Source organism: Ptychodera flava, chromosome 13 (assembly GCF_041260155.1).
Source record: "Ptychodera flava strain L36383 chromosome 13, AS_Pfla_20210202, whole genome shotgun sequence".
NCBI lineage: Eukaryota > Metazoa > Hemichordata > Enteropneusta > Ptychoderidae > Ptychodera > Ptychodera flava.
In genome coordinates, this window is record NC_091940.1 from 17,717,442 (window position 1) to 17,789,530 (window position 72,089).

At 38.8% G+C, this 72,089-nt stretch overlaps 2 protein-coding genes across 3 annotated transcripts in view; one reads left to right on the plus strand and one right to left on the minus strand.

Annotated features, from left to right (window-relative positions):
• Positions 1-18,778: 18,778 nt before the first annotated feature.
• On the minus strand, positions 18,779-19,177 carry LOC139147033 (uncharacterized). The gene has a single exon (XM_070717884.1). It carries the CDS (start codon positions 19,175-19,177, stop codon positions 18,779-18,781), a length of 399 nt encoding a protein of 132 aa, XP_070573985.1.
• Positions 19,178-54,467: 35,290 nt separating this feature from the next.
• LOC139147644 (ubiquitin carboxyl-terminal hydrolase 10-like) overlaps positions 54,468-72,089 on the plus strand; it is a 31,671-nt gene continuing 14,049 nt past the window's right edge. The window contains exons 1-4 of one of the 2 annotated variants that reach the window (XM_070718791.1): positions 54,468-54,586; positions 61,413-61,508; positions 68,094-68,148; positions 71,054-72,089. The exon at positions 71,054-72,089 is cut by the window's right edge and continues 425 nt beyond it. In XM_070718791.1, the coding sequence (XP_070574892.1) occupies positions 54,569-54,586; positions 61,413-61,508; positions 68,094-68,148; positions 71,054-72,089 (1,205 nt within the window). In that variant the 5' untranslated portion in view covers positions 54,468-54,568. Of the gene's footprint in view, positions 54,587-60,192; positions 60,346-61,412; positions 61,509-68,093; positions 68,149-71,053 lie in introns of those variants that run through there. The other variant, XM_070718790.1, reaches the window with a different exon arrangement.

The window sequence follows — 72,089 nt, forward strand, 5'->3', positions numbered from 1 at the left end:
TTGGCGCGTTCGAGTGACAGATTTCACCGATTCCAGCAGCGTGTCGCTTGGCGCCGGATGGGACACTGTCGCTATAGATTCGGGTTTGACTCCCAGCACAAGTTACAATTTATAATATTACAATGTGTTACTGTGTTGTTATTAACTGTTATATCATTGTACACAGTGCGTAAATTGTACTACCAGTGATTGCACATCATAAAACTGCATCATTATTCACCTTGGGTAAACATAGCGTGATGCTGTTCGTAGGGGCAGTATTTATGTCAATATCGTAAATACCATACAGTCCCTGGTAGGTAGAGATCTGCAACTTTTAAGAATTTGTCGGCGTTCTGCAAAAACAATGTTACCCAATTACCTTGATTTCATTATGAATTTCCATGCGGGACGAAACATGTGCTCCCTTGACATCGAGTTCGTAGAAAAAATGTAATGTGTTTTCGTTCTGAGTAAATTAAATATAGAAGTGAACAAGTGAAGACTATATCACAGCCCTGTTTACAATCATATTTTTCAAAGTTTAATCGAGACGAAAGGCGACAGTTCTTGTTATCTACTATGTTATCTACACAACTCGTTCGTACTGCACAAAAGAGTAAAACGTTACACATAGGCAACCGTCAAATTTTGATCATTTTCCCTGTAATTGGTTACATTCTGAAGCACCGTTCATGTTTACCAATTTTAGTCAAAGCAATATATATAGCTGTAGATTTATGGTGAAAAGCATAGTTTTCTTTTTCAAAACTGTAGGCATTAATGTCAATGTTTTAATTTTACAATTTGACAGATTTAAATTTCTCTTTCGAGAGGAGAAACATTAATGTTATGTATACTTTTTAGAATCAAGACGGTAATATTCGTGTTTACCATAATCTTCTTAGGATATTGTAGATCAACCTACAATATTAGGCCCTTTTACTATCTGCTGTGTCATCAGTTAGGTTATTTTTCCGGATTCAAGCATTTCAAATCGTCAGTTGGTAAATCTTGTAAGATAGAGCAGCGTAAAAAATATTTGCATCAAACATCAGGATAAGTCATGTATTTTAACGGTATTTGTTAATATGAAGAAAAGCTAGCTTTTCTTCAAATATCCATCATTAGTATGAGAGTGCCTGTATGATATACAAGATATTCCATCGAGTATTTTTTCCTATTAATTAATATTAGTAAACAACTATTATTAATGCTAATTTACATTTGTCATCTTCAACATAGCATCCAAACTTAATCCTTGGCTTGTGAAGTAATTGCATTACTGCGATTTATTGATTTGTTTACAAGTGTTTCTGAAAGATTAAAATACATCAGCTAACAAAAGAATATCACATTTAAGATATCATTTATGGTGTCTTCTAAAATTGATAATTTAGCGAGTATATATTCAATTTTTTAACATTTATATCACACTATTATAGTTTTCTTCCACCAGTCGCTTAAAATTCTTTTTGGAATGATTGACTATTTGCATGAGTTAACATGTTGTCCCGCTGAAGTTTGGTGCGGTGCGGCTTGATTGTGTTAATCCTCAATGGGAGTTGGACTAGAGGTATTGTTGCTTTTGTGAAGTTTGGCATTTATAATTGTATCGCTTATATTTCTATTTCTTTTATATGCAGTTATTGGTTTCTTTTGAAACAGATTTTAAGCGTTTCGTATCCTTTCAGTTCACTCCACCGACAGTGTTGCTGCAGATCGCGCGTGTACCGTAGTAAACATTGTGCAATTTCTTCACTGTAAAATTCATGGCTTGATGACTCTTAACTTATTTGCGTCACCATCTCCTATGACTTTTTAACGAACTTCAAGTGTAACTGTGACGAAGGCTGCAAAACTCGCTATCACGATCGCGATACACCGCCATAAAACTTGACCCTCCCCTCCCAACCACTGCGGTATTCTCCCCAGGAATATCTAAAACAGTATCAGCTAATTTACATAACAATTGGTTCAATTGTTAGTTAGGAACAAATTATAGAGGAGAGGGCTGGTGTTTTTGGAGGAACAGTCGCAATTTATCACGCAAGAATTTTTGAAGAGATACGGTATTTCATACAGTTAGGGAAGGTCACCATATTTTGTGCAACTATAAGAACGCAAGATGTAGCTGATTTAGTGCTTCATCCAAAAATATCAAATCATAATACATGGAGTCTATCGGGCAAATTATTGACAATTTACCCCCACAAAACACGCTATATCTGTACATGTATTTTATATATGTTTGATAATGTATTTAAATGTACTTTGCTTGAATAGGGAAGTAAAATGAACATTTGTGTACAAGAAATTGATTTCTGAATTTCATCTAAAAAGTTGGTTCACTATCCATGGTGTTTATGATGAAATTATGAATAGTGTTTTCCAATACAAAAATAGGTAAATCTTTGCATTTTTGTACTCTTGATTATTGATATTAATTTTCTTGATTAGACTAGAGTGGTTACAAGTCTATGGTTGTGTAAGAAATTTGATTTTGGAATTTCACCAAATGTCATTCAATACACTATGCATTGGGGTCTATGATGAAACTATGAATAATTTTTTTCAGTACAAAATTAGATAAATCTGTGCATTATGCATGCTTGATTATTTAGATTATTGTTCTTGATTAGACTACAGTGTTTACAAGTCTATGGTTGTGCAAGAAATATGATTTCGGAATTTCACCAAAATGTCCATACACTATGCATTGGGGTCTATGATGAAACTATGAATAATTTTTTTTCAGTACAAAATTAGATAAATCTGTGCATTTATGTATGCTTGATTATTCACATTATTGTTCTTGATAAGACTAGAGTGGTTACAAGTCCATGGTTGTGCAAGAAATTTGATTTTGGAATTTCACCAAAATGTCGATTCACTATGCATTGAGGTCTATGATGAAACTATGAATATTTTTTTTTTCAGTACAAAATTAGATAAATCTGTGCATTTATGTATGCTTGATTATTCACATTATTGTTCTTGATAAGACTAGAATGGTTACAAGTCCATGGTTGTGCAAGAAATTTGATTTTGGAATTTCACCAAAATGTCGATTCACTTTGCATTGGGGTCTATGATGAAACTATGAATAATTTTTTTTCAGTACAAAATTAGATAAATCTGTGCATTTATGTATGCTTGATTATTCACATTATTGTTCTTGATTAGACTAGAGTGGTTACAAGTCTATGGTTGTGTAAGAAATTTGATTTTGGAATCTCACCAAATGTCAATTCACTATGCATGGCGGTCTATAAGTGTGTGCGTATTTTGTTGGTGATTTCCTATTTAGGAAATATCACACGGACAATCAAAGTTTTGGCCATAATATCAGCTTCTGTCAAAAGTGACCCTCCCCCAAAATAGGTTTATAAAAGTGACCCTCCCCCTTGAACTGTTTTCTAAAAGTGACCCTCCCCCAATTCCCCCGGCCCACCCCTGTAATTACTGAAGGCTCCCTAATTGGGTGCATATTGTACTGGCCGAGTTCGCCCTCTGGCCGACTTCTCCAATTGGCTGAGTTCGTAACTGGCCGACTCTCCAACTGGCCGAGCTCGCAACTGGCCGACTTCTCTTGTATTCAACTATGAACTTGCTCCAAGCGTACACACGGTTTGTTTACATTGTAATTGTTCTCGTATGCACAGCAAATGTTTGACCAGTTTACACCTCAGCGCGTCACTGAATGATTGACATTTGTTTGGAATCACGGAAGGACTGTTCCCCAGGGGCCATTCCCCTTGTCCCAAAAGCGATTTTCCCCCTAATCGTCGTAATCGAAAAAAAACTTTGTAAAACTTTGCGGATTCTGTATGGCCTTGGTGTTTATGAAACAGTCTATGTTTATGGTATGCCAACATTTTTTGTCTGAGGATCGTTTAGGCTGATTTTCACGGAGCGGTCTATCTAGCTGTTGCCCAGTTGTCACTCGAGCGCCATTAAATTTTTTCAATGAGTTACAGGCCTTTTATACCCCGCACTTGTTTTTATGAGCAATTTGTAATATTGCCACATTCAGCTTTAGGGTACCTAACAATTTTGAGAAATTTTTAGAAATTTGAAAAATATGAAGATCCAATTATCCCAAATTAGTTCCAATCGTGTTGGTACGAAATTTGGTGAAACCTGCTACAGATATTTATCAGATAAAATGTCTGATTGTCGCGAGAAGTACTGAGCAGTGTCAAGTTAATTAAGGGTTCACATGCATATTTTATTTTATTTTATTATTCAATGGTAGGAAGTGATAGAGTTGGTATGTCTTTTTCTATCTTTTCTTTACAGATCAGTTGAAAAGGATAAAATATCTCTGTCATGACAAGATACCACCGAGAATATTGGGCAAACTAGAAGACCCTTATGATCTATTCAAGACGATGTATGATATGGATTTCATAAGCAACAAAGACACGTCATTCCTGGGCTTCTTGTTAAAAGAAGTTGGACTAGTAAGAGTGTCTGGAATGTTGACAATTCATAAAGGTAAAAAATAAATGCGTCAATCGAATAGTACAAATGCATTACTCGAATAATATTGTGTTAGGCCAAGACATGATGTAACATAATGTGATGTAATGTGACGCGATGTCGAGTTGGGTTGTGTTGTGTTGTGTTGTATGGTGTGTTATCATATACCACAGGCCACCCAGACAGTATTATATGAGCTTATTATTGAGTTCTTCTCCTTTTCTTTATCAAAGTCTCTCTATGGATATAGGGATTGTGTCTTCATGCTCTGACTGATCGGAGTAGATAAAATAAACGGTTATATAATCTAACATAGCCTCTGAACTCATGCATTACAAGGCCGTTTATCTCTCATATACACATCTTGTAATTAATTAGTAAACACAACTAATTATGCTAATCCGTGGACTTATCAAGAGTTGGTCAACATAGCAAAGATAGAGATGTAAATGAAAAAGGAGTAACCTTTCCTATCTTTCGCGATGTTGACCAACCCGTAAAATCCCTGATAAGTCCACGGATTAGCATAATTAGTTGTGTTGACTAATTAATTACAACATGTGTGTATGAGAGATATACGTCCTTGTAATTTGGTGTAAAGTAAATAAAGAGTAACAGAGGCTAGGTTAGGTTATGTATAACCATTTATTTTATTAACTCTGATCGGTCAGAGCATGAAGAAAAGGAGAGAAAATGACAGAGAAAACTGTGAGAAAAACTCAGTAATAATTTTAATAATATATATGTAACAAGGGCCAAAGGTTACGTTGGTTCACTTTGTTCAGATCGCGATATGACCTGACAGATCCACCGATCGAATAGCGAACTTGCTAAATGCATGTACGAAACGAAACGAAAGGAACGATACACGCCCTATGATTGGCTGGACGCTGCAATGTTCGTTCTTTTCGTATGCAATCCTTTGTTCTGATTGGCCGGCTGAAACGAAACTGACGATAGAGATTTCGTTCCTTTCGTTCACATTCTTTTTCTTGATTGGATGAACGAAAGTGACAAAAGATTGCATATTCATTTTGTCTGCATGGAAGGGCAGAAGAAGACTTCGTATTAACGTTAAATTTGCACACTACGTGTACACAACATCGTACGAGCGCGAAGCGACATCGCGCGCATGAAGTGCGCTGGCTAAAGTGACTAACCAGGGTATTGCTAAAAAGATTTTTGTCAGATTAGCACATTTTGTCAGATAGGCGCCGTACAAACGTCTGCCCGCTCAGATCGTAGTTGCGCGTGGCGACAGTGGAGCCGCGCAGGTGACATGGGCTTTTATTTCTAAATTCTAGTGAAATCCTGTGTATACGAAGTGCGTGCCTGTTTAGTATAAATTGCAAGAAACTGACATCAAGCTTTTGTCCTTCTTACAACTCGATTTCGGCCTTGTTCTCTGTTGGTCACGTAATAGTACGGATGTTGCTTTGCGCGTTCTAGAATTCTGCAGGTAAACAAATGACGTCATTATGTATGTCAATCAGCGACGGGAAGCGGCCATCGTATTTATGAAAAACTGAATCAAATGGCGATGATTTTTTGATATCGAACACATTTTTATCTCCTAAACAAAGTTGAATATCATGTAAACTACAAATTTATCATTCCATAAGGTATATGATAAAACCTTTATGGCCCTGATACGGCTGTTGCGGCCCTTGGTCGTACAGCGTACGGGCCCACGCACGCTCGGGCCCTTCCGCCAAACGACCTCGGGCCGCAAAAGCCGTATCAGGGCCGTAAAGATTAGTGTGATGTGCTGTGATGCTATATAATGTGATATGATATGAGATGAGATGAGATGAGATGAGATGAGATGAGATGAGATGAGATGATATGATATGATATGATATGATATGATATGATAAGACATGATATGATATGATATGATATGATAAGATATGATATGATATGATATGATATGATATGATATGATATGATATGATATGATATGATATCTTATCATACACCCTGTTCATATCACTCCCTCCTTGTGATGCTTAGGGAACGAGCACAATTAACGGCAGGGGGGGGGGGGGCAGAAGAGAAAATATGTGGTGCATATATTTTTTACAGGCCCCCCTAACACCAGCAAAAATTTTAGTGGCCCCCCTCCATCACCGGCAACAAAATTTTTGTGCCCCCCCCCGCCTAAAAAAGAAAGATTACATAGGTACAAAGTTGTACGCATATATATAATCCTTATAACTTTTAATATATGCTTTAGTTGAGAACAACATTCTTGCATTCTTGAAATAATAAACAATAAATGTATAATAATAAACAAACAAAATAACATATGTTCAAACTTACTACTTATTTCACCTACAGCTAGCTTATAGAACAGGAATGCCTGTCAGTACCATGTGAAATTAGCATTCACATGGCTAGTTGGCATGCAAAATGCATGTGCATAGGGAATAGGCAGTTAGACAGTCCATATTCATTTCAGAAGGACTCGGGTAACATGTGTATAGGCCGAAATATTAAATGAGCTAGCCATTCACATACATGTGAAGGAATGGTTTATTTTGAATAACGAATGCTTAGGGAGCGTTCAGTTTTTACGGCCTGGAGGGGGGGGGCGGCAAAATCTTGTCGCCGCTGTTCAAAAAAATTTAGACCCCCTGCATTTTTCGTGAAAAAAAGATGACCCCCCCTTTGTCAGACGAAAAAAATTAATGACCCCCCCCCGCTGAAAAATAACCAAAACCCATATGTCAAATTACCCGCATGGTTTGGATTTGAACTTCTGTAGGCAGCGCACTTTATTCGTGTAACAGAGATGCCAGTGCACAAACTTCTCAGCCACATCCATTGAAACGTCTGTTAATTAGGACGACTGTAAGGCAATTTTAACTTCATTTCCATAGACAACAATTGTCCAAGGACATTGTATAAAGTAAACTTTATTGGAGTGGTTCGCCAAAGGCAGCCCTCCGGTTAAGAGGGTCATGGGCCATTACGTAAAGTCAACTTTATTCTAGAGGGACACCAAAGGTGGCCAGCCGGGTAAAGAGGGTCGATCTGGCTATTGCATAAAGTAGACTTAGTGGACAGGGCCGCTGAAGGCGCGCGACCATTAAGATTGCCGTGGGGTATTACATAAAGTTAATTTATTGTAGTGGGCCGCCGCAGGCGGCCCGCCGGTAAAGAGGGTCGATCATGGCCATTGCATGAAGTAAACCTAATTGGAGTGGGCCGCCAAAGGTGTCTGCCCGTTAAGAGGGTCATGAGTAATGCATAATGTATATTTATTGTAGTGGGCCGCCAAAGGCGGCCCGCCGGTAAAGAGGGTCGATCATGGCCGGCATGGCATAAAGTGAACTTTATTGTTTGTATTATGTTTTTGAAAATGTGGTGACCCCCCTTTCCTACAAGTGAAAAGCAATGACCCCCCTCCCCTTTGCGGATTCCAAAATTACGATGACCCCCTGGATTTTGCCGGGCCCCCGGCCGTAAAAACTGAACGGTCCCTTAGTTTGAACCATTCACATGTATGTGAACGAATGGTTATTTTGAATGCACATATGAATGACAGGGTCATCCTGGCAGAAAAAGAGCACCATGAAAAGTACTGATTTGACACCGGATTTTACTTTTTTTGATGTTGCTGTTATGAATTTGGTAAACATTGTTACATTTGCATGTTTGCAAGGTGTAAGCAAATATCAAATAAGTGAAATCAAATTCCAGTGAAATCAAGTACTTTTTACACAGGCTCTTTTAGTGTATATAATGATACAATCGGTTGGAGATGTAATTTAACCATATTTGGCCTAAAAGTAAGACAGGCTAAACAGAATTAACAGCAACTCAGACTCACCTGAACACAGCAAACACAAGCAGACTCATCTTTCCAAACGTTCAAAATAAAAAGCACAAAATACATATGTAAGTCTTATGACCAATTTAATAAATTTTTGGCTTCAACAAATTTCATAGACACAGTGAAAAGTGATTTAGTCAAAGATTAGTTTTTAAAAGAGTTCATTTAGCTCTGGCCAAGTCTTGTCTTTCATGTCCTATTTTGTTTTGAAATTTGACATTGAAGACTTCTTTAGGTAGGTCATGATTATTCTTGCCGAATTTCTCTTGGGCCTTGGCTGACATGCACACTGAAATGAAACAGAAAGAAGAGAATGAACTTAGCAACATTTATTAAGACAACAAATTTACAATATAGTTTCAGAACATGTGTGTGATTTGTTACATACACATAGAGGAATTTTTTACATGCACCTTTGCGAGTGAAAAATTAACACATTGAAAGTGTAACATATCTAGAAATGTATTGGGCTTGTGTACGTTGTAATGACTTGCCTAGTTGCCACAGCCACTAGTCCGATTAATTTATGTACATATTTACAAAGTGAGGGCATCACAATTCATAATTTAAATCAATACAAGAAAGTATGTTAATACATGAGGCAAAGAAGTTCTTGAACTCATTAAAAATTACAGCTGCTGTCTCTTGAAAATTAAGACGTATAACATTTCTAAATATTTTTTCTGTCTTTCAATACAAGGCTTCTTACCTGGCAATATCATATTAAAAATGGATTTTAAATTAACCATGTATAACAGAAGTAAAAAAATGCAAGTAAGAGTAGGTGGTACAAACAATCATAAGTTTACATAGCCATGTTCATCCTACGATCTAGTTTTGGTTTTTTTAATATTTTCCTTTCGCCTAATTTTTTTCATACCAAAGAAAATTGAAAGCGAGCGAGAAATTCGTCCGAAAATACTTATTGAGCCAATTTTGCAATGTGAATCAAAACAGGCACAACTCATTATCTGATTGACTTCGAGTATAAGTGTGGCTCACATATCTGCACGATTGCCAGCAGTGCACAGTGAAGTCAATGCACTGGCCAACATTTTGTCCATAGTCTGAAGTCACACATACATACCGGTACTCGGCGGTAGCAACGTGTTGATCTTTCCTTGAGGTAATAGGTATTCGGAATCAAAATTTCTACCTCATGAGCTTTATAAGAGTATTTTTCATGGTAACATTTAATTTTGAGGGGTGTACCGTCATTTTGAAGTTTTTGAACTGACGTTTCGCTGATAAATGTTAGACAAGGGGAAAATATACGAATCGGCAGCTATGAATAAAGAGAACGCTAATGGCAGTGTTTTTGCACTGAGTGAGACCATGGACGTAACTATTTTTGGTCCATGAGTGAGACCATCAGTTCAAGACGAAGCCCAAACTAAGCTTTGGCGTTGTTCAAGCCCAGCTTTGTTTTGCGTTGATGGCCACACTGTATGTACACCTCCCTCCGCCCTGTCCAGGTATACTTACAGATACGTACTTTCTTTTCACCCCTCAAGCTCAGGTTAAAAATGTCGGGCCATATACAAAACCAAGCTTCCCAGGGAAACATCAATGTGCAGAGAAAAGCCTCTCTATAAGGCATACTAATTTTGTAATTGCCTTTTATAAATATGCATTTCAAATACTTACCGGATCAATGGAAAATTATCGTCCACGGCGACTTGCTATCTCGGTCACTGCATCCAACACTGTCGCGGGGAAATACACTTTACCTTCATGCCCACCGAAACATACATAGACCTAACTCACTTGCTGTTTTGACTAAAAATGTGTCGTCACTGGGGGAAGAAATAACTGAGAAATCAGCCATAATTCGTAAGATTCAGCTGAAGATCTGAACAGCCGTTACTTCAAAAAACTGCGCAATTTCATTTGAGAGATGCAATGTGATATCCGATAACGATCGCGTGGAAACACAAAGCATTGGTCAAATTCGAAAGGTCAAGGGTCGTAATCGTCGTAAAATTTTAACATTTCAAGTACGCGTAAACTGTTCTTTTAGATTTTTCTAATAAGCAAACCAGATATGAACTGAATATGCTCACGTGTTTTACACCAGGTTCATTAATAGTAGTACGCTTCACAGAACAATGAGATATCTGTTATATCACTATATGTAGCAGGGTTATTTTTAAACTTCGCACAGTACTCTCAGAGTTTAATTACTAATTACAAAACTTTATTTAATATGCAAATGAGCTGTTAATTAACTTGACACTGCTCAATGCTTTATGGGACAATTAGATATCCATCAGATCAACATTTGTAGCACGTTTTATTTAATTTAATGCTGTAATTTTAGAGTAATGTCACTAATTACAAAGTTCATTAAATATGCAAATAAACCCTAAATTAATTTGACACTGTTCAATGATTCATAGCACAATTAAATATTTATCAAATCAATATCTGTAGCACGTTTAACAAAATTTTGGTGCCGAAATTATATACCTACTTACAAAGTTTATTAATATGCAAATGAACCCTTAATTAACTTTACACTACTAAATGCTTTACAACACAGTTAGATATCTGTCGTATCAGTATGTGCAGCAGTTTTCATCACATTTGATGCAGTTATTTCGGAGTTATATGACTAATTATAAGACTTCATGAAATATGCAAATGAGCTAATTATTAACATGACACTGCTAAATGCTTCTCAGTACAATTCGATATTTATCAGATCAACATCTGCATTAAGTTTCATCAAATTTTGGAGTAATATCACTAATTACAAAGTTCATTAAATATGCAAATGAACCCTTAATTCACTTCACACAACTAAATGCTCTACACCACAATTAGATATCTGTCAGATCAGTATCTGCAGCAGATTTCATCACATCTGGTGCAGTTATTTTGGAGTTATTTCACTAATTACTAAACTTCATAAAATATGCAAATGACCAATTTGTTAACTTGACACTTCCAAATGCTTCTCAGTACAATTAGATATTTATCAAAACAATATCTGTACCCAATTTCACTGACTTAGGTGCCGTAATTTCAGAGTTATATACCTAATTACAAAGTTCATTAAATATGCAAATGAACCCTTAATTAATTTCACACTATTAAAGCTTTACACTACAGTTAGAAATCAGTCGAATCAGTATCTGCAGCAGATTTCATCACATTTGGTGAAGTTATATCGGAGTTATATGACTAATTACAAACTTTCATAAAATATGCAAATGAGCTATTTATTAACTTGACACTGCCTAACGCTCCTAAGTAAAATTAGATATATATCAGATCAATATTTGTTGCAAGTATCTTCAAGTTTGGTGCAGGAATTTCAGAGTTATGACACTAATAACAAAAGTTCATTTAATATGCAAATGAGCAAATAATTGACATGACACTCACAGTATCATCATAATGTTCTTAGATTGTCATCTGTGAAAAGTTTCATGAAATTTATGCAGTATTTCTTGATATATGTCTACACTGTCATTACCGTCTCCATAGGGAAACCATTGTACGGAAAAAAACGATATTGCATAACTTCATTAATATGCAAGCCACACTAACCAAAATCTAATCAGTTCTTGCAAGTAGCACATGGTACCTGTGTACCAAATCTGACTTGAATCCGTTGAGGTGTTTTGAGTTATCGTGTAAACAGACAGACAGACAGACACACACACACACTAACACACACACACACACACGGACAGACAGACAGACATCGCTATGACATTAGCCCACGTGTTTACACACGTGAGCTAAAATAACTTTATATGAAGAGATCAGTTAAAATACGGAAGTCCAACACACTAAGTGAACCCCGTTGCAATACTGATCAGCCTTGTTAAATTCTAGCGTACTCATTTACGGGACCCTTACGCCCATACCCTATTGCGTCCCGTCCACTCTTCCAAGTGGAAACACTTGTAACTCTTTCCAAAGTCACGACATCATACATCGTCAGAACCGTTAGTCCATTCCGGCTCGATTTTTTGAACGGTTTGAGGATGAACCTGTACTGCATTTCCATTAAGTTTTATGTAAGTTGTAATCGCGAAAGTTTTACAATCAATGGCAGATGCAGAACCGACGCGTCGCAAGTGTGTTCGTCGTTGTGTGATGATCTGACCATGGAGGTAGCATGATCTGACGTACATGTACATGACTGCATAGCCAGTTGCTGACGGACGTACGCGAAAACGTGGGGCACCATTTTACAAGTGGTATAGCCACAAACTGATGACGACAAAGATGTGCGTACTTATGGAAATGAGGTCAAAGGTTACGTTCTAAAAGGGGCGATAAATTATTTTGGGGGTAAGAGTTAGGAATGGGGGCTTGGAAACTTAGGGGGAAATGATTGAAAAGAAGGGTCCCAATTTTTTACTATTTTCACTCCTTTCCCTCATTTTGCAGTATCCTATTACTCTATCCATGTCTTCTTCAGCCAGCCTGATACCTATGTGGAAGCAACGGTTGATTAATGACAAGGGAGAGAAGTGTTACGTTTTTTTACACAACAACTATTACCGCTACCGGGGGTCGAACCCAGCACCTGCAGCATGTGAAGCACTACCTATAACCTGTACTCCACGAGAGGGATGCAATGTTTCATCTAAACGTTAGGATGATAATGCTAAGCAGGAACTGATGAATTTATAATGTTCACTTGTAATGATTTAAAAGTCTTTTACGCATTTTCCTTCTTTTATTGAATTTATGCCTCTGCATTGATTCTTTATTGCCTGTCTTTATTTTTTTCTCTGCATTGTCGTGTTTGTTGTGCAGATTTGTTATTTTTTTGAATATTTTTCATATTTTTTGTTGTATTTGCACAGTTAAAGTATTAAATTGTCACTTGTTTAGGATGTTTTATATGTTGAAAACTTTATGTTTATTATGAATTTGTCATTTGCTGCCTTTTTTACAATACGAAAGGTGTGTGTTCCGTTTTTGACAGGATACACTTTTATATAAAGGTGGTTCGTCACTCAACATGTATGCAATGCAATATTTCATTGCTATTGTAGATGAAAACATGAACAACAATTCGTTGGATATGCCACAAAAATTACATTATAAAAATTCCGCCGATCGACAAAGTGAATTAAGTACAGAAGCAAACGAAATTCGCCGCCAATATTATGATTTAGGGTGCATATATTGTCACTAGCACGAACTTGGTCTGGTTTGTGCGTTCCCAGTGTCACACATCAGCGGCAGCAGTGGCAGCACTTTCTCCTACAAAGTGTCTCTGACTATAATAGATTAGCAGTGGTAGACGGACCTCGTAGATATGTTGGAGGACAGAGGGTGTGAATTCACAAAAGGAAAGGTGCAGGAATAGCCGGCGATGGAAGACAACTGCTGGCACCACATGTACAGTAGCAAGAAGACCAGCTTCATTGAGTGCTTCAGCACCTTGAAAGGGCGAATGTGGAAATACTTCACCCACAAAACTCGCACACCTGGGTCGATTTCTTGCCCGAGCTGGTCATGAATTACAATGGCACCAAGCATGGCAGCGTCTTCATCTTCCTATGCCTTTGTAAACAGAATGAGCAGCTCTTTCATACTTCGGCAGGGGACGGTGACATTCGCATTGATGATGGTGTTATTTCCTGAGAAATAGATCATGAAGAAATGGTGGACATGCTCGTACAAGAAGGTCTTGGTTGTACTGTAGCCAGCGAAGTCTCTGGCCAAGCCCTCATCTTTCATTGTTTTTTACTGCATCTGGGTGCCATAAAGAGTCATCTGTCTTTAAATTAAGATCTCTGTATTTCTCAATCATGTTGTATTGTATCGAATCGATCAGGATCTCGCCCATGATTTGAGGACCAACCTCCTGCACCACACTGTTGTTTGCATGGCCGTTTATCTCCAGGTCAAACACAAGGTTGAAAGAATCAGGCAAAAGCACGATACCACATTTACACTGTGCACTGGATGTACAGTGTCTCGACCAGCCATACTTTGCTGGGATTCTGATCATGAGTGAGCACTTGATGATTCCTCATTGCTTTTGTTCCGTGCAGAATCTTGTCACTACACATTGGGGTCAGAGATATGTTATACGGCATTTTCGCATATAATATATGTGATAAAATAGCAGAGGAAAATGTCGAATAATCAGAACTGGGGAAAGAGCTCTATGAGGATGATCACAACGAGAGTTTAAAGAAGAGACTTCTTTTATGGGGGTAGTCCTAATTAGGCTACTCCTGAGGTAGGTAGACTGACACACAGTCCCTCCACTCACCGGTTCGGAAACGTGTATTGTTTTAACGTGTAAAGTACCGGATTAGGAATCCTATGTGCATTACGGTCAAGTGATGGTAATGTGATCATCGTAGCATCGCGTCCTTGTTTCAACGCAAGTGGAGCTTGATTTGTTACCTTCGAACCTTTCCTAAAACACATCAGTTTCTTTCACATTATTAGTAAATTCAGCGATCTGATCTGCTCAAAAGTTACAAAAGAGGAGGAAAGTGCACTCTTTGCGTGTTAAATCGCTCCTTTTTGTGATCGCTGGCACTTTACTTTCAAGTATGCTGGGCTTTCATTAAGCTTGTTATCAACAGGCTGAAAACTTCTATCAGGAGGCTAGTTAAGGGAGCGACCAAAGGTCGCTGCGGTCATCGGCAGGGGGAAGAGCTCAAGAGGGGGGATGAGCCCCCCTTTCAAGGGGGTTTTAAGGGGGTCTCCCAGAAAATTTTGAGATTTTATGGTTTTGTACAGGTATTTTGTGGCTTTCCAGATGCTTTTCTATGCATTTTAGGAGTAAAATTTATTCAGCATTTTATCAAGTTTGATAGCTATTTTTGTGTAAAATCATTAAAACACAAACAGTGAAACAAAAATCCATGGAGAGCAAGTGCCAAAAAGCGACTTGTTTCGAAACGTAGCGTCAAAGGATCACGCTGTTATTTGACAGCCAGGTTACAGCTACTTCTCACCATGGCTCACATCTACATGTACACCAAGAGCCACAAACACGAAAAACCAAAACATAAACACAGGGAACGACACAAATAGTATAGGCGATGTGTGGAGCCACTTTCCCTTTATTACATTTAATAAAATAATATGAATCGAACAGTAAAAATTATCTCATGTGATCATTGTAGTACACAACAACAGCGGAGTAAAATTTGTTGAACCAAACTTGGAATCGAGACGCTGAGGCCACGCTTGAGAGTGAACTGTACTGTCATAGTCACCATGAGTACGGTATGAAACAAATTAGAAACAGGAAAAAAGTCAAACATTTTTTCAACCTCTTATTGCACGTTAAAAATATGAGTATTTTATGACTCATTCGACTCACTATTTAAGATAAATTATCATTTAGCATATTAGCTTTATTACCCTTGGTGATTGATCGTTTCTCTCGCTGCTCAATCGCCAGACATGATTACATACGTTCTCCGCCATACTAGCCTCATGGCATTATACCGTTTCTTTCAGTTGACTTCGTAAATCCGAGATTGTAACTACGTAAACGTCCATATTCCATTGTAAATCCTTATCGTAGCATAAATTCTTGACTTTCGAGAAATTTGAAAAATTTATCCTTTTCTTTCCTCCCGACCGCCATAAGTCAAACAAAGTCGTCGCCTGCGGCTTGAAATGGTATAAAGTATAAGGAACCAGTAGTAAACAATAGACGAATCAAAGGATCCGACATTTTATATGAGTGGACAAAAACCAATCAGATGACGCGATACATCAATGCCAATCGATTTGATTGGACAATTAGATCATTGCACTATCTTACTGAGTTAAGCTTTCGTGTGCGGAACTAAGTTACCGAGGCAAGTTTGCGTTATAGATTCGCCCTTAATTGAAATGTAAATAACATTTTCACGTGTAACTTTTTATAATTCTGTGTAAAAGCCGATCATAAAGGGTGAAAGGAAGGATCGATGTTTGATTTCAACTGGCGAACGTTCTGTTTTCTGTGTAAACGCCGATAATAAGGGTGAAAGAAGGGATATCGATATATGTTTCAACCGGCGATCCTCCATTGTCAGGCGGCGAAAAATCGCCACCAGACGGCTGTTAGTGAAAGCCATGAGTATGTGAATTAGTGACTCAGTGGTTAGCCGCTTATGGTTTGGCATATGTATTTCATTACCCTTTTCGTCGCGTTTTTATTTCGAACATTTGTTACCAAGAACAACTGATATTTACTCTAATATGTGAAGCCTGCATCAACCATCGTGGGGAATATTCAGTGTAGTGATATTGGCCGCCGATCATTCCCAGTGACACTGAAGAAACTCAAAGTTCTCGATGAACAAAAAACATTGGTTTATTACGTTTAAGCTCACGGTACAGAGCAGCACGCCGCATCCATGTGCGTTGTCGTGTAGGTTCAAAAAGCATGATGGGAAATCTGGTAGTAATGAGAATTTAACCCCAGAATCACGACAAAATAACATGAATAAATTCAACTATGAAGCAACTGTTGCCGGAAACCTTGTAACAAATATGTCCATCTTAACACAGTCCGCGCAAATAAATCATAGTACATGCACAGTAATGAGTGTCCTGAAAATGTGCATTTCGGTCAAAGTTCAGCCATCACCTGTACATAGATTCTCATAGCTGTGTCCAAGCTCCAGAAAAGTCTCTGCCGAGCGAAGTTTTTATGTCATGCGCAGTAAGTGTTTAGAGCATCGACTGTAGTATATAATATTTTGCCAAATTTCCGGAATTACGATAAACGCGGTAAACAACAATAAACAGAATTAAGTTTTGGTCTAAACAACAACAAATAACAATAATAAAGTCGGTAGGTTTTCCACACCCTCCCCCTATTAAAGTTACTTAAACTTTAATATAATGGTTTCCTAATCGTCCTCATTCTCATTAGCAATGACACCAACAAGGCTATCTACCGCAGCAGTCTTTGCTTGGCGAGCAGGGCGTCTCAACTCTTGGTTGGTTTGAGATCTTTCCTCTTCATCAACTGAAGTGCGTGTCTGGTTAATCACAGGGTCAGCTTCTGGTTCAGCTGTAGTGCCAACCCCTGTTGTGTTGTTTAATAGTTCCGCTGACTTCCAGATCACACACCAACTGGAGTGGCCTCTCAACAACATAGCCACTGCCTGTCCGGATCTTGTATCCTCTTGTCACTCCATCCTTACCTACAATGTTGTCTACAATCCGTCCTATCTTCCAATTTGCTCGATTCTTGGTCGTGTCCTTGAGTAGAACAACGAGTTCTTTCTGGTAACTCCTGATCCTTTGCCTCAATCCTATTGCTGTAACATTCCTGCAAGGCATGAAGGTACTCATTCAACCAACGTTTGTGAATGTTTTCTCTGCAGGATCGTAAGTACTTCAGCCGCTTACTCATCACATCTCTCGAGTCATCCATGTCATCAATGCTGTCCTCTAGAAACCGCACTGGTTGTCCACGCAACAGCAGGTTTGGGATGATAACTACTTGCTCGAAGTCTTCTTCCATATAGCACAATGGCCTGTTGTTCATGAACGTCTCCACATCGAGTAGAACTTCCTCGAGCTCTTCAAATTTCATTAGCGCTCTTCCTATAGCTTTCGACAGATTTCTCTTCATGATGCCGATGAGTCGTTCAAAGAATCCCCCCACCATGGAGAACGTGACATGTTGAACTTCCACTCTATGTTATGTGTTGTCAAATAGTTGAACAAATCTTCATCCTTTTGTAACATTGACAACCACTGTTTGGTCGCAATGAAAGTCTTTGCGTTGTCGCTCACCATAACTCTTGGTGTTCCTCTCCGTGCAACAAACTCCTTCAACTGTCGCTTGAATTTATTCACAGAAAGGTCTCTGCAAAGCTTGAGGTGCACAGCTCTGGTGCTGGCGCACGTGAAGAGGGCAATATAAGCCTTTCTGGTCTCATACTTTTCTGACTTGTACATGAGTGGCCCTGCAAAGTCCACACCTGTCACATCGAACGTCTCAGTGAATTCCGTTCTGTAGGGCTGATGTAGCTTGAGCATCTAACATCTTTGCAAAATACTTCACACAGTAGCCGCATTCATGTCGTATAGATTTGACTATGGATCGTAGCTTAGGGATCCAGTATTTCTCTTTGACCTAACTCATTGTCGTTGCAACTCCCACATGCAATGTCTGAAGATGGCAGTGCTCAATGATACGTCTTGCCAGGGCAGATCTTCTCGGGATGAAGACAGGGTTGTAACCTGGAACTCTGCCATGACACCTCAGTATTCCATCTTCATCTGCTGCTAATGTGACATCTGAAGTCATTTCGTTTGTTTGCTGTGTTATGTGGATCCATACCTTCTCTGATGCTGTGATCTCTGATTTAGTGAGTGGTCCCACTCGTCTCATCCCCTTACAGCCATCTATGAAATGCTTCATATATGACGTTATGCGTAGAAGCTTCCAGAATTTGAGCTTGCTCAGAAGCTCTTTTGACCATGCTTTCATGTCATTCTGAGTTGCATCTTCCAGTAGAAGCATCACTTCTCTTTTCTTCGTTGACTTTTTCTCTGACTTGGCTCCCTCTGACTCGGAAATCTCTGGTTGAACTGGTCTGTCACCTTCACTTGCCAGCTTGGCCCTTGAAACCACATCTTCCCGAGTCGACTTGGTGCTGACCCTCTAGTTCCCAGGTTGCTTGGATTTTCTGCTGTTGGCACATATCTCCACTTGGACTCTGTCAGCTCGTCAATCTTCTTGATCCATTTGCGCACAAATATTGACCATTCTCCATGATTAGACAGCCAGTATAAAACAGTGGTGCTGTCTACCCAACTGTGACAAGCTGTGATAGGGAAATTGGACAAAGCTTTGCTGACGTTATTCTGCAGTTTGGCTAGGGTATGTGCGGCAATCAACTCCAACCTTGGTATGCTCATATGTTTAGGAGCGATTCTTGCTTTAGCTTTGAGTAGATTCTGGCTGACCGGTGTGAGTTTTCATATGCAACGATGTATATTGCAGCACAAACAGCAGTCTTGTTTGCGTCCGCAAATCCATGCATCTAATGTGTTGGGCTGCCAGTGAACCACAGTGTGGTATAGTGATGATTGGTGCATGCTGCAAGCTGTTTATCCACATCTGCTATTTGCGTCGAATTTCATTTGGAATTTCTCATCCCAATGAAGCCGAAGAAGGCACACTTCACTGAAGATCAATTTCGCAGTGATAGTAACTGGAGAACTCCATCCAAGTATGTCAAAGATGCTGTTGATATCAGCTAACATCTTCCTTTTCGTGATTGGTTCACTGCTCTTCTGGCATGATTCAAAACTGATTGTCAATGTGTCCTCCTTAGTGTTCCATGGAATACCTAAAATCTTTGTGTCGTCGCCAGATGTGTTGCCAACAAACCTTGTTGTGTAAGTTTCCTCTTCCTTCAAATTGTCATTCTCTGAGTTTAGGTGATCGATGTTGCTATGCCATTTGTGAAGATTGAAACCACCCTCTGACAGTATTTTGTGGACTCCGCCTTGAAAGTCACAACATCATCTTCTTTGTTTCCACCACCTTGAATATCGTCAACATATGTATCTTCCAGCAAGCTGTGTACTGTTGCTGGATATTCCTGTTCATAGTCCTCAATGTGCTTCTGCAGTGTTACACCGAGAATATATGGACTTGATGTCGCTCCAAAAATCACCCGTGTGAATCTGTACTCCGTCACCTCACGATCTTGTAGATTGTTGTACCACAGAACTCGCAGTGCATCCCTGTCTTGTTCGTGCACTCTGATTTGCAGGAAAGCCTTCTGAATATCTCCTGTGATACAGAACTTTCGCATGCGATTTCTTGCGATGATGTCAAACAAGAGTGGTTGTAGTGGTGGCCCCGTCTCTAGGCAGTCATTGAGTGAAGGGCTTCTCACGTTGGCTCTCGCTGAGCAGTCACACACGATTCTCATCTTTGTTGTTTCTGCTTTATCTCGGATGACGGCTTGATGTGGGACATAATGTACTGTCTCCCCTGTTTGATTGGCTGGTACAGGCTCAATCACTCCCATGTTGATTTGTTCTCTCATGATTTCATCGTACTCTTGTAATCTCCCGATTCTCTCTAGTCTCTTTGTTGTGCTGTATAGTCGAGCTGTGCCCAAGCTCTTATTTGTAGGAAGTGGAATATGATCTTTCTCCCAAGGTAGTTTTGTTTCATAGTATTCACTCTCTGCCCTATTCAACTGTTTCTTGAACTCTTCGTGAATTGCTGCACTTTCCTTTACATGTATATCTGTGTCTTTGATTCCAAGATCATTTAGTGAGCACAGCTTCTCAAATTCTTCTTGGCTGGATCTCAGAAAACAATGTTTCTCTGTCTGACTCTCTCTCCCTGACTGTCATCCAGAAATTGTCCAACCCAGCATTGTGAACTCTGCTCCTGGATCCTTATCTGGGCGGGTTCCAAGGACTAGAGGTTCTGTTGTGCGAATCCTCTGGTAGTCTGCGACTCCTAAGATAATGTGAACTGGCATTGAAACATCAGTTGTCTCTTCCTCACTGAAATGTAATCGGCTGAGTCGTCTGTGTTGTTTCTTCAATGCAGGAATGCCTGGTTAGGTAGGTGGGTTAATATACCTTTCTCAGCATTCACACACTCCACATTGAATGAGAAACCATCAACTGCTAAGGACTGTAATGTGATACTGTACACCTCAACAATCTTCCTTACAGTGCTGTTCATCTGTTCAATACAACGTTGTTCTGTCTTGATGGCTTCAGGTGCAATTTTGTGATCAAGTCTGAACATATGTATGAACTTCCCGCACTGGGTCAAACATGACTCGAACTTTCTCCTTACCCACTTTGGCAATAACAGTGGCATGTAATGCTGAGGCATGATCCATCACTGAGCTCAATCCCTTTTCCACTTTGGTATTGTCCGACACATCGAGTGTTGATTTCCCTTTGTCACAAATTGATGTATGATGCTTTCCTTTACAGTTCTTGCATCCCCTTGATCTACAGTTGACTGCAAGATGACCAAATCCTGTACAGTTGAAGCACATTCTGTTTCTTCGCAGTATTGCTCTCTTGGTGGCCACATCCAGTACTTTCATACAGCCGTAACTCGAATGAGTATGATTTAATCTTGCGACCTTGTTTAGACTACTGCCAAGAAGTAACTTTTCTTCTTTTTTCCTCCATGACGTGTGTCTTGCTGTATCATCTCTTCTCCCTGTGGTAATCCTATCGTCACTAACTCTCAGGGGATTTCTCTCGACATACTTTCGTAGATTTTCAACAAGCTGTTCCAAACCCCACTCTTCCCAATCATCGTCCTTTTGTACGAGAACTTCTCGCACTGGGCCAAGCTTGTCCATCAGAGTGTAGACTGAGCTTTGTGCAGTAGTCAGTTTCCTCATTGTTGTGAGAGTGCGAACTATCCTGGCAAGCCTGTTATAAAAGTCGTGAATGTCACGCAACCTGTGAATGTTGGTCACCACAGGTAGTTCCTCAAGTTCCTTTATCAAGGCTTTGTGCACCTTAATGTCCTTCCCATATGTCTCGACTAGTATTCTTTTAGCTTCCTAGTATCCCTCTGAGGTATGTGGTAGCCCCAGGATATCCTCCTTTGGTTTGTCTTTCACCAGCTCTAATAAGTAATTAAACTTACTGATTTCTGCAAGATTGGAACCATCCACCTCTACTGTAAACTGATTCCAAAAGCGTAGCCAGTCCTTGTAGTCACCAGAGAATGGTGTGATAGTATATTTCTGAAGCTTCACTGCTTGTGTTTAGGGCGCTGTTGAAGATGCATGTTCCCCCCTGTGGTTAACTCGTTGGCACGGTTGGCTTCGATCTGTCTCTCGAAATCTAGTTTCTGTCTATACCACTCTTCCTCTCGTTTTGTTGGCGTGTTGCTGCCATCTCAATTTCCATTTGTTGTTGTGCTCTGTATTTTGATTGTTGCTCATTTACCACGCGCTGGATATGTAGCTCTTTTTCAAGCTTGAGTTGTACGTCTCTTTCCACAGCTTCGTCTAGCTGTTTTCTGATACGCTGCCGCGCCTCCCTAAATAACTGGATGGACTCTTTCTGTGTTGTTGTCCACTCCTTCACATGTTCTAAGTCTGACTCTGCTTCCGAAAGATATTGGCTGTCTCTTCTTTTAATTTGTCTAGTCTTTTGATCAACTGTCCTATTTGTTCATATGCTGTGGCAATGTCTGCCGTGTCCTCACTGTTGGATAGCTCTGCAATTTCATCAAGTTTGATTTCGGCAATTGCCAGCTGTCGTTTGAATCTCTCCTCGGTAAATGCCATGTTTTGTACACGCTTGTAAGCACTGCGATCAACAGTTATTCGACTGCAAAACCTCGTAGCAACTGCGTTAGTTCTGTTTTCCCAAGGAAACTTTGTCTAATTTGATTGATGATGCAATGCTGTGTACAACACTATAAAGTCCGATATGATGTACTAACGCTCGTGCTCCCGTCGTGGTTGCTACCGTTCAGTGTGGGGAATTTTCGGTGTAGTGACATTGGCCGCCGATCATTCCCAGTGACACTGAAGGAACTCACAGTTCTCGATGAACAAAAAACATTGGTTTATTACGTTTAAGCTCATGGTACAGAGCAGCACACCGCATCCATGTGCGTTGTCGTGTAGGTTCAAAAAGCATGATGGAAAATCTGAAAGTAATGAGAATTTAATCCCAGAATCACAACAAATAACATGGATAAATTCAACAATGAAGCAACTGTTGCCGGAAACCTTGTAACAAATATGTCCATCTTAACACAGTCCGCGCAAATAAATCATAGTACATGCACAGTAATGAGTGTCCTGAAAATGTGCATTTCGGTCAAAGTTCAGCCATCACCTGTACATAGATTCTCATAGCTGTGTCCAAGCTCCAGAAAAGTCTCTGCCGAGCGAAGTTTTTATGTCATGCGCAGTAAGTGTTTAGAGCATCGACTGTAGTATATAATATTTTGCCAAATTTCCGGAATTACGATAAACGTGGTAAACAAGAATAAACAGAATTAAGTTTGGGTCTAAACAACAACAAATAACAATAATAAAAATCGGTAGGTTTTCCACAACCATTTCAAATAATGAACGCTCCATTTGATTTTGGAGGGATTGGTCATTTCATTCTATTGTTTTGATTTCTGTAAAATGAAATGGCAGTTACAGTAGCTTGGTGTTTTCTCACTTTACCAATCACGATGTGCCTAGCATTGACTTTGGGTGGTTTTTAAGAGATGTCCTGGAGAGGTCCAAACCATCGACGGAGAGGCCCCATGCAGCCATCGATGGTGGGGCCCAAGCTGCATATGATGATGTCTTAATTTCATGAAAGTCTGAGAGGTGCAAAAGGTGGGAATTGTTCCCGAGGTTATCGTTCGCCCAGTTAAAGCGATGAAATTGTTTCTTCGCTTCGATAAAGTGTGTATGTGTGATGTATGATAGTGAGCATGCGTGCGTGAGGCTTCACGAACTCTACAACGTGTTGAGCGGTCTCAGTCAGAAAAATGTAACAACTTAGCCAGCTATTGAATCACTCTTTTTTGGGAGTGGAGATTTAGCCGAGCGGTTCTGTCTGTGGCCTCTCAGCTAGGCGACTGATGCCGTATGTTGTGGGTTCGAATCCCATTAAAAACTAGCTGTATCCAGCATTTGCCCCAGCAGTGAAACTTTTTTGTTGTTGTGAAACAGCTGGTTGTGGTGTAACTTTTCATATGACCACTTTTTGGCCTTCACCCTGCCTGCTCACATCAGATCCCTTCTCCATTGCAATGTATATTTCATCACCATGCGTGTTCTCCATCAGAGGGGGGTTGCACTGCCTGATGATCGCACTTTCAAGGTTGAAACTACCGCTACAGCAAGGTCACTTATAAAGCTCTCTGCAATTAGTTCGTTATCATTGAAAATGAAGAATACAGGTACAAGAGAGGGCAAACTGGGGCCGTGACAATGGCTACACATATATCATCAGCAGAGGCCCCTTACTGAGCCAAGGTGCAAAGTTCAATGGCCAGGACTTCGCCATCAGCCCCGACAGCAAATATTTCTACACTAAGCACATTTTCAGCCAGAAACACAAACATCCGAGGCCGGACAGCTAGAGGACCCACTACTTATTCTTCAGTAATGATGGGGAGAAGGACAGTCAACTGGTTTGTCCTTGCAAGTGGTGGCAGGGGTGCGGGCAGCAGATTGACACAAACAGGCATGGCAAGACTGAATGAAAGCATCGAGGCCTATGTTTACTGCATTCTGGAATCTCAAGCTAGCATCAGGTGCACCATCGTTGGCATAGCAGGAATCACAGAAGAGGCACTGGGAGAACTGAGTGTTCCGCTTGAAGATGAGATTGCCAGTCTTGATAAAGTTACCAGTTACATAAGGTGGGAAGACACGACTGACAGTGCCAAAGTGAAGCTTGACATGGCGGTTTCGCAGCCTTTACTCCTGATGTCAAGCAAGACGCTGATAATCACTGCAGGCATCGCAGGGTACAACAACATGCTGCAGTATGCCACTGCCAATAAGTGTTACCGGTACAATGATGGCATCAATGCCAAAGTGAAATGTGGCCTACAAGATGGAAGGGCCCACTGCCAAGACAGACAGGCTCACAGGTGATGAGGTCCCTGCAGGGGAAATTCGGAGGTCGGCAAGGTGCAAAAGATGGTAACCAGGGTAATGGCCTCATGGAGAAAGTATACGGAATGGCAAAAGGAGGGATCAAACAACTGACCCTGTGCCTGAAGTGTCCTTCATCTTGCCAAGCACCTTATGGTTCTCTTGGCCATAGAGAGAGAGATAGTGGTAGCTGGAAATGTTGTAATGGGGCTGGTGCCTTCCAATGTCTTTGTAGACGTCCTTAGTCTAGGCTTTCATCTGGTTGTTAAAGAAGTTTACATGTGGAGTGTTGAGAGGCCCAGGATGCTGATGCCCATGTACACAGGACAGTTGAGGACGAAGTCATTGTCAAAGATGATGGCCTGAATGTGGGCAGGGCTTGCCAGCAGGCGCAAAATCTTGACCTCCTCTTGTATGCATGTCGACCTGCTTGCAGAGGTTCTCAATTGTCTTCCCCAAGAGTTGTTCATCAGCTAGTAGAGGTTCTTTCAAAAGGTGGTGGCCATCCGTTTCCAGAGCTCTGTGTTAAGCCAGATTTAGGGCTCCATCAAGGAGCTCTGCGCAAACGTCAGGGCACTGTGATTTTCTTCAGCTGCAGCCCCTGGGAGATTGATCGTGGTACAGCGGAAGGCTGCAATAGTGGAGGATGTAGCGCCCCTTGCTGCAGAGTTTAAGGACCAGCCTTTGCTGGAGTGCCAACAGCCACTCTTCCTAAACCACCGTACGCTCTGGGTCCACTGGGTAAGGGCGACATTTTTAATTTTTGTGTTTCTCATCTCCCTACCGACAGTAAATTCCAGCTCCGACATGAAAATAAAAAAGAACTTTTTTATTTGTGCCGCCTTTGAGGCGATCATCGTAGCATGTATCTTTCATTTAGGCTGGGCGACCATGCGATTCCCCCTCTTTGGTGTGCTGCACCCCACCAATTGTACATAGGAGAGGCGACTCGTAACGCACTGCACTGAGCTGGCTTGAATGGCATGTCAAATATCATAGGTGTCACACTTCGATGCATTTGACCTGTTTTCAGCACCTGTTAATGGTTTAGCAACAGGAATTGTATAGGGTAGCAAGAACAAATATATGAAAGGAACTAGTTTTAGTTCGATTTTGATACTTTTCGAACTGCTTCAATAAAATGCTGTTGAAACAATACCACTCGTTAATTTCGATACGTTGATTTTGCATATGACAGCCTGTCAGCCAGTTGAGAGTTACGTTCACAAAAGTTCACTGCCCAAACTCGATTAGGTATCTGTGTCACATTTATCTCTATACGATTGAGAAAAGGAGACAACTGAAGTTTTTGTGCATGGTATGAATGTCCACAACACTATGAAAATAATTCTGGTAGCAAAAATTGACACAAAAAGTGGACTTTACTGTTACAGAAACGCACATATTCAGTTCAGTCCCGGAGTTCAGTGAATGGCATTGGCACTGTGACGGGACTGCATGCAATGAGAGTCACAAGAAGGCTGTGATGTCAATGGGTCCAGTTTTTGAATTAAATGAACAAACACTGACTTGTTTTTCAGGCAAATAAACCCTAAGTTAACTGTTGGTGACAACCAGTCTTTCTGTTTTTATTTACCCATTCTAAAATGACTGACAAAAACAACTGGAGCAAATCTGACATCGAGAAACTCTGCATTCAAAAGATGGCTGAGACCAGTCCGACCTCCTAAGTTGTTCGTTTTAACTCTACTGAGTCTGCGCACAAGACTACAAGACCAGCTAGGTCACTAGAAAAAGACAACTGACTGGTTTGTATAGGGCAATGTTGATCCAAACTTTACAGTGTTTAGGGATGATTATAAGCACAGTAAAAACATGACAAACAAGAAAATTATTTTTTTCAGAAGCTACAAATATTCGTTTATAACTACTAAAGATTTTTTCTGGCTTTGTGTAAGTGCACACAGTTAAGTTCAAAATTATAAAAAATCCCTTCCAGGTACAGTTGTTATTATGCTTCAATGTACTTCAAGCCTTAAAAATATGGCTAGTTTTCAGTTGGGTTCGAAGCCACAACATACGGCATCAGTCGCCTAGCGGAGAGGCAGCAGGCAGAACCGCACAGCTAAATCCCCACTCTCAAAAAGAGTGGTTGAATAGCTGGCTAAGTTGTTGCATTGAGAAAGCATCATACAGTATATGTACAAACAAACATACAGAATACTGTAGCATACAAAATATGCAACAATTTTTTCAGAAATATTAATGCTTATGAATATTAAGGAGCCATCCGCCACTCATGGAAGCCATATAAATTCATAGCAGTGATACTCAAATTATTGACTTTTGACAAAATCTTCTAGAGCATGGTGTTTGCAGCAAGTAGCTTGGATTTTGTAAGCAAGTGATTTATGGCTTGTAGTATGTGTATCAAAAGTGACATCATTGCAACATTAAAACTTACGTGTAAAGTATATGTTCAGTTAAATTCCCCCGAAATTTAAAACCCCCCTCAAAATTCCTGTAGAGGGGGACTTGTCCTGGTGTATCATCCTAGATGAAACACTGCGATGTACTTAAAACTTGTAGAGACTAAAATAAGAGAACACTGAACTGAAAGATATGAAATTCCACTGACTGAACGGACAGAACATTGAACTAAAACAAATACACATTTTTTGTACTTAAAATTTGTACAGAGTGAATGGACAAAACATTGATCTAACACAAATAGAGTTTTTTTATGGTATTCTATTTTATTTCGCCTGCCCACCCTGCTTGAGTATTCCTCTTGAGATGAGAAACAAAAAAATTAATAAAATAAACTAAATAGGGTCACCCTAATCGTTATCAGCCTGGTGCAATTCAATAGAGTACTTTAGGTCCACCTTGAGGATGTATCCTTCAGGCCCAACCACTGCGTTGTTGGCGATGGTTACCTCAAGCTTTTCACAGTCATCCACCCGTTAGAAGCCCTATAGGGTTGTTTGCTGTAATGCGTGTCTTTTTTCACAAATGAGATCCCTCCTCCCACCTCTTTGTTTTTCACATTAATGATTGCCTCTTGTTTCTGAGGGCTGCTGGTAGTGGGATGTAAGAGTCGCCTCTCATTGGGTTGTATTTAGCGTTGTTCAGCCAGAAGGTGGTAACTCCATCAACTACTCAGCCTAAGCTCCTCTGTGTCCACTTTTCCAATGTCTCAAGGAGGTGGGGAAGGCCATGTCTAGTACTACTTCAGTCTCACTTGTCTGTAGGAGTACCTCTTTTTTGTGGCAGAACACAGGCTGTTGATAATTTGTGAAATCATCTAGTTTGTCAAGCCTAAGACAGACTGTTGTCGCCAACTGGAAATTTAGGCTGCTATGGTCCCCAATATCTCGGTGAATCTCAATCTGATCTGGGGTTGTACATCGTCTAAGAAAGCTTGGGTCCAGCTCCTAGACAATGCCCTTGGACAAAACCCATCTTCCAGTTCCACAGGTAGGTCCTAATGACATAATGTGTGTGTGAATGAATGTAAGATCATCTCCATTAATATCGTTTTCATTGAGGAGAGTTCAAAGAGCTACAGGCTTTGGGAGGAACATCATGATGAGTGAGTAACCCCTTTGCTGCTACTCTCTAACTGGCAGTTGAATACCTGCTGGGTGGCTCGCATAAGTAATGAGTGGGTTTTGCCTTTGTTTATACTCTCTAAATGGTTGTCTAATACCTGCTGGGTGGTTCCTATAAGTGACGAGTGGGTAACCCCTATGCTGCTGCTCGCCCCTTTTGCTGCTACTGTCTAAATTGATGTTCAATACCTGCTGGACACTTCACTGTAAGACCCTAACCTCACATAAAAGCCCATTCAATTTTCACCGGCTAGGCTTATTCCTTTTCAAATACCCTTTGGTTTCTACTAAGAGCTCTCTGCTTTCTGTGCTATAGTTTTGACACTTCATTTTTGTAACCACGTCCTCCACAGAGATTTAACCGATTTGTCATTCCCTTACCAACACACAGCAAGACTTAATGCACAATCCTTTCCTGAGTTTGTCTGTGAAAATTACAAAAACCTCCCATGCATCTTTGGTCACAGACCTTACAGAGCTCAATTTAAGTCACCAGCAGGTGCTTTCTCCTTTCCTCATTGCTGCGCTTTTGGGGATACCCAATTATCGCCAGATGTTTAATTGGAAAGAACAGGGCGTGCCACAAGGGCGAAAATTGTTCAGGCACATTTTGGGTTTGATTTGGGCGCCAAAGGCAACAATGGGCGACGAGGGCTAAACACCTTGAACCAAGGCTTGATACATCAACTCCACTCCCCCATGTGTCTGGGGCTTACAAGCCACGAAACACAGTCCCTCTATATAGAGGGACTGTGCACGAAATAATGCTCTCATCCCCTAAGTAGGCCAGAACTGGCACCTGTTTTAGGGGGGAAGCTTCCATTGACCCATTTAAGAGGATACGCACCTATTTAATGAATTTAAATTCTATTGTTTTCTTTTTAATTGGTAAATGGAGGCTTGCAGCCCCCGGATGTTAGCCTTGTGTGTGGAAAGCTCTATTTACCGATGGAAGAGTCCCAAACCCTACATGTAGTCAAGGGTTGGCATTGTGTATACAACTGGGTTCAGAGTTTTCAAAAGTTGGCACATAGATCACTGTTTTTTCTTTTCCATGAGGGTAGCCACTGTTTTTTTTCGATCGCAATGTGAACAGGCTTCATTCATAAAGACTAGTATACGATGCGACGAAGGGTCAACATCACGCACGACATCGCTGCAAGTCATCTACATCTCAATGAAACCCATGAAGAAAGACACTGGATACAAGAATCGTCATACAGAAGGAACTTTTTAAGGTGCAATATGCTATTACAATTGTAACCGATCAAAAACTGTGCTCAGCTTTAAATCTATCCTAATTTCGATCGTCGTACAGCACGGAGCTCGCGCGAAGAGGGGACGCCATTTTGTTAGTTTACCGTGAGAGTTGCCATGTCAACAGTCGTCGCGCGCACGACATCGCTGTCACGCCACGTGCTCACTACCTGTTCAGGGTTGGCTGGTCCCCGCCTCAGTGACAAGCACAAAGAGGCGGATAATGGGAAACCACCATGTATCGAATTACGAAATCTGATTGGTTGAATCATGGGACGCTGTCATTGGCTGTTCAATTTTACTTGGAAGTAAAGCTAAAATTATCACAGTTTCATGATGCGAACGTGGCTAGAATTTAACTAAGGATTTAATTACCAGTCTTACAAGTTTTGAAATATTGGCAGCTACCAAATTAGACTAAAAAGCAAGCCACAAAAAATGATACACTATGTGTGGGCATGCGCAATGAACAACTTCCGGGAGACCAAAAACTGTTTCATTATACACATATTGACTGGCCATGAGGGCAGCATACATCTGTACCCCGAGGGACTGTGAGTCAGCCCCCCAAAAACAGACTGTTTCCCGGAAAACAGTCTGCTTTTGGGGATGACTCACAGTCCCGAGGGGTTAAAGACGTATGCTGTTGCCCTCATGGCCAGTCAATATGTGTTTTATAACACACCTCATCCGCAGTCATACATAAGCACGTACCATACACAAAAGTTGTCGCATGATGTAATATGTGGAGTGGTTCAGCAAGAAAAAGTTTTTGCCGACAGGGTCGCAATACTTCTGCAAAACGTTCAATGCACCTTTGATTATCGTCTTCGTTCGTTTCGAGTCCTTGTTTGAAACCAGAGCATTCAGTTCTCTTCAGAAAGTAGGATAACCGAGAAATTTCTCGACTATCGTTTCGCTTGTCCGCAGACGACATCTTTGTTTACATTCCAGTTCGCGCATGCGCCAATGTTTTTTTGACGTCAGCGGGCATCATTTTTCGGAACTGATGCCTGGCAGGCAACAGTTCCGACAAATGATGCCTGATGACGTCGTTTACGTGGATCAGCACAAAAAGAACGCATCCCACGTGACTGTCAATTGGCGAATTAGAACACAGACTGCGGATGAGGTGTGTTACAATTCAAATGATGGTTTGCCTTTATCTGCGTCTTACTACGTGCTGCGTCTAGTCAAGTCACGTGAGACGCAGTGATCAGCGAATGTTCGGGGGAGACCGTGCACAGTGGCCGGCGCCGTGCTAGAACTTGACCAAAAAAATACCATGGGAAAACATTTCAAGAGTCAACATGCTATTTCCGTATTTTGCAACCAGAAATACCCGTGTTCCTCGAAGCCCTTCAAGTTTTTACGTCGGCGACATCACTTCGCAGGCGGGGAGCACCAGCCATTTTGTTGTTTACGTTGTTTACCAACAAACTGCTAATGTAGTTTGGGAAAACTCTAAATTGATGACGTTCATAGTGCATATCTCGACGTTTACCGTGAAATATCACGGCTGATATTTTACGGTGAACGTCACTAGGATGCAGCAATATGGGCATGGGTATATGATAAGATATGACATAATATGATATGATATGATATGATATGATATGATATGATATGATATGATATGATGATATGATATATGACATAACATCTCATGACATGACATGATATGACATGACAAGACATGATATAGTAGTAAATAGGAAAGGTAGGGTACGTTGGTTTTGCTGGGATAGGGTGGCAAAGGTTACTTTAGTGATGATATTGTCTGGTATTGTCTGGTATGGTCTGGTATGGTATGGTCTGGTATGGTATGGTATGGTATGGTATGGTATGGTATGGTATGGAATGGTATGGTATGGTATGGTACGGTGTAACAGACATTAGGTGACGTGGATAAGACATAAGGTGACTTGATGTGATATGACATTTTACGACATAGCATGATGTGCTAACACAATTATTGTATGATAATTTTATGATAACCTTTGATATCTCACACGGTTTACTGTAAGAGTGGATAACTGATAATATTGCTGGCGATATCTTTCTGTCATATAAAATTCTATGAGAAGATTTAAAAGATAGTATGTTATGAATAGGATAAAGCCTCGAGTACGAGGGCTCTTCTGGTATATAAAGTCCAACCCAACGATAAAATGTCGAGGCCGCAGGCCGAGACATTTTATTGTAGGGTTGGACTTTATATACCAGAAGAGCCCGAGTACGAGGGTTTTATCCGACTTAAAAACTATCGCCCCTAACTGATATATTTTCGTTGTCAATGTGTTTTCCGTCAACCGTCCCCTTTGTCAATGTAACATGTTTAGGATATGAATTAAAACTTTTATTTGTGAAATAGCCTTCCAATGTAATGGAACATCCTATAAATGCCCTAGGCCACATTTATAAATGCCCTAGGGCACAGCAGATTTTCTGTTGCAGCTGGTTTCTGCTGTGTTACCAAATTTGAATATTAAAACGTACCAGATGTCTACAGAATATGACATGTTCACTTTTGATTGGACAGTACTTTACTACGGCGCTGTCATTCGTTTCTGGAATTTGGTGACCAAGGCTTTATGAGTAGATAAAACACCCTGAATTGAGCACTCTGATTGGTCAATCAACAGTAGATAGTTTTTAAGAAATGTTGTAAAGCTTTTGAATCGTGCAGTATACATGCTTGATTATTCGTGTGAGTTGTCGTACTGCCCCTTTGAATTTCGATTGCCAACATTTTTTCTTATATATTATCCAATAGGTGACGACTCAGACAATGTGGATAAACTTCAAGAAAGTTTAAAAGCCATGTACTTGTATCACTTTTCACAAATTCAGCCGATTCCATGGAACGACGATTTGAAATTGCAACTTAGAGAGCTATTCTCAATGCTATCGGTGAAAGAGGTGAAGAAGGGAGGCTTGCATGCTGGTGACGAAATAAGGAACCTTCACGACATATTCAAGCAATCGATTGAGAACTATAAAGAGTATGCATTGCGTATAAAAATAGAAGGCGATCCCGCCATGGGAAAGTCAACTTTGTGTAAAAAGCTAGCTTATGATTGGGCTTGTGGCGAACTTTCACAGTACAAGTTGTTGTTCTTTCTACAAATGAGACATGTAACAGAATATCGTATAACGGATGATATATTTGAGCACCTTTTACCGGGCGGCCTCGGTATTTCAAAAGAGGAGCTTGAATTGCTCATTTCGGAGAATGGAGAGTCTATCCTCTTTCTATTTGATGGTCTTGATGAAATTGATAAATCTTTTCTGGAAAAAACAGAAATACCTGATCAAATACGGGGAAAGTTGAGACAGCATTGTACTACGATCGTCACCACAAGGCCAAGTCTTCAAACTGAATATTTACAGAAATGCGACATGCATTTAATAGTGCAGGGGTTCACCGAGGAATATACAAATCAATACATTAGCAAGTATTTTGAGGACGACTCTAGAACGGGAGAAGACCTCATCACAGAAATCAGAAAACAGAGGGCTGTGGTTAATCAGATTTCAATGAGCGATATTCTCAAAAGCCCACTGCATGTCTCTTTTCTTTGCATTCTTTGGGAAGATTACAGGGCAGAAGGTGGTAGTGATTTTCCCAGAACGCTGGCGGGCCTATACAGTGAGGTTCTTTGTTGTATTTTGAAGAGGTATTGTGTTAAAAATGATATCAATATAGATAGTAACGTAATACCAGAAAATGTTGCAAGGGCAAGAGACGAGTTAGCCTTTGATGCATATAAAGTGTACATGGATAACAGGTCAGATTTCCAGAAAAATGATTTATCCTATTCCAAATCACTTGAATTAGGATTGTTAGTGTGCGATCGTGGACATTCGAGGGCACAGAAGGAGGAGAATGAGCTGTACTATTTCTATCATAAGACATGGCTAGAGTATTTCACGGCTTTGTACGCTTCTCGTCATATGAGCATGAACGAAAACAATCGTGATATTCTTGGTACGTTTCTCGATGAACCTTCAAAATCACATCCGGTTCTGAAATTCCTCTCTGGAATATCGGATGAGCCGACAAGTGAACTGATTTTCGAAGAGTTTGACACAAAAATAAATACTATGCGCCAACAAAATATATCAGCTGATCAGCTTTCGGAGCTGAACGGTGTTTGTTTGGAATGCTTACATATATCACAACACGGTAAAAAATGTGTCAAAAAACTCGGTTCATTAGAGAAATCTTTGATTTACTTTGGTCATGAACACAATACCAAGATTACTCCCATGCCTAGAATGTGTCTGTATGAACCACAATGCGACTATGAAGATGGTTTCGAAGTGTCCAAAGAGACATGCAGATTCGACTGTGTCCTAAACTTGTTACAACTAAAACATAAATCGATTGAAAACTTCAGATTGCACTGTTCAGACGTCACAGATGTCTCTGCATTGGCGAAAGTATGTAAAGAAAGGAAAATGTCGTTAAAGTCGCTGGTTGTATTTTGCAAACTATCAGATTCCCAAGAATTTATGGTTGATCGATTGTCAGATATGATTAAATCGGGTTCTGTCGGTTTTAACCAATTGGAATCTCTCAGGGTGTACCTACACGTTCAATGCCGTAAAGTGTCTACTGCACGTTTCAATAAAGGTTTGAAAACTTTGTTCAGCACAGTAGCCAGCAGAAACAACATAAAACATTTTGCTTTGGGGGTTGACTTACAGAGTACAGACGTCGGTATATTCAAAGACTGTTTCAAGAGCTTCAAAGAAGCCGGACCCAGCAAAGTGTCCTTTTTAGTGAAGACAGACAATAGCCGCAGTTTAATGGAACTGAAATCTTCCGTTTCAATGTTTATTCTACAAAATAAGAAGACAAAGTCGGTTGAGGTTGCTTTTTTGACCCCAGACCACGATAACAGTTCAGAGTTAGATGTATCATCAACGGGCACACACGTCGAAAGCCTCGGTCTGTTTGATGGGTATTTGATATCTGATAGCGACTTATTGAATACCCTAATCAACAGTAAAGAGATGCCGGCTGAAATATCAATAGGCAAGTTTTCTAATGCAACGTTTCACAAAGCTTGTGAGATCGTAAAAGAAAACTGCTACATGCGCAGTTTAAGGCTATTAGTCGAAGCTCCCATAGACGACCAACAATATAAAGTCATGATAGAATCTCTGAGAGGAAACTTGCAACTGAAGCATTTTGCGATCACATATGTCGGGTTGATTCTTTATTCTGACAAACTCGTCACCTGTTTACTTGCTCCTTTGAAGGGAGACATTGAATCAAACAAATGCACTTTGGAATCGATTACATGTACTTGGGAGGCTATGTCGAAGGGTAAACGACAAGGGATTGTAAAATTTCTTTCGGGGGTAGCTCCAGATTATCGTGACAATTGGAAATACAAAATTATCAAACATTATGGCTACGGAAAATACCAGCACATTCTTTGCTATACCTCTGCTTAAAAGGTATAGCTCTTTGTACGATTGGAGGGAAATCTAATAAAAGAATTAACAGGTGGAGTTCATGTTTTAGAGTTCCGTCATCTGTGTCATAAAGTGCAGCCGAGAATGCAAAATCGTGCTCGCAAGAACGGAAAAATTAAATGCCAGTCTTACGTACACTTTCGCAACAAAAGTTAGCTTCGTTTTTGTCTGGCCTATGTCCTTTCAAAACGTTAAGAAAATACTTCTTCAAAGCACAAATATACACTTCATGGAAATAAACGTGAGCATTTTGGCTTTCATTTTCCAGTCAGTGTATTACTTACCTTTATTCATTAAAACTATTTTCACGTTTTCGAGACTGCTATTTTTCACTCTAATGAACAGTTTACTCTGGTGTAGACTTTTCATGGCTATTATAAAAACATTTTTTCACGGTTATTAGTTTCACGATTTGTATAGTTTTGACATCTTCAACTGGTTTTTAAGTCACTTATTTGCTATTTAATCATAATTGTCGATCGTTAATTGCCATTTCTCATTGTATTTTATCAAAGTAAAATAATCGATAAATGGAGAGTGTAGCAAATAATGCTTTTCATAAATAGAGAATACCTTTTAATACAGTTACTAGGTTGTTTATTATAGATATACCATATAGACATGAACATTTGATAAAGACGGACTTGTTGATGGTTTAATCATCAATTTTAGCAATGCATACTCTGTTCTTTTTTTAACAGAATGTCATTTTCTTTTTGTAGCATTTATAACATGATTTGATATTTTCATGCCAAACGTCAGTATTTGATCTCAAAATTACGGAAGAGAAAAATCAATGTTAAATTTGGCGCATCCCGACGTCGAAACCAGACCTTTTCATTACATTCCCCATGCTGGATTGAAATACGGCTCTTCGAGAGTTGCTAGGATCTACCAATCTCCACACAGAGATTGAAGCGCAGTGGGGCAGCAGCGTGGATAATTCGAACCAAGCTAGAGGGTGTGGCTACTTATGAGACTCCCCAGCTAGGTTATAATTTTCCACGGCGCTACAATCTCTGTACGGAGATTGAGGATCTACATGAAGCTGGTGTAAAGAAGTGCGCTTCGTCAAATGTTCCGACTGGCATTTGAACGCGTCCATAAGGTATACAGTCACCTGTTGTCTAAATATGCCCATATATGGTGAAAGGGGCGTTCCTGGGTATTCGAAATACCCATGTGATGGCGCTGTTTTTAAAAAGCGGCCCACCCGCTCAAATCTGTGATTTGTTAGATTTTCTTTCCATGGTAACTGTGGCAAAATTAGAACAGGTGACAGTATACCTTTAATCCTCATCTCAAATTACAAAGATTTAACCAATGAACGTTTCGATCTCCAGAACAAACAAACAACCCCCCTCCAAAAAAATAAAAATAAACCCAGAAAACACCGGCTTTGGGATTACACCTTTTTATTAAAACATCCATGCGCTATCCACCCACACATAGCTACACATTCAAATATTGACCGTAGGTGTTATAATAATATGTCACAGTTTTTTGAAATTTTAAAGTTTATTAAACACAGCAACATTTATGGAAGGCAAATCATAAAAAAGCAACATGCCAGTGTAACTCAAGTAAACAAACAGACCAAAAATGTACAAAGGGAATTTGTAGAGAAATTTACAACACTTATAAACATGTTTTGACAGTTAAAAATTAACAGTATTTTTTGCTGCAAGTTTAAATAAAAAGGAAGATCAAAGTATAACTTTGACCTTAAAATTTCACTGATGATCATCAAGTTTATTTTTCGTTTTACAAGTAAAGTATGACAGTTTCACGTATTTATCCAAGAAGAAAAATGATTGTTTTGCATAGAACGGTAAAGAAGGAAAACCCGAATCATATGTGAATGTATTAACTTCCAAATTGTGACGTGGAGTCATAAAGTAAATATGTACTCTTAGATTTTGTTTTTCATTTTAAATTTCTGTAATCTCTTTTAAGTTGCTGTTCACTTACAAAGCAAGAGATGCATTTTCTATATTATTCGTTTACAAAGTTGCATTATACTTTTGTTTTTGGTTTTAAGAGACTTTTTGGTGAAGGACTGTAGATTTAGATCGTAGGATAAATGGGATGATATGTCATTTAATTACTTTATTGTAATATGTAACGATCATTACAATTATGTTATCCATATGAACGCTGTAAGATGTTTGCTCATACTTTCGATACCAAGAAAACGTTTCTACATTAAAATAGCGGTATGTTCTCTCTTTGTAAAGGAATATTGATGAAGGGGAGGTAATTGAACTTTCAATTAACAATATATTAAAAGAGTGACAGGGAATGGAAAGATTTATTGTTCTTCTATATTATGACTTCCATGCTGATATAAGTAAATTTTAAATTCATTCAAAAATTGCAACCTTGATGGAAGGCAAGAAACATCAATATGCCACCGTACCTGCAAGTAAACAAAAAACAAAACAAATGTTTGTAGAGTAATTATCACAATCTATATAAAAGATGTTTTGAAAATCAAAATTAAGACAAATTTTTTGCTGTAATTTTTAGCGTGAAAATGATGATCAAGGTGCAACATTATCCTGACTGATGATCATCAAGTTTAGTTTTCGTTTACAAGTGAAGTATAACAATTTCACGTATTTATCCAAGAAGAAAAATTACTTAGTTGCATAGAACGGGAAATAAGGAATGCCCGAATCCCATGTGGACGTACTATCTTCCACATTGTGAATTTCATACGTGAAATGATAAAATAATTATATGCAGTTGCAGGTTAGTTTTTTCATTTTCAATTCTGTAATCACTATAATTGTTTAGGCGCTGTTAACTTAGCAAGATATGCTTTTTCAATATGATTTGTTTACATTAATGCATTTATAATTATGTATTTTTGGATATGTGACAATTTCTGGTGAAGGACTGTAGATTTAGATCCTAGGATAAATGTGAAGGTATGTCATGTAATCATCACTTAACTGTCGTATCTAGCGATGCTGATAAATATATATGTGAACACTGTAAGATGTTTTCTTATACAAATCATCTTGAAAACGTGTATACAAAGAGTAAATCGTATTCTCTCTTGTTGTATGGGAAGAATGATACAGTTAAGATGATTGAAATTCGCATTCACGATGAAAAGGGTGATTAGAAACAAAAGGGAAGGATTTATTCATCTTCTTTATTATGATTCCCATGCTTGTATACACCGTACTTCAGTATAGTACTCTTTGGTTTTATGGAATAAAGGGGAAAAAGAAAAAACAGAGCGTGTCCGAGGGTTTCATCTTGGCCACGAGTATGACATTATCCATATGATTGAAATTTTAGTTTTAGCCACCCCTCCTGCAACCAAACCTCTTTGAAACATCTTCTAATCGAAATAACTGTACAATGTTGTTTACGATTCTTTTCAGATAAAAAGACTGAATAAAGAAGTTGTGTTCATAGTTTCTAGAAGTTTTACTTTTCGGTAACACTGAATTCTCAGACTTTCGGTTTGATGTTACAGTACCGACCACTTCATTGAATTTCTTATAAATAATTCAAAAGACTATTATTCCATGTTGTGCAAACACTTGTCCAGCTATACTTTGTAAGTTCATGACACCATGACTTTCTTCAGTTTGTTCGGTTGATATACCGATGTCTTCAATTCTAACGGTAATACATGTAGACCAGTTGTCAGTATTCAATGCATATAGATAAGGGAATACAACTTTAAACATTTTGTTAATCTTCACGCAGATCCTCAACAAAATGTCGGTTATTATCTTTTTTGAATATTGAACTAGTGATAATTAGAGGTTATTACCCAATAGCGCCTGTTCTTGTGTCGCGTCAGCATAGTGTCATTTGTGCTGCGTTAGACACTCGACTTGTCTGACGCAGCACAAATTGCAAAAATGCTGATACGACGCAACGAACTTGAGATATTAGGTTGTAAGTGATTTATCATACACTCAACAAATTATAGGAAAAAAACAAGATTTTGTATACAGGTGCTACGGCAGTCTTATTTGGATCATCAATTGTGGTGGAAAGATGTTGGTTTTAATGTGATTTTTTTTGGATAAGGTCCAGCCACTTTAGCATGATGTTGTTGCCGTGGACGTCCACAAAATAACGCGTGATTAGTAACAGGCTATGAAACTGGTCACACCGTATTTGCAGGCATCTTTAATAGCCAGGTATCAAGGCAATACTCTCATTAACAATCAATCAATCAATCTGTAAACCGCCAGTTTCGATTTATCCATAGTTCAGAGGCGCTGAACAGTTTTGAAGCAAACGCTTCAGAAAATAAGTAAAAAAGTAAACGTAAGGCAGCTTATTGGATGGTCAAGATAGACTCAGAGTGGAGCGTATGCCTTTTATCTTGTTGATATCATAACTACTAAACTACTGTATTCACTGCACAATAGTGATACTGAGCGAGATCAGAGTGTAGACATTAATGGGCTGTATTCACAAATACTCGGGGTTAGAGAAATTCAAATGTGGGATTTGGAAGTTCTTGGGGTAGTCGACGGGGATTTGAAAAGTTTGCTCTTCATGGTTTAGAGAGATCTGAAAATATTTGGTTCCTTATTTTTATCTAGTAGTTGTTTTACATTTTCATGTTCCACAGTTTGGTAAATGAATGAATAACATTTGAATATCATCGAATGGCTCTAATAATTAAACAGAGTCTGGGATCATACTATAGCATTTCATGACTCTCATTTTGAAAAACAAAATCTAAAATAGTACGAAAGCCATTTAGTGTGCATAAAAACAACTGGAGGGAAGCTTCTTCCATTATTTCCATTTCATGCATCATGATGCCAACGACATGCTATCTATTGAAAACAGGAATAGGAATCATATTTCTGAAATATGGATCAATTTTAGACACTGATACCTTGAAGATTGTAAAGGGTCAGAAAATCAGTACAAAAAAAAATTGACTGGTAGATTTTGCAACGAATACATTGTCCATAAATATAGCTTACCAAAATATGAATGATCAGTAACTATATCAAACTTGATATTGCGTCTAAAAATTTGTCTCAGTATTTGTATTCTGAGTATCATCATCATTCTCTCGTTTTGTTTTGAAATAATGTTTAATGCTTTAAGCTTGCAAATACAGCTTGAGTATGAATATGCAGTAGTGTTATTGTAATATTGACGTTTCAATTTCTGGATGGACTGAAATGCAACTGCCAGCAATATAAGTGTACGTTACACATACGCAGGCTGTATTGATAAGCTGAATACTCAATATTGCAAGATATTAGGGTGTAAAACAAGGTATGTGAGTTTTTGCAAAGAGCAAAAATACAGAAAAATAAAGATATCACATTTTTACTTTGATATTATTGGCTAATAAATATGGTTGGTCATATAATAGTTAGAGACTCGAAAATATTTGATCAAGGGTATTGAGGGGGGTCTAAAACATTAATGAGATTTCAATCGCGATTCCCTCGATCATGCAGCTTTAGCATACAGCATGTCTGAGGAACAATTGCAAATGATGGTAGTTTTACTATTAATTCCAACTTAGTGAGTTTATTCCAGTATTTTGTCACAATTATGTCAGTGAAATTTCTGTTCAAAAATTTAATAGCTCTCGGTCTGTATGCCTCCACTAGAGAATGAAGCCGGAATAAGAGGGCTCTTCTTGAATATAAATCAACCCCTACAATAACATGCTCTATTCTAGGTCGAAATTTCTAGACGAGGAGAGATCTCAAACAATCACCTCAACCTTTCATATTCCATGTCGCCTTCTCTTATCTTGTTGCTTATCTATTTAGACTGTTTGACTCTCGAAAACTTTAATTCTTGAACTGACCTCTCAGCACAATGAAATACCCATTTCAAACGTACATGAATTTTGGTTTCCACTTGTGTCCAGACATTTCACATGTCTCATCTGGTTCCTGCCATATACTCAATATAATTGAAAGTTGTAACATACCAGATTCTACATATAGCTGCTTTTTTTAAATCGTAACCAGTGTTTTTATCTCCAAATAAATCTCCGGAATGAAACTTTGTGATTCATAAGACTAAAATGGTAGTTTGAGTGACACAGATAAAGCCACGCATATTTACAAAGCTATATAAAATATAGTAACATACTTTGACTGAATTGCCACTCAATACTGATGAATCAGACAGAGATGGTAATTTTATAGGTAGGTGGCGTCAAAACGGGAATGTATCAAATGAATATGGGTCATTTTAAAGTAGTTAAACTTATCCAGGGCCCCTATCGCTGAATTTTACGATCACATTTTGTAGCCTGGCGAATAGATAATTCAATTTCCGATTTTAGTGCGCCATTGGAAAATAATTACAGATAAGCGTTAAACGAAGAGTTACGATATAGTGGACGTCAGTCAACCTTTCCGAAAATGGTCGAAACTTAACATTCACAAAGTAGCTCACGCCATATCGATTGCCAACCGCGGACGCTGATGACGCCAACTCTTTGCCCTCATTAATTTATAGTTCGAGCACGGATACTGTAAAAGATCCAATATTTAAGTAATTTTCCCTGTCCATGGTTTAAGGTATGAGACTACCCACGGGTATTGCCAAGTCCACTAGTTTGCAGTGTTTCGAAATGCAAGAAAACGTCCTTGGATTGTTGCGATTTCATTGAAATTTTGCAAAGGGGTTTTAATTAGAAGTCTTTTCGAAATATGATATTTAAAAAGTGGCGTCACTATGCTAAAAGAATCTTTTAGAGCCCCACGCTGAAGGAAATTGTAATACTTAAGTCTTAATCAGCTCTTCACATTTTCGAGGGTTGAAATTTGTCATGAAGTATATTGTCAACTGAACAAAATTAAAGGACATTGAGTATTTCTATACAATGTACCTGTAAAAATTGATGGGATTACAACTCTTTCTCATTATATTTCCAGTCTGCTCACTGCACCTTACAACATGTGCATTTATTAAGAAAATGACAATTTGATGTTTTTGCTTTTGCTCAGTCACAGTTTGTGAGTTTCGAAAGTTGGCCACGAGAGGGCGCACTATCCTACATAATCGGAGAAGAAAAAACTTACGGCAATATTTTTGAAGAATGCGTAAGGATGAAAGATAAGCCGGACATAATATGGCTGCTTCCTATAATTTTATTATGTTATAGACCGTTTTAAGTGTCAGTTCAGTGGTCCGAATTCAGATACGCCGAACAAATTACAACCTAAAGTAACAATATAAAACCTTTAATATGAAAACTATATTATTAAGACATCAGCTTTGCCGAGTAAGTAGCAGCAATAGACGTTTATTGTTTCAACATTTTAATATGTCCATAGTGAAGGACCGTCATTATTTACGACCTGAAAGTCGGCGGAATGGGAGGGGCACTAAAATTGATGAACAGTAAGGGAGAGCACTTAAAATGATAAACAAAGGCGGCGGGGTTAGCACACTTTTCATGATGTGGTAAAAGTAGTAAGAGTCACAAAATTGCATTACTTTATGTCAAACGTCAAAATTTCAGACCCCCGCCTCCTGACATCCCTTCATGTATTCACTGCTTTACATGTACCTGGTCATCAAATACACATATTCAATCCGTCATCCAACAGGCGAACACCCTATCACAGCATAAGGTACCCACTACCCATTACCCAATGAAGAAATGAGGAATAAAGTCAGGGGCACCAAAACTTGCTAGAGTCTCGAACTCACCATCCTCCGACAGTGAGTCGGTTACTGTGGACTTCAAGAGTGACTCACCATTTCGAACTCACCATCCTCTGACTAGTGAGACCGGCATCCAAACCACTGTCCCGAGGTGCATCTCACAATATTCCCGGCCCTACATATCTAAAAATGCAGAGACTACAAACACCGCAGCTAGCTGCAAACTGTCCAGGTATTATCTTGCAGTGTTATACTTTCCTTTGTTGTATCTCAGTGGTATAGAATAGGTATAGACTGATGTTTGTAAACATATCATAGATTATATCAAATGTACAAAGGTATGCTTGGTGCATAGCTTTATGAAACTTTTTACTTGGCCTGTGGAGATCGAAAATGAAAGACTTACACTTTTGCGCCTCGAAACTTTCCACAAGCAATATTTCAAGCATTCTCTTTCAAAATACAAAATAAAATCGGGGGTCACAGTGCAAATTTGGTACTAGGGAAATAAATTACCCACGATTTACCGAAATTTGAAATTCAAAATTGCCGCCATCCCTGTGTTAACTCTATGGGGAAAAATAGACATTTTCGATTTTCGAAAAACTAAGACCGTGAAATTTTTTTGCACCAGAGCTTTAAAATGAACCCCACAGGCGGTGAATTAGAAAAGAATTGTAAAAGTTTGAGAGTCCGAATATCTATCCCCGAGGCGCATTTTACCTTAACATTATAAATCTAAAACCAAATGACACCATTTCAACATGGATTTCAGCATCAAGAGGGGACTCCACATTCTGCGATTCTACAGTCTGGTCATTGCTCCAAAGTTGCTTGCTTATCATGCATGTGTTAGATAATAATGTTTGGGTCACGTGACAAGCGTCAAAGTGACAGGTTACATGTCAGCGTCGCTCTGAGAAAAATGCTAGTTTGTACAACTAGTCGGTGAGTATTTTGATTCAAAGTCGTTTGGCAAACTCCATGAAGAATGGGTCTCGACATTGGTGCTCGGAGAATTCGGATAGGCTGTTTTGTCCAACCAAGAAATTGGAGAAACGTATCCGTCGATTTTTACTGCCCAACAACGACATGGACGTATGCAAATGAGTTGGCGTACCGCCTCATGGCCTGCTTCATGGTATGTACTTTCACTATTGTTGGTGCAGGTCTACTGATCTACACAACAAATCTATACTGGCAGTGGCTGGAAGACAGTGGAAGATTATGGCTTCTACATGTAACAACAAATTTCTGTCAGTCGAGTTTGACAACTGAAAGTTCATTTTGGAAGAGTTCAAGCTGCACTCCTCAAAGACCGACATCGGATGTTGTGCGATACAGGTGCGGAACATGGCGCTATCCATGTTTACAACCACTGATTGCTCCGATTTGGCATGCCGTTTGTTGTGCGATTGTTGCAGCTAGCGGGTGATATAGAGCTCAATCCCGGGCCAGAAAAGGATATCATCCAAGCAATGGAGTCATTGAAAGAAGATATACTCAGAGAAATGAAGAAAACAGGAAGAGAACTAAGGCAAGAAATGCAGGACTTGAAAAATAACCAATCAGAACTGAAAACTTCGTGTTCTTCTTTGAAAAACGAATTCAGTGACGTAAAGAAATCTGTTCAATCAATCCAGTCAGAAATCAACGAACTAAAAGAAGATAACCGTGTTACTGGATATGACCTTGCTGCAGTATCGCAAAAACTTGACGACATTTGCGAACGGTTAGATTGTCTGGAAGATGATACTGACAGATTAGAGTCTTTTTCGAGAAGAGACAACGCCCGGTTATATGGTGTCAGCGAAGAAGAAGGAGAGACTTTTGAACAGTGCAAGAAGAAAGTTGTTACGATCTTGAATGAAAAGGCAAACGATAAGATATGGGATGACAGGGATGTAGTTCGAGCGCATCGTGTATCGGTGAACTGGAAAGATCAACCTCGTCCAATCGTCGTAAAGTTCCATCATTTTGACGATAAATTAACCGCACTGAGAGCAAGGCAGAAATTGAGAGATATCGGAGTAGGCATTGGCAACGACTTAACGAAGCGACAACGAAAAACTTTGGCAGACCTTAGAAAGCAAGGCAAGTATGGATACTACAAGAACGGCAAATTGAAAATTTCTGACAAGAGGACAAGTGACAATGAAAGTTCGGTACAGAATGAAACGACTGTGAACAGTAATTTGCAACGTCCACAGACAAGACTACGGAGCCGAATGCAAGCTAGAACGGACTAGGGGACTCGGCCGCGGCCCAAACTTAGACACGGTAACATTCTTAACATGGAATGTACAAGGTCTCAAAAATAAATTGTGCTTTGATTTGCCAATATGTTCTGAACTTTGATGTTGTATCTTTCATTGAAACATGGTCAGAAAGTGTGTATCAGTTTGACACAAATTTTCCAGGTTTTCATGTTTTTAACAAGATACGTAAGAGAACTACAAATATTGGTCGTTATCCGGGTGGTGTATGTACAATAATTAGAAACAATCTAGTTCCATACGTTAAACATATTGAATCAAAGCTTCATGACTGTGTTTTCTTATTGTTTAATGGCATATTTTTGCCCTTGAAAAAGATGTATTGTTTTGTTGTGTGTATATCTCACCACGCTATTCAAAAGTTTATGACAACTTGTCTTCTACAGATGGCATCGAATTACTTGAAAATGAATTGTCTGATATTCTTACAAATCTTCCAGAAGTGTACATTATTGTTACTGGTGATTTCAATGCCAGAACTGGTGAAGAACCTGATTATATTATGAATGACAATCCAGAGTATGTAATAGATTCCACATATGGTTATGACAATGACCTTTCAATATGGTACGAGTGTCAAAAGACAAAGATGTAAATTTGTATGGACGTTCACTGTTGTCATTATGTTGTACCTACAATTTGCATATTTTGAATGGTAGAGTTGGTTTCGATGCAAACAAAGGAGAATTCACATGTGTTGCCAATGCTGGAACAAGTGTGGTTGATTACACATTGGCGTCTTCAGATCTTTTCACAAATGTCAAAAACTTTTCCATTGAACTACGTAGCGAATCAGACCATTTTCCTATGTCATTTTCTTTAGCAGCAACCTTTATGCCATTGAAACCAAATACAAGGAGTGTAGTACATATGGGTGACCATGTTTTACAAAAATGCACCTGGCGTCCTGAGAAAAGTTGGGATTTTCAAGCCAATTACGAATATATATGAAAAATCATCATTTCGAAGATAAATTTTTAGATCTTTCTGTTGATGTAAACAATTTAATTGAAAATGTACATGATGCTCTTATGAGTGTAGCAGAACAATGCAATATGGTTAAGGAGGCTTCGTTGCCCATGTCAAATCAGAGGCAGCAACCTCCTTGGTTTGATAAAGAGTGTGCTTTTTTGAAGAAAAAGAAGTATGGTTTACTGAGAAAATTTAGAAACAAGAGTGATACAACGGAGTTGAATCTTTACAAAGACGCTAGGGATGAGTTCAGAAATACCTGCCGAAACAAAAGACGTAATTTCTTTAGTGAGCAGAAGGCAAAACTGGGAGTTCTTGCCTTCACAGATTCAAAACAATTCTGGATGACTGTGAGACGTGCTACGTCTATTCGTATTTTTCAAAAGACTTGTAATATTACACCAGAAGTATTTTATGATTATTTTAGAAACCTTTTTGTAGAAAATGTATCTGTTGAAGATGATTTTCCTCTGTCTGACGACTTTACAAGTACCTTGAGTTCAGCAGATGAGCATGTAAATGATATAGATTGGGATATTCTCAATTGGCCCATTACCAATGATGAAATAGAAAAGGCAATCAGAAAACTGAAAATGGTAAAGCAGCTGGTCCTGATTTGCGCTTAGGAGAGTTTTTTAAATCTACAAGTTCTTTTTGATACCTCACTTGAATGCTCTGTTTGATAGACTTTTGACGCAAGTATTTTTCCGAAAGATTGCTCGAAAGCAATTATTGTCCCTCTCTGTGAAAATGGTTAAGCCGATTCTCCCGAAAACTACAGAGCTATATCCTAGTTAAGTGTTTTTAGTAAAATTTTCACTTCCATTTTGAATAGTTGTCTCACATTTTGGGCTGATGCATTTGGAGAGATTGATGAAACTCAGGCAGGTTTTCGACACGGTTATTCTACGATAGACAACATCTTATCTTACAGTCCGTTTTTAAGAAATATTTATCAAGAAAATGTGGCAAATCTTATTGTGCCTTCGTTGATTTTTCTAAAGCCTTTGATACTGTTGAACGTCAAAGACTGGTTTATACTCTTACAGGGTGGTGTTAAGGGAAAAATGTTCAAAATGTTGAATGCCGTCTATAAAGAAGTCAAATCTTGTGTACGTACAAATATGCAATATTCAGAGTACTTTAGTTGCCCTGTCGGTGTCAGACGTAAGGATGTTTGCTCAGTCCATTTTTGTTTTCCTTTTTCATTAACGAGTTGACACATGAGATACAAAACAGTGGACAACGTGGTATTCAACTCTCTCCTGATTTGACTGAAATATTGTGTTTACTTTTCGCTGATGATGTAGTTCTCTTTTCAGACACAATTATTGGTTTACAACGTCTTCTTAACTGTTTAAGTAGTTATTGTAGTAAATGGAAAATGACAGTCAATCTGAAAAAGACGAAAATTGTTGTTTTTAAAGCTGGAGGATATCTTTCAAAACACGAAAAGTGGTTTTTCAATGGTGATAGTGTTAATGTTGTATCCTATTACAAGTACTGGGTGTTATGTTTTCTTGTAGACTTTCTTGGTCTGTGGCTACGAAAACACTAGCACAACAAGCTAAAAAAGTGCTTATGAGTATACATAGAGCGAGTAAAAAGACAGGCTCTTTCTCATGTGATGTATATTTTAAGATTTTTGATGCTATGGTCTTACCAATCCTTACATACGGTTCAGAAGTATGGGGATACATACAATACGTTACCTAGAAAGAATCCAGTATCTAGCATGTAAGCTATTCTTAGGAGTCTCATGTAACACACCAAATGTTGCCATTTTAGGTGAGTGTGGCAGATATCCTATTTATCTGCATATAGCGAAAAAATGTGTGAAATATTGGTGCAGGCTTTTAAGAATGCCAAACGATCGCTATCCAAAGAAATGTTACCAGATGCTTTATCATATTGACAAGTCTGGTACGAGGTTAAAACCCACATGGGTACATCATGTGAAAAATCTACTTTATCTGTGTAATCTACATGATGTATGGGATAACCAGGAAGTTCTTGATGAGAGCATTTTTATGAGTACTTTTATAGAGAATTTTAAAAGTTATTTGTATAATACCTGGTACAGTGAAATATGTACTCTCGACAAACTTTCATGTTATCGGAATTTAAGAGCTCTCTTATACCGGAAAAGTATCTTTCCACTGTGAAAATTAAGATACATATGGTTATGCTAGCCCGTTTAAGATGCTCTTCTCATCACTTACGAATTGAAACAGATAGGAAACTAAAAAATGATGTACATGAACGAATATGTTTGTTATGCGATAGGAACGAGGTTGAAAACGAGTACCACTTTGTTTTACTGTGTAACTTTTTCGATAGTTTAAGGGTGAAATATATTCCCCGTTATTATTTCAATCCTCCGACAGAGAGAAAATTCATATCTCTGATGCAATCACTTGATCTTAATATAATTCGCGTCTAGCAGCATTTACATTTCATGCTATGAAATTAAGAAAAGAGACTACTGAACAGTACTAAGATTGTTGAGTACGTTTTTGTACTATGTACCTGTCAATTAATGTACTTTCCTTCATGTAATGTTAGAGTGTATTGGGCCGATGGCCTTAAATCACTGAATAAAAGACCTTATAAGATAATAATGTTTATACCTCGTAATTACTTCACAGCTGAGAGAGAGAGAGAGAGAGAGAGAGAGAGAGAGAGAGAGAGAGAGAGAGAGAGAGAGAGAGAGAACAGACAGACAGACAGACAGACAGACAGAGATAAAATGGACAAAGGTGTAGAATGGATGAGTAACGCAACATGTATTACAGTGATTTGGATACCTGATTTCAAGAGTAAACCGTATAGTTAAGAAGGTATGAGTAACTTGGCTTGAAGTCAATCGCACTGTCGCAAACCCTCACAGCTGCACGTTTGTTCAAACAAAATTAAATCGCATCAAATCCTACAGTGTGAAGAAGGCAATTTATAATGCAAGTTCCGCAAGAGTGTATCAACCGCCTGTCTGTTTGTATGTTCCTTTAGCAACCGTGGATAATTAAAGCTGCCGCACAACAAACATAATTCCTTCGTTTTAGTTAAGAAATCCCCTCTAAAAATGAAAGCACTTATCCGATATGGAAAAGTCACTGACGTCCGTGTCCGCATGATGCGCTTATAGTCACACTTATCACAATCATACTGCATTCACTTTTCAATTAAGGTAAGAGAACATATTGATAAATTTATCACGACACAGTGTTTTGTGACTGATTTATTCCCCATTTCTTCCAATATTACCACATCACCTTAGTTTAGAAAACAAATAATGAAAACATGCGATTTTGCTGCACGCGGAATGAAATGTGTTACGCCTTACGGAATCGTGTAGACCGTCAGTTTTTATTCTCGACGTTCCCTTACATTAAACGAGTGCAAATGCGATACTTAGCAAAACTTCGCAACTACACCTGACAAGGCAACAACGGCAATACTCCAGGAAAGTGGTCAGTGTCCCTAGGTATGCCGCTCCGTGAAGTGAGCATTTGCCGCTTTTGCGACAACGCATGCAGGTAAAGCTTCATAGTTATTAGAGACCCTTACACCCATTAGATGACTATTTCTGCTATAGTGAAGAAATCTTTCCGTCGGCCTAATGTCATACTTGATGCTCTTTTATTCCAGTCACTGTGGTGCCCTCTGGTGTTGATACTCTCCCGTCACGGCACTAGTTTTGTATGAAGCAGGTCGCAGTGCAACCCAATTTTGGAATTAATGTCCGTGTTTAATCAGTCTGCCTGTGTGATATCCTTTCTCTCTGTCTTTCGCTGTCTCTATCTCTGTCTCATACTTCTAAGTGTCTGTCTCTCAGTCGGCATATCCTCCTCTAAATCAACTCGTCTTTCCTTCCTTCCCCCCCCCTCCCCTAAATGTCAAAAGATATTCTAGAAACTACTTTTATATTTTGCTTTGTAAGGGTCACAACAGTAACTTCATGATGATACACGAAACTGATACCAGTTGTTGATACACAAGCACGTCAGATTTGATGCCATACCTTATGAGCAAGAAATTTGATACAGGTAATTTTTAGACTTTTTAAGTTTCTCAAAAATGTGTTTTTGGACAAGGTATAACATTCTGTCGATTTCACAGACCTCCGGGAAATAAGTGTCGACATCACCGGAGGACGCAAAGGCAAGGAAAATTGAAGATGTAAAAGGTCACCGCTGTAAATAAAATCCTGTGCCAGATCTTTCTCCGTCTTCGCACTTGACCTTGCAGTTGAAACCTCATTGTTGAAGGTGACAACTGCATGCTTTCAAAGGTTGCCGCCTTATTTCTAGGGTGATATCACTTGTCATTCTGAAGGGCCTGACGTATCTTTTTTCGTATTTTTGAATGAATGTTTCAAAATTCCACAAGCGTGTATAATACGATGTCTAAAATGCAAAATTGTCTGCTGTATACTCCGCATTTTTTTGCCATATTTTACATATTATTTAAAAAGCTTTGTTCATTTTCAATTTTACTTCAATAAATGCAACGAAAATTGTCAATGCCAATGAAATGTATAATCTCATCACATGAGTAAACAGGCTAAGTTTATTGTCACATTCGTACACCACCAACTGCTACCCCTTTCCAAGGTTTATGTTTAATGATGGTTGTACGCGCCAAGTGTATCTTGTTCAGGGGGACTCACCAACCCCTACCCTCCCTCCGAATATTAATTGGGTTGAGTAGTCTTAGCAGTTCAAACAACAGAGCACACTAACAATTTTCGGTAAAGTGGCAGTGAAATGTCTACAGTTTTCAAGTTAGCAAAAAAGTCAAAACTACAATGTCACGTCAAAAAAATATTAGTGCTTATTTCCCGTGAACAGTTGTGCTAGGGTCGAAAACAGAGGTCTCATTTATTTCTACCTTTTATCAACATTTTCTTGGTTAAATCTAAATGAGGCGAAAAACGGGTTGGGGGACAAAACTGCTCTACTTTACTGCTTTATTTATGTGTCTATACCATCGTTCGCTCGCACAGTTCCATTTCTTCCCACTGTAGAATCCAGCTGCCCGGACAAGAGACCTTGGCTAGCGCAGACGGTGCCCGATACCTTTCTTATCGAGCCTTCCCGTCACGTCGTTTTGCCTCGCCCCGAGTTGAGAGAGACAAAATCAGAACATTACATTATATACATGAGCGTTCGTGAAGTAAACTTTTCAAACGTCAGAATCCACTAGATTTTATCTCTTGTCCTAAGTGTCCGACAACTTACAAGCTGGCAGCGTAGCGGCGTTAGGGTAGCAGGGATGATTAAAATGATAAGTTTATGACCACAACTCAGCTTGCTAAGGGACTAGCTCATGACCTAATTAGCTACGTATGTCAAAGCGGGAGACGGAGTGGGGGGAGTAGGGTGCCAGGCATGAGGATGAAGAAAGGAGTCAGTTGAAAAAGAAGAGAAACTGTGAACTGTTCAACCTCATTGTAGTCGTCCGATAATCACCGAACATTCTGCTGCTAAGAGAGGAGGATAGAAAGCATTGAAACATCAAGTGACACTTTTACCGTGATTGCTTCTCTAATTTAAAACGACAGAGGCGTGATATAAGAAAAGCATCGCACGCTGCTTGAATGTTATTAAAGGGGACAACCATTTGATTTCGGGCGGGGATGGAGGAAATACATGCATGTCAGCAATTTTTTCCGTTAATACGTATACTGTGACTGCATTTTTCTGTTGTCAGTCCTGTGTCAAATTAGTTTTTCGCATGAAGAAGCAGTGCGTTTATTTCGATGGTAACCATGTTTTATACGTTGCAATATGATTAAATCGTGTACTGTTTTTAAATGTTCATTCCTTACAGAACAAGTAAAATAATCCCCATTTGTGTAAATACTAATTACGTCAATGCTTACTGCAGATAGACCCAGAACTATGTTGTCCGGTCGGGGGCCAAGGTCTGCCATTACAACGAAAGCTTGGTGCAAAGAATTTATATCACACTTTTGTACAAGAAATGCCGGGAAAACATAGGTTTGCTCACGAGTATTATTCATAACAGTACTGCCGTATGCTGCGAATATGAGAAAAACAGATTTCCCCATTTGCTGATTTCAGCACCTTGGCAACAATATTTTTAACTTTTAACTAGCTAGTTCTGCCCGTTGAAACTATTTATTTTTCGCATCACAGGATCAAAGTCACATTTTCTTTTGCTCCTTCACCTGCAAACATATGTATTTTCCAAAAAAATCTCCGTCACGATCAAATCAAATGGCTCTCCCCTGCAAGTCAGTCTTAGGGATTGGCAAGTTTCTTCGGCCTGGGGCGGTGGATTCATGAGGGGTCACCCTGTTTTTGACTTTGGTGATGGGAGGTCACCATTTTTTTGAAATGCTCAATCGGGGTCAGTGTTTTTGAATTACAACACAGGATCATACTTGCCTAAATACATCGTACCAGCCACGAATTTCATCATTCAGCTGCACTTTTGGGCGTGCCCTCTGGGCGCGTAACTTTAATATATTAGGCATATGTTTTTCGGCATGTCCTTCGGAGGCGTAGCTTTAGTTTATCAAACATAGGCCTAATATATTAGAGATATCTGGATGTTTGCATATCGTAAGCTTGTTTTGCAAAGCATCATACCAGCCACATATAGCATCATTCAGTCACAGCTTTCGACGTTACATTCGGGCGCATTACTTTAATATATATCAGAGATAGGCCTATATGGATGTTTGCAATTGAAATTTCGAAAGTCTCTTACGCAAAGCATCATACCAACCACAAATTACATCATTCAGTTAAACTTTTTGACGCACCGTGACCCTTCGGGCGCATAACTTTAATATATCAGAGATATATCAGAGATATCTGGATGCTTGCAAATTGAAAGTCTGTTTTGCAAAGTATGCTAATCATTATAAAAACTGCAGTTCATATGAAAAGTGTGACAAATTCCTTATTTTTTCTGTTTTTATCTATGAGGATTCCGTACATAAGAAAGCAACATGCACTAATATTTCACAGTACATTTGAGATATTTTTCGTTCTCATCGATGCAACTATTTGTGTCACTGATTTTCAGTAAAAAGGTTTTTTCCATGACTAAAATGATAATTAACAAAAGGCAGTTTTTGTCATTATTAGCTGTGCTTTTATGGTTTCAACGTTAAAGGAAAAGGTCCTCTCGGACTCTGCGCACATCAGACTTGGCTACAACTTATAAAAATAGCTCTCGAGAAGATGTAGCCTACAATGTAATTGGATGGATGGCCAGTCTATACAACCATCAAAGTTTTTATTTGCTGCTGTTCTCTCTTTGATATCAATGATTGACACCCATTCATGTACAACAGTTCTGGACATCTAGTTATGCATAGATCTGATAGTGTGAAATACATTTACAGCTCATTCAGAATAGTGTTCAAACTTTAAATTGAAACTTTGAAATTCCTATCTTACAACTGACATGTCAACTATTCATTAAAACACAGAATGTTGTCCTAGCCGGAAAAATTGACCAGTCCCTTATCCATCAACAGGTTGGAGGTCTCTCACCCTCCGGATCCTAATTTTTGGACCATGCGTAGCAACACTCCATACATACCATTTGACGCCCCAAGTCTTCTGCTTTTAATAGGTTTTTTCTCTCAAAACCTACCGCTTGGAAGTTGAACGTTGGTTGTGAACTCACATTTCATCACTACACGCCTTGTGAAAAACACCAGTAACACTATGATAAGATTTCGATATCTTATTCTGGAAAGCATCTGGAAAAAATATTGACAATATTTGAAAAACAAAAAAATGGCTATTTTACCATATGAGTACATATTATCACTGTAAAACTAAAATTCCACAAGTTCCTGACGGTTTTCTGAAGACCCCCTATAATGGCAAACAAAATATATAGGACTACCTAGGTGGAGTGAATATGTTAGCGCCGATAAACTCGATTAATCGATGAAGACAATGTCTGTCCGCAGTTGCAGAGCGTCATAAAATATATTTCTTACATTCGTCTAAACTGCCGTAATGTATATAAGCACCTGGAGATGTTAAACAGTGCAAGCAACATCATTACCTTCGAGTCAGCTCTGATACTGAATATCGTCCAATGTTTTGTGCAGCGTGGGCGTGACCTGGGAGGACACCGAAGTTTTACAAGAGCCCTTTTCATTGGTTACTTTACCTTTTCAATACTTTGGTATTAATTCCTACAAATCATATCTGTAAAGGTTTCTGTTGACTTATGCGAATGTAGAATCAGTTTGAGTCATAAAAAATGGGTGATTAGGAGGTTTTGTTTAAAATTATTGTGTGAACTAGGACAAGAGCATGGCATTTGCAGCTGACTTGTCCGCCAATGAAAAAATGCGTAACTTCATGGTGATTGAAAAGATGAACCTTTCGGAGCATGCGCTCAAGGAATTTCAGCACATTTCTCAATATGGCGGCCGTGTAGCATGGCGTGACTAACCACAATTTCGTCGCGATGTCTCTGTCTCATACGGTAGGTAACCTTTGCGTTTGGGCGTAAAATTATGGGTAGTACCCTAAATTAACACAAGACACGCAATATCTCGAATTAGCTGCCGCAAGACGCGAGAAATATCCCCACAGCTGTGTCATTTATCGTAGGTTCGTACATGCATGTCTCCCGGCGGCTCATGGGGTCGTGCAGCTTTGAGATACGAGTACTTGTTTCTTCTGGTCAGAAAACACAGGGTGTCATGTTTTGTTGTCCACATTACACTGAAATTTGGCGTTAGCTAATTCAGTATAAAAACTGTCGCAGTAGACTCTAAACTTGCACCTGTATGACCCAGTGAACGGATAGATGACACATGTATTCTACTGTACTCTCTCTCTCTCTCTACCTTTGACCAGCAGTACTGCGGAGCGACGAAAGTTGAATGACCCATTGACATGGCCTCTCTCCGACCCCAGAAATACAGAATACTTGTTTCGCTCAGGAGAAAGGTCGCTGTTTTCTCCTTTTCAATACAGACTTTGCCATAAATTTTGCTTTATTTAAACTTGAGCTTTGAACAGATTTAATTTTCGGTGTCAGCTTGTCTATTTCATATCGTCAATTATTGACACGTGCGTTCTGCAGCGGAATTCAGAAATTTTTACTCAACCCACAGACTTGTTGTGAAATCTTCCCACTGAAACTTTGACTTGTGTCCTTTACTGTGCTATTAGCTTCAAATAAATTCATGATGAAATGTTAGCTTGTTGTGGCGGCTCGTGGGATTCCCAGCACAAATTCCACTAAAATGTGTGCTGGGTACCACACAAGCAATTGATGACTATGCCAGACTAGTCTTGTCATCACGGTTTTTGTGTTTCAAATTCTGTTGAATTGATTCTTAAATTCTGTTGGATTGTTTACATAGCCAAGATGTATCACTGTCAGCGAAAGACCAAAGATGCTACTCTTGAAGCCAGTGGGTGAACATTGTTCCATGGATGTCATTGCAAATTGAAAAGAAGTGATCTTGGAGGATGTTTTCTTTCCTCTCGCCCCCACCCAACTCCTTGCCCTTTCCCAACACCATTGTTGGATGATCTTTTATTAGTCTGCTCTGTGTGCCTTCAAACTGCTGTCATAACACAAGTCAAGAATGGTATGAAGCACTTATGCAATATTTCGTGATTTAGACTTTAAAAATCTTATGAAGTTTGGCTTACAGCTATAGTCTTGTTCTCTGAGAAGGTTTGAATATCCTTGGGCCTAGCTGCAAAATTGTAGCTCTACGGTGAAGCGGTCGGTGAGTTTTGGTTTTTGCGACCTCGCTCACCAGTAGAGCTACAATGTCGAAGGCCCTGTAGCATACAAAATAAGCGCGCCACACATGGTGCGGCATTTTAATGTAAAATCCCACATATTTACTGCATTTGGTCGTACCGATTTATCACTACTGAAGACTAAACACTATACTAGTATCCTTGTCGTTTATGGGTTTTGTATGAGCACAGACACGTCGATCGCGTTCCATAAACATTGAGCGTGTTTCTGGGAGCCGCCATTACCGGAAGTTGGTAATGGCGGCTCCAAGAAATGTTTTTGGAACGCGATCGACGTATTTGAACAAATACCAAACCCCATACACGACAAGGTTAGTGTAGTAAAGTGTTTAATCTTCAGTAGTGATAAATCAGTATGACCAAATGCAGTAAATATATGGGATTTTACATCAAAATGCCATGCCATGTGCAGCGTGCTTATTTTGTATGCATCAGGGCCTTCGGCATTGTAGCTCTACTGGTGAGCAATGTCGCAAAAACCAAAATTCACCGACCGCCTCACCGTAGAGCTACAATTTTGCAGCTACCTTGGGCCTTGAACATCAGCATAGGCCAGCACCATTTTGTTTTGTTTTGGTAATTTTTAAGTTAGACAAAATGGTGTTATTCACTAAATAGTCGCGGGTTTGAATTAATGTGGAAAATTGTTTGCTCAAGCCTCACTACATGTACTTCACGTAGAAAATTTGGTGATGACTAGGCACTTTTCAGTTAACTTTGTGAGTCAATGTTTTCAATGGAAACAACCCAAAATTAAGGTGACTTTTGTCCCCATGATTAGACCACAAACAAGCTATCACAACGTATGTAAGGCAGTGAAAACCCATGTAAATAATATTTGCATATGTTGTGGGTGCATGTGAAGAGGAGTCTGCAGTCATTGGAGCTATTTGTCATGAATTGCCCTAGAGGCTATTTTCATTGTTGATGGCTGTATAACCAACAGGAGCAAGAGATACCTGTTTTTTCAGGGATGTCTTACTAGAACAACACCTTGCTGATAAATGTTCGATGAAAGCAAATTCTTAAAAATGGGAGGCCTCATCTGAAGAAATTATAGGCAGAAAAGACGGATCCTAATCAGGAGGCAATTGCATTTTTCGGGCTACTTGCCCCACTTTCAAAGAATGATGGGTCAACTTCGCTTGTGTTAGGATTTTCCCAAGATTTTATTGTGGCAAAGATTACGATGTAGAGAGTAGACGGTTATTATTTATAGGGACAAAGTCGGCCATTTTTCATGAATTTTGTTTGATACGAGATACTGCTTACTAATATATTGTTTGACATGTTGAAAGATACTGAATGGGTGATCATGCATATATTCGACCCTGGTTTTGGACAAATTAAATGAAACCATCGCGAAAATGAATTAATGGTCATGACCATTAATTCATTTTTGCGATGGTTTCGTGTATCGTGTCTAAAACGGGGGTCGAATATATGCATGGTCACCCATTCATTCAGTACCTTTCAACATGTCAAACACTATAAGAAGTATCATGCTTCAAACAAAATTTATGAAAAATGGCCGACTTTGTCCCTTTAAAGGAATTCAGAATGATGATTATGAGTGTTGGTACTTTATCATAGCTTTGTTGTCATGCAGAGCAATTTTGGACCAGATTCTCATGAGTCATGTCTGTCTTTGTTTACTCGTGTGGGTTATTCTTTTACCTCATGAATCTCCTTATGGTTTGGCTCCTGACCATTTGAATGACCCCACCCGTTGTCCTTGATTCAGGGTCAGTTAAGAATTCGTAAAGTATATCACTGACCAGTCACTTTTCAAAACTGTTTCTTTGGCATGCATGAAACTCCTCAAACAACATTGTGTGGCATTGTGAGAAATTCTTTAATTGGTTAGCTGTTACATGTAAGTACCCATCATGCATCACTTGGCCATGAACTTTTCATTTGTCATAGAAGCATTCATGAAGAATAAAGCATAGTTGGATCATACTGCACCTTGTAGCACAGTGGCATCTACTATGTGGACTCCATCACCATACTGTCTCATTCATAGATAGTAGTGCAGAAGGCATACATGTTTATGGCTGTGGAAGATGATACAGTAGCAATAAGCAAAACAGATGCTACCTAAAAATTTTGAGAGTTAATCTGGATATTGCAGCACCATCTAGAGAGGTTAACAGTGTGTGTGGTTCAGATACAGATTTGATCACTTGTGCTTCACTTGCAGAATATGGAAAGGTGTTGATAGATACTAGATAGTTGAAGCAGCTATATTGATCGAAAGAGTACATTGTTGATAAATTAAAGTGCACAAGGTTTGGAAATAAAGATATTGCTTTACATGTAGTGTGCCCTCTAACAAATATGTCTTTCCGGAAACTTTCCCTTAAACTTTGGGATTTGTGGAAAATTCTTTGTGTCAGCCCCATATATTTACATGCCAAAACCTCAAAGGCAATTTGTTGGCGTCATGGCACATCATATTGGGTTAGAGGATACACCGTTTACATGTAGTTGTAATGTGAAAAATTTAAATGTTTTTTAGCTTTTATGCAGTGTTTCATCTAGAGAGGGGGATGGGGGGTTTCCCCCTCTGTTGACATGTTGGCACCCCCTAGTAATTTGTCAAGGGGGAACCAGCCCCCCATGAAATGTTGGCAGTCACACCTTAGAGATACAAGTAGAACACATGAACTGGTGAAATCCCCCCCTAAATTTTCTGGTAAAGGGGGAAAATCCCCCCTGTTGATGCCATCCTGGATGAAACACTGTTTATGCCATTGGTTTGTGCCTTTTGATTGAAGGGGAGCCCAATACTATGACCATTGAGACAATTTTATGCCACTGACTCATGGTTCCTGTCTTTGACTTGTGACAATTCTACACATATATCTGCAGGTCTGGCCTAACAGAGCTACAAGAAATTCTAAAATTGACCAGAAAGAGTTCAGATGTCTAAAGTGCCGAGCAGTAGGGAGCACTCTGCCACGCAAAGATCTCCTGCTGTACAGCTTTTGTAACCAGACCTTGTAGAGTTGGCTCGTTGTAGTATGATAGCCACCTGTTCCAAAACTTTGTGAAACTTCCTCGGGCATACATGGTGATGTAGTTGATAATAACTGTACATGAGACATACATCATTGTTTACAAATATATATAATGAATGTGACAAATTCATTCTTTGACCATAATTTGAAAAAAGAGCCTTGGCTAATGATAAAGCCAGTATACATATACAGGTTGGTTGGTCATGGTTACTGCATCTGGTGGCCTTTAGTTGGTCACACATCACAGCCAAATGGTTTTTGAGAATGGTTACGGCTTGTGCATAGTTTAATGCCTATTTTTGGAGTGAAGTGGTTCTGGTACGTGTAAGCTTTGCTGAACTGATACACATTGCCTAAGGGCTAATCATGTTTACAAGTTACAGGTGACACACACACATTACATATCAGAAATACAAAGCTTTGGAGAAAAGAATTGATTTCCGTACAAGAATCTATAGTGCAGTGACTCTTGGGTGTATTTCAAACATGATTTTGCCTCAAAATAATCATAATGCAAAAGTAAGATATTACTTGCAGACTACACACATTGAACACAGTCGACTCATGAGTGCGCCCGAGGTGACCTGCAGTACGCGAGAATGTGGGACAACAGGTCCCGTTTTTGGGGACATTGTCGCAAGGGTGCATCCTGGCTGCAACACTGCGAGCTGATTTTTTTTTTGTCCAATTATATTTTGTCACTTTGTCGTTTGCCTATCAATTGAAATAAATATTACTGATTGATTAGGCATAGAGTGTTTATAGTACAAACACAGTGTACTACAATGGTAATCAGCTGGCTATTGTACTGGAGACTAATTTACATGTGTATTACTGAACAGTCATTACTGTATTTAGAACCCAATTATCAATTTTCCTTTTATGGGGTTTTGATGATAGAGAATTCAATTCTGTTTTGCCATGTTGTTCCTCTATGTTATGTCAAGTCCTTGTGGTACTGTACAGGATATTTTAATATATTGAGGATTCTGAATGTTGCAGTAGACCGGTGTTGACCCTTGTTACATCTGATACACGTAGAATCACATATTTAATGTGGTTTCTGTGTTAGATTATCCAGTGGGTAAAATCTTGTAACTTGGTCCAGACTCCAGAGTTCAATGAAGTATGCTCAATTATATCATTGTTACTCTACAAGAGTGACCGTGAATATATTTATCAGAACCATGTACACATAATGTAGAGGGCATGGGTCAGGTATAAACTAATCAAGTTAGGCAGTTCTGTGACTGATCTCCGACGGCCTAAGGACGCTAAGTCCACATTGGCAGTCAGTTGATGCGTAAGGCACATGTGGAAGGCAAAGCGGGGTGTACAGAAGAGCTGTGATTGTGTATAGGATTGCATTAGGAGTAACCTTGGAAATCTTTTGATGCCGTTCGTCTAAATGGCAGTATTCCATGCTTATTCAAATGTATGTATGCTTTGAGCTTTTGTGTGACAATGTCTGGTTGAAAAAACCAATCAGGTTGTCCATGAGCATGTTTTTATAACATCACGGTTTTTCGTTGACTCCGGAACATAAAGTAATTGTCACAAATGCCAATACATGTGTTTTTATACTTGAACTCTTGCATTTGCAGCTGCCAGATTATTTCATTGAATTTGGCAAGTGTCTCTGCATTGTTTACATTTTTATTTATTTTTGTGCCTCAATACCTGTAAAATATTTAAATGTCGTAATTTGGTGACCATGAAACATTTACTGTGTCATATCATATCATCAGAATTTTGATGAAATGATAAATATACACTGTCATATTTTTGCCATAGTTTAGCTGCTGATACTGAATTATGCTCCATTCTCTTTGCAAATCAAAATTGCTGGCATTGTGGGGCTGGAAAATTGATCTATAGAGATGTTGAAAAATGCTAATTTACAACTCGGACAATGACACTTCATTATGAGCGGTGTGTATTGATTCTTTACAAATTTGAATTTATTTGAATGCCAACATAGTCTAGTGCCATGAAAGCCCGTAATGGTCTGTGTTTGTGACAAGCACACAACTGCATTCAAGAAGAACTTTGCCATTGTTGCTGGTAGTGAAAAGCTCTACAATATTGTAAATGTCGGTATGGGATTTCATGTCGGGGCCATCAAGCTCTGATAAGATAGGAGATAAACTTGTCAGGTACGGTTAAGGAGTCCGAAAATCTACATACTAAGTGCACGCTGACACCAAATTTTAGTTTCGAGCAGACGACATTGTCGTGAGTGTGCCCATAAAACAGCCCATCTCCAGTTTTAGTTGTCTGTGAATTCAACATTTGCACACAAAAAAAAATCAAATTATTCACTGCCCGATTTCAAATGCTGGCCTTTATGAATTCGGCCTGTCTGCGGGGAGACATCAAACAGCTGGAAAAATTACAGCACTCAAATGGATACCTGAACTCGATAATAAATCAACTCTTTTTATTAAAGGCAATAAATTAATAATTCAACAGTGATTTTTCTCTCGTTCTCTCCTCTTTTAGGAATTATCGTTTGGGGATTTCAGTGGGCTCAGCAATGAAGAGTACGAAAGACTTTTCAGTACACTGAGTAGGCCGCTGAGCAACAGGAAAGTTAAGGTGAGTGCCCCCCTTTGACCTCTGACATTTAGAAGCATTGGCACCCATGCCCCCTGGGTGAAAATCTATTCTCTGTCATCAGCTGCTGTAATTCCTGTACTCACATATGGTGTGAACTGAAAGTGCAGAAAGTGTACAAATGTTGCATGTTTTATCTTTTCATTTATGAAAAGATTTTAACAATCTGTGGGTTAATAATGGAAATATCAAAATGGAAAGTAATCAGTATTATTTTTAATCTTTAAGGCGCATAATTAGACCATATGGCTGATTATTTGCAATATTTCTGTGAATGCCCTTGAGAGGGTCTGAAAAATTTCATCCCGTTTACCACAGAGTTAAAGTTCAGAATTGCCAGACTGAGTTTGTACATGTAGTTGAAAGTGTTTTCCATTTCCAATGAATTTGCATATCAAACTAGGTTCCACCAGCTCCACTTCATAACCACCCATCAACAGTGATTGTCACAGTTTTATTCCAAGTCATACAAATTACACATACTTTCAGTTTCTGTAGTTATTGTGAACTTGATCTTCCATTTCTCAATGGTCATGAATATTAAAGAGACTTGCAAGAAAATACAAGTTTGGATAAAAAACCCAGACATTTATCCCGCCGATACATATACTATTCTGGTTAGTGCATTCAAAAACTTATGGTGGCTTATACTATATTTCAAACATACATTTCCTATCAATACTTAATACAACATAAAAGTAAAAGATATTTGTTGCATGAAATTTTTATCTTCTCAAAGCCAGTGTGTGTCTCTCAGCCACCGGTCAACTCTGATCCGCTTTGAAAATTTGTATGATTTCTGTTTGTTTTTGTACTTACAAATTGTGGATTAGCAAATACCTGCCTCAACCAAACCTGTACCAAGGTGATTTATTAAATTATTTCTAAAACGAAGTGCAGATACTCACAAAAAAAATTGCGATTTTGTGGATTGCACGGATATAAGAACAATAATGCCAAAGTAAGATCTATTCTTTAGGAACATTTCATGCAGTGAAAAACCAAAACAGAAAATTTCTTTGAAAATTTGTATGTTGTATGGCATTGTACAGTGCTGTGTACAAGTTACATTTATTGTTCATCAGAATGTTTAAATGCAGTGTTGCATATCATGGTTTTAGTTTTCAATTACTGAAGAGAATACAAAGATTGCTTTATCAGTGTATCATTCTGCATGGACAATGTGGTTCAGAATACAAAGATTATTCTATCAGTATATCACCCAGCACTGGACAATGCCAGCTCAGTGTTTTATAATCTTTGTTTACAATCTTATATGTATATGCCAGTATTCCATTCAAGTGGGTTAATAATTTGCTTCAGTCTCGCAATTGTTGTTAGTTCAAAATGGCGACCTCCAGACATGGGGGCATGTCAAAGTACAAATGGACATGTATGTACACATGCATTAGACACCCTAACAACCATCACCCCCTGGCTATATAGCTAAATGTAGCCTAACAGGTTGATGAAACATTACAAAGGAATAAACTTGTGTCCCCCCCCCCCCAAAAAAAAAAAAAAAAGAAAAAAAAAAATATATATAAATTAATAAAGTTGCTCCATTCTGAGAAAATACTTCTAAAGATTCTTAGGTTTAACAGCTTTGTGACTTGCAGTCCGTAGTTAGTACACCTACAGTGTACCTCTCAATTTTTGAATGAGAGGCAAAATTCATGACTATGAATTTTCTTGCTCATAATTATGTTGTAGCTTTGATATTTCTATAGGGAATGCAGCCATGATCTTGACAATGGTTTTTGGCTCCGGTCAGTAGATGGAAGAAAATGTGCATTTCTCATGAAGCCTGCCATGTACATGTACTTCACCACAGCCTTTGTGCAGGGTAGTTGTGGCCAAACCATCCAAAATGTATAAGTGATGCAACTCACATATGTGGCATCACATACTAAATATTTTCAATTTATATATTTTCAAAACTATTTATGTTCAGAATTTTTCTTGAATTTTGTTATTCAGAAAATAAATCTTGAAAATTGTTCTTGCACTCACACAGGGCAAGATTTAAGTGTCATCTTCCACTTAATGAAAAGCATCAATACTGAATTGCAATCAATTTGACTGTATGTCAACAGCAATATGGAACCATTATGGTAATTAATTACTGCTGACCACTGACAAATCCCTACACTGTCCCAAATGAGTTTGCCTAACATATTTTATTATTTAGCAACGTGTACATATAATACTGGAGATACATGTACATATAACAGAGAATGTTGTGCATACACACACTCTGAACTAAAACAACAGAAGAGGGACCGTCAGGTTTTGGGCTTTCAAAATCTTTGTATTTGTGCCGTTGTGATCTCAAAACCATTTTAACCATTGTTTCAATGACAACTGACCTTTTGATGAGCTCAGATGTGTCAGATGAAGATCATACCTGGTGATTTGGACTATTGTGTTTAAGTGAAAGGTTCAGAGTGTATATAGAAACCAAATTTTGTAAATGCATTAGTACGTATATCCAATTTTCTCTATGCAGTCGCACTTCACATGGTACTGTGATATTTTCACAGTATCAAGTGTACCTGAAGAGTGCCATCTTCGTTATGAGAACAAAAGCTTTCTTTTTGGGGCCTCTCAAGCTTTAAGAAGCAACTTGACCCCCCCCCCCCCCCCCCCCCCCCCCTTTCTAGATTTTGGTGATTTGTAAAATTGTTCAGTATTTAAGTATTTGCAAAGTATTGTTCAGTTCACCCTTCAATGAATGTACATGTAGAGTATGTACTGTGATCAGAGAAATGTGCAATGTGATGGAGAGTACATGTATGTATACAGTTACCACAAACAAATATCAGAGTACCATACTATAGCAAAAACATATTCCAACAGATTTTTCTACCCAACACTATATATCCCATACTATATGTACGCACACCATGTATCCACAGATTCACCAAATGCAGTATTTTCACATGTGTTTTCGCATTTGTATGTGGTCATTCTGTCTCATGGGAATTAAGTTTACTGTCACATGAATTCCTACATTGTATAAACGTGCATCACTTCCACTGGTATATTTATCCCACTGTTGACTCCAAGCATCAGTGGAGAGACATTTCTGATTCACATATTCATAATTTCTGGTAACATAGCAGAACAATTCTTCAGCAAACATTCACAGGATAGGGTCACTCACTGGTATAGTATGTGAATATTTACATGTATTAGTATAGTACACGTAATTTTTAACATATAAGAATACTTGGTAGAGATTTAACCCTTTTCCTGCCAGACAGTAATAACTGTATCACTTCCCCATCAGCCAAGTCAGTAAAAAGCGGTATTGAGCCAAAACATGACGTATTTTCACCCACTTGGCTTGGTATGTTATAGCATCTTTTGTCCAAAGAAGATCAACTTTACAGTATTATGTTTTCAACAGCCTTCAAATGTACAGTATTATGTTAAAATACATCATATGGAATATGTTGTGTTTCATTAATTTTAACCATCTTGACCTGATGGTGAAATATGGACTTGGCAGGAAAAGGGTTAATATTATTCTGCTGTTTACAAACTTGTAGTTAGGAAAATCATTCCTAATAATGGAGTTTCAAAATGTGAAAAATAATTGACAAGTGTAATATTTTTTCTTGTGTTTTCAAAGCTTTGGATAGGAACGTTCATTTCTGAATATCAGTAGTTTAAAAATGACTTCAAGACTGTGGATGGTCATAAACTTTTACGAGAAGCATCTTCAAGGCTTTTCTGCAGTATCGGTGAGCTACTGGATTGCGATCACCATGGTGATTCATCTTCATAGAAACGAGGCTGTTGTACATGTTAGAAAGCCTGTTATGTTAAACGCGCAGAGGAGTGTTTGCATATGTACATGTAGAATCAGAGTATATTATATTGGAGTGCAGTGTCAAAGATACATGTATATATTCAATTCAGGGCCAGTATTTATATTGAATAAATGCGAAGTTTTTTTCCCGTTACGTGTAAATGTGTTGGGAAAAAAACTTTGCATGGAAATTTAGTGGTGACAGTGTTAGTAATCCCCTGATGAATATTCAGGTATGCCATTTAATCTTGTACCATCAAATTAGAGCCATTGAGTGGGAAATGCCCATATTTCAGGATCATCTTTTCACAAGCCTACACGAAGTCGTGACAGGACTCATCATCACAGTGTGGTGTACCAATAGTGATCCATACGTAAACATGTTCATCGAGAGGACGTGTCTATGTACCCAACAGAGATACATTGTACTGTATATGAAGACTGCTTTCCCCCGGCAGTGTCAGTGATATATTTTTGGATTGAAACTTGAAGTTTGCATTAATTGTGAAATTGTTTAGAGAGATTGACATACAAATTTTATTATCTACCTTTTTTCCTGGAACCTTTTTTCCAATCCAAGCCTTTTTCATTCCTTGAGCATTTTCTTTTGGAATTGAAAGGTGATATTTTTGCCCTTTTTTAATGAACACAAAATTTTCTTGTGGTACATTTTTATAGTCGTACATGTCAATAGAGTGATTGAGAATTAAGAGTAGAGACGCTAACCTTGTAGATAAAAGAGGATTATTTAAATTTGCGTTCTTTGCCATTTCTGGATTATGTGTATGTGCATTTTTAACCATTTCATGATTTCTGTTCAATCCATGACGCATTATTTTGGTAGTACCAAGTAGCTCAATCAAATGACCTGTCTGAAAGTATCTCAACTTTTGATGACATGTTATTACACTGAATGCATAAATGAAGGGTTTTAAAATTCAGACAGGAGTTTTATTTATGACCAGCTCAATGTCACCTCATGACTAGCAGAAAATGGTGGCCTGCCACCCACCAATTACACCAAAAATTACAATGAAACCTTCCCAGTAACCTTCACAAGTACTGTATGTACATATTCATGATGTATGAGCAATCCAAGAAAATCAGTTTCTTACTGTACAACAAACACATGGCATGCATACAGTCGTCCAGCAATTTAAATGTGTTCCTCGCTGGAGGGTGCAGACATAGCTGGACCCTCAATTGAAATTTATGGTCTGCTGGGAAAACAACTGTGAAATCTTTGACTTTTGACATTTTATACAGTCTAAAGTGCAATTGATAAAAATCAACAGAGTTATGATTAAAAGTTACATTGTTAAAGATGTAGTTTGTAATGGAAAAAGCAGAAGAGTCGGTGGTATGGAAATTATTTCCCTGGAGAGAGTATCACATGCATTATTGGGACACAGACAACGTGCTTCTTCAGCAGCCTGTGTTAGTAATTACAGAGACCATGACAGGTTCTTATGTAACAACCCAAGGACACCAAGTCCTCCAAATTGCATTCAGAATGTAACATATGCCATCCATGGATACCACACACAGGCTATTTGGGATTCTCCTCTCCAGTACACTGTCCGGGAACGAATGAATGTTTAATCAGATAAAATCAGCCAGGCTTTATTGGCAACTATGGAGTCTGTTTGGTCTAGACCTATTAAGTTACAGCTGTGTCACATGAGCATCTGGCAGAATGTGTCCTTATATCAGGTAAAACATTTTATCAGGACGGTCACATGGTCCAATGTACATGTGTGGGTAGGGACAGCCAATCAAGAAAAAAAGAGCATGGCAGGTTTTTCTCACATATACTGATGTAGGTGAACAGAGGATGTCTATTGACCTTGATCAGGTTCAACCCCATTTGTTCAATATGTGGCACATTGATTGTCACCTGTTTGGGTATACACACATGTACTACATGTATGTGCAACTAAAACACTGACAAGGCACAACAAAACACAAGACAAGTTTGCCTGACAGACATTACCATAGTTTTCCAGTCTTAGAAATTTCTATACTGCTTAAATTTGCCTTATTAGGGGATTTCTATACTGCCAAAATTTGTCAGTTTGAGAGATTTATGCTGCAAAATTTGCCAGTTATTGAGATTTCTATACTGCCTAAATTTGCCAGCTTTAGAGATTTCTATACTACCTAAATTTGCCATATTTGGAAAATTTTACTGCCTATACATTTGCAAGTCATAGAGTTTGTGTAACATTGCTAGAAGATATTTAGATCTTGAAAACTCTTTCACAGCATACAGTACCTTGTTCATAAGCATGTATCAATACCATTCTTTCCATGCAAGTAGAGTGGATGCATGTGTACAACCATGTCTATTTTTGTACATCCATGGTACAACATGTGCAGGAATACCATAAAGAGTTAAAAGCCCTTGTATGTGCATTTATAATGTCCATAATCCAAATAACAGCAGTGTTACTGCAAGAATAATTACACAAGGTGTACGTGTAACAGCTGTTAATAAACGTTCCTTCATCGTCCCCTTACCTGTTTGTAAATTTTCACCATTTGTATATTCATAGCGGGGTCAAGTATACCATGCTGAACAAATCCAATCATGAGACTGACGTCTACACATGTAAATTAAGTTCTCTCAATTCTTAGGAATAAGGCACTACTCATTGCTCTGAGCCTGCAATCAATGCACATTTTGGATCTGATTTGCAGGTTGATGACTTTTTTCACAAATAGGTAATTTTTTTCTCCATATCTTACAGTTCCCATGGAACGAGGAAGAATATGTCCAATCCGGAATACAAGCTCTAAGCATAGGTGAGCTTACTGTGTACATGTACATAAGCATACAGAATAACACATGTGCATTCATGATGGCTAAAAAAGTCCATGTTCTTTTCCAAGCTGTAAAGAGATCTACATTGTATGCATAATGACATGAGACTTTCAAAATATCAATGCTGATTTCATCAAATCCTGTTTATTTTCCGGAAAAGCAAGCCTTGATTATGTTGCAACAATATTTTTAAGTGACTAGATAAATTGACCAGTGTTATTAACTACAGGCAAATGTGCAAGGACATATATTTTTCACATGTTAGGGCAAACATACACCTCTAAACCCTTTCACTTCCTATTTTGTATCAATGTATTCACCCAACCGATTGAAAACAGTGAGTTTATACCAAACTCTGGTAGTGAAATGGTGTAACTGGCAGTGACGTTGGCATCTGACCTTCAGGAAAATCACCAGGGCGAAACTGATTTGCAAATGTAATCATGGCATAGTCACACTTTTGACAAGATGGTTCTGAACAAGCATTACTTATTTCCTTAGCGTTTCCCCAGTTAGTACTGTAAAATCAACATTTTAAGTGAAATTTACAATTGACAATGAACCTGGCAATGTTTTTTTTAACATGACCATGCCTTTTGAAAGTCACATATTAAACATTCTTGCAATTTGTGGGTTGTATGCATCTCTGTTTATACCAGCAATTTTGCTGGAAAATATTCCAAAGCACTAGAGGATCTGTGTGTTAACAAACGGTGGTATTGGGTACCAGCATGTGTATGTAAATTGTGACCTTTGACACGTTTGGTTGCCCTAAGGTATGAAATAGATCATTCAACTGTACCCGACAAGCACAAATTACCGACCCAGTTGAGAATTTGACCTCTTTCCTGTGTCCACTAACCCTTTAATTTATTCTTCACCTATTTTGCAATATACCACAGGTCTTATCACAATGATACAGCCTTTCCAAATTTTTTCACGTGCTTGACCCGTGTTGTGCTACTCACACAAACGCTACATGCACAGCCTAGTAATTTTCAACCCATTTCAACCCATGTGACTTGCTTGCAGAGGGAAATAAACATCAAAGTAACAGGAATCGTGATGAATCATTTTGATTAAGCGTGATCTGGAATTTTTATTTATTGTTCCCTACTGTGCTAGATGCTGCATTGAGTAGTGTCCAAAGCAGAGTGAAGTGCACAGATATGACCCCGCAAATTTTCTAAACTGATGAAAAGTTTGCCATGAAATTTGACTGCTGTGCCCAGGAGACCGCGTTTTCTGTGTATGGTCACACTGTCTCGTAGAAATACAAAACGATCCGTAATCTCAGAGATCAGCAGATTAACAATCGTAATCAAAGCACCTCTGACATCATCAATGAGAATGACTCCTACTTGATGACGTTTTAGAAACACCAGGCTTCACTTTAGCAGTTTCTGGAAAAGGTCTTTGTATCAGCTCTCTGCCTGTGTGTGTAATTTGTAATGCTTTCTTGCGTCAGAGAGAGATCTTGCTTCGAGTCATCAGCGTGTAAATGAAACTTATCAGGCACAGTGTTTTTCAACCTGTACATAATGTGCTCTTTACTTGTTTCCCTTTGAGCTAAACAAGGCTACATGCATATGTATCTCTGTTATTTACCTTCTGTGTGTGATAGACATCAAAAGCCGCTAAATAAATTATACACTTCAAAAGCTTCTTTGCCTGTGATACACATCAGAGGCCATTGTGGGTATATCTATATCTTAGCTAATTTGATCATCTGGGGGGGAAAAAAATATTTAAACCCTGTATGGGCCAGTGATTGTCATTACCTATAAAATGCCTTGAAGGGGGTCAATGAAGGCTCTGACATATCAGATTTGACAGCTGTGCCTATCAGGCTGCGTATAATGCTTAAAACAACCCTGATATATGTCGCCATCCATGTACCACAATAGATTTGACTTGATTTCCTGAAAAGAGTCTGAATGAAAAAGTGTGAAGACATTCTGAAAGGTTTTAGACAAAGTGAAAAACCGTGTTTGATGAAATCTCTGTGTATACATGTAACATACATTGAAACATCTCAAATTTTGCCAAAATTTTTTTTTCCGATCCAAAACTTCAAAGTAGGGATTCTCGTGACCATCTGAGAAACTATCAGTCTCTTTGTGTATACTTATGACCAAAATTCAACGAAGCAATGGAATATAAAATGTTTGAAATGTACAATTTTGAGCACAGTGCATTTTGACAGTTTTGAATTGTAAAATCGGAAACCCAATGTCCATCAGCCCCTGGTGAGATAATTCACCGAAACAACACTAAAGAAGTGATAAATTATAAGCAGTTTTGATGTGCCATTTTCATGATCTGTACATTTTAATACCATCCAACCTTGGTGTTTGTTAGAGTGATATTCTATTTTAGATATGCAATAGGCAGTCATGCATTAACACCAAATTCATTATTTAATTACATCATTGAATTTTCAATTTAAATAATTACACAATAATCGCCAATACAGAGTACCTTTAATTGTTTAGGTTTAGGCTACCATAGACATAGGTCATAAGTAAAAAACTGCAATCGTCATCTTCACCGAGAAGTACATGTACTGTTAGACATGTCAGCCCTATTCATCAAAACTATATTCACCTGTTCCCTAAAAACATTGATATATGGCTTACTTAAACCTTAGATCACTGTTTATGCCTATAGCATTTTGTAATGAAATACATTTTTCAGGTAATGTCTGTGACAGACCATTGCTACAAGATAAAACCACCAGGTGTGAGTGATGAAATTTACCACAGTGGGAGAGCATGAATTGAGTGTAGGTGTATTTAATGGTAAATTGCCACCCAACAAAATAACACCAAGATTTGATTTTGTATGCCACTGTCATTTCAGTAACAGTTATGTTCAATTTTACAGGGGACTTGACAACGGACCATCAGTATCTCAGCCAATACTACAATCTACCAACGGCTGTAGCAGGGACTCACCAATCCACAGAGAAGAATACAGCAGAAGGGATTGCTAAATCCTCTGAAATCGCAAAAACCGATGGCACGGGCAGTGCCGCTTGCAGCGAGAAGGAAACCGCTGCCGTCAATGACTGTCCAAGTAATACAAATTTCAGAGAAACCGAAGCGATGGACAATGAACAAGCAAACAGTGACGACTATTCTTCCATGGACGTACCTGGAAGTAACACAAACGATGACTTTGCCACTGCGGCCGCGACAGCGGCGGCTAGCAGTGGCAATGGAGATAAACCAAGACGGCGCAATAAAAAGAAACGTGATCCGGACTATTACCAGAAATATTACACAAACCCAGAGCTTTATCACCATCTTGACCACAGAGGGGAGGCAAAACCAAGCGACCAACCACAACCGCTAGAGGATCAAAGCGATGGAATCGGCGATAAAAAAGTACAAAATGTGCCAGTAGATGATGTGAATGCGCTCAGAGATGCCCCAATGAAATTGAACACACACGTGGCACCTGTGGTTGACAGCGAGGGGGTAGTTCAAAGGCCAGAAGAGGAATGTGTTAGTACTAATAGCAGTGATCAACCTTCTACAGAAACAGATCCGGCAAACTTACAGCAAATAAGCAACTATGAACAAACTATGGTGCTTTCACAACCTTCTAATACAGACCCCATTCCCCCAAGGACTAATGACTGCCAAGTTAACAATAAAAACACTTCTGAGGAGCCCGTGCCGGCCCAGATAGAAAAGACAACTCAAGACAAAATTGGCAATCACACAGTTCCTAAAATCACGGAAACTGACGCACTGACTGGAGGAGACCAAGGAGTGATCAACATTACCACTGACAATAATGAGGATGTAGGCAAAACAGAAGGAACAAAGGACATGCCAGCCAGCGTTGACAAAACTGAAAACCGCCCCGTTGATGCTGTCAGCCCTATGCACACTGCCGATGACTCCGACTCTGA

Bases quoted from the DNA above. Each gene is read 5' to 3' on its own strand.
- LOC139147033 (XM_070717884.1), bottom strand. From the start codon at position 19,177: ATGAGCATACCAAGGTTGGAGTTGATTGCCGCACATACCCTAGCCAAA.